This window comes from Plecotus auritus (genome assembly GCF_963455305.1).
Source record: "Plecotus auritus genome assembly, chromosome: 8".
NCBI classification, from domain to species: domain Eukaryota; kingdom Metazoa; phylum Chordata; class Mammalia; order Chiroptera; family Vespertilionidae; genus Plecotus; species Plecotus auritus.
In genome coordinates, this window is record NC_137782.1 from 148,370,016 (window position 1) to 148,421,668 (window position 51,653).

The 51,653-nt window shown below is 43.0% G+C and overlaps 1 protein-coding gene across 1 annotated transcript; it reads right to left on the bottom strand.

Annotated features, from left to right (window-relative positions):
* Positions 1-4,612: 4,612 nt before the first annotated feature.
* On the bottom strand, positions 4,613-50,824 carry STON1 (stonin 1). Its single transcript, XM_080684837.1, has 4 exons — positions 50,731-50,824; positions 16,596-18,572; positions 11,467-11,669; positions 4,613-7,852 (listed from the first exon to the last, which is right to left on the bottom strand). Exons 2-4 carry the CDS (start codon positions 18,523-18,525, stop codon positions 7,778-7,780), a joined length of 2,208 nt encoding a protein of 735 aa, XP_080540963.1. The 5' UTR covers positions 18,526-18,572; positions 50,731-50,824; the 3' UTR covers positions 4,613-7,777.
* Between the last annotated feature and the right edge of the window lie 829 nt (positions 50,825-51,653).

Here is a 51,653-nt window from a genome sequence, read left to right on the forward strand (position 1 = left end):
ACAGACACATAGTAGGCACTCAATAAACATTAGAATCAGCAAGACAATTATTTGGAACCATGGTCACATAGCATTTTGAGATAATTTAAGTTGACCACTTAAGGCAGCCAATGTCTTAAGCAAGCTCTATTCTTTAGAGTGTGGAAGACACCTTCGGGAGTGTGTCCTGTGTTTTGTCATATTCATAGACTTATTCATGCTATAAGATTTGGGGAAGTGCCCTGGCCGCTGTGGCTCAGTTGGTTGAGTGTTGTCCCATGCAGCTAGAGACACACTGACTCCATTCCCAGTGAGGACACATGCCTGGGTTTCGGGCTTGATTCCCAGTAGCGGGTGTGCAGGAAGCAACTGATCCTTGTTTCTCTATCCCTCTCCCTCTAAAAAAAATCAGTAAAAACAGCCCTAGCCGGTTTGGCTCAGTGGATAGAGTGTCGGCCTTTGGACTGACGGGTCCTGGGTTCCATTCAGATCAAGGGCACGTACCTTGGTTGAGGCTTCCGGCCCTAGTTGGGGGCATTCAGGAGGCAACCAATTGATGTGTCTTCCTCACATCAGTGTTTCTGTCTCTCCCTCTTCATTCCCCTCTCTCTAAAAATCAATGGAAAAAATATCATCAGGTGAGGATTTTTTTTTAAATCAACAAAAACATATTCTTAAAGAATATTTTTGGAAGCATATTGTTCTAACAGGCTTTATAAAAGAGGACAACATCCACCCAGAAAGGTTTCGGAGAGGAAGATAGTGCCCATCTTGAAAAGACAAAGCCCATTACTGATTTCTGAGGACTAAACAGGGTGAGAAGGCTCATTGCTGAGTCAAGGTGACATGGAATATTCTCCTGAAAGCATATATTTGCTTGTTCTTACCTAAGAATCTGAAAGTACAATCCTAGGCTGAAGCATTTTTGAGACCACATTGACCTTGATACTTGCAACTGAAGCTCTGAAGTCAAACAGGATGGATTCATTATAATCGTTTATAAAACTTTTAAAGTAAGCAGATTTTAAGTTTATTAACTCTCATTAGAAAAAGTATGTTTGAAATCTGTTGGGAAGAATGTCACTCTTTTTCTGTTCCCAGCTAGCACTTAGAAATGTTTACAGATAAGCATGGTATTTAAATCTTTGGGATGTGTAAAATTGTAATCAACAGCATTTTTAGACAAAGCATTAAGAATACTTTTAATTGTTTGTCTAGCTCATTAATTTTAAGTATACTCCACTGGACTCACAATGCTTTGAGATGCTTTACAAAATGCCCCCAAGATCTTGTATTAATCATAATACAAGCACCATCAGATTCAAATGTAGTTTCTAATGCCGAGGAGCAGCAGCTTGAGCGCCCTCTTCTGTTTCCAGAATATACCGCACAATGCCTTACACGAAATTCACAGTTCTGGATAGTACAAAATGGGCTTTTCAGGAAAACTCCAACACACACAATCATGTTCTTGAAATAAGTTATCCTCCCACCTGTGGCTTAGAAGGCTGTTTTGGAGCAGATGCAGAAGGGGAAGATAAGGGAAAAGTTTCAATCCCGTAAGCCAAATGATGGTTTGCATTTCTTCACTAGGAAATCTCATAGAAATGAACTTCATTCAATCTTTTAAAACACACTTTGGGTGGTGAGCATGCAATAGAGTATACATATGTTGTATTATAAATCCCCTGAAATTTATATACTGTTTCTAACCAATGTTATCTCAATCATTTTTTTAAATGGGGAAACTAATCTAATCTGTTTTCCTTTTCCTTACAGATGAAAAATGAATTTAAAGACAGTATTATCTAAAATGTTTTTTATAATTTAAATTCTTTGTTGTTTAAAGTATTATATATGTACCTAAAACTTTTATTCTATTGTTTTGTAATTCAACTATTTGCTTTCTGACCAGCAATTCGGCCTTGCTTTAGAAATTAATTTATAGTCAAATTCATATTTAGATGCCAGTTCCAAGTAGGAACTTTTAAATACAGTTGTGACAAGAAAATTCTTTTATTTCATAGACACTGGGAAAATATGAAGGTAATTAGGTTGAGCCTTATGAAATTGCCATTAAGAATGGATAAATTTTATAAGATTCAATCCAATACACCCAGCCCTGTGCTTTAGGACCTTGGGTAAGGGCATACGAGGTTCCTGGAGTAGATAGAATAGCTCCAGAGACTGGGGAGGGGCTGGAAGAGAGCAAAATCTAGTGGAATCACTGTGTGTGTACACCAAGCATGTCAAACTCATGGCCGGCGGGCCGATGCAGACCACTGGCCGCGAGTTTGACGTGCTTGGTGTACACAAAGGGGGTGAAGGTGAGACAAAACAGGAAAGAATTGATGGATGAGAATTTGAGGGATTTTGTTACAAATATGACCAGTTTTAGGGCACTTAATCCTTTGTTGTTTCTAAGGAATTAGAGACAAGTCTTGTTAATTCCATCAGTAGCTAAAACAGTGCTTAACGATCTGGCCTATATGAAGTTTTATTGCCTGTAGCAGTTTTGAAATTTAACTTTAATATGAAATAAAAGTTAAATTTCAACACATGGCAGTGAGGAGAGTTTGCCAATCTAAAATATGCCTTTGGTGGGGCGGGGGACGGGGGTGGTGGTAATTGATTATTTCACGATGATTATTTTTAAGAAACTATTTTAAGCTGGTTATTTTTAAGAAAAGACTCGGAATAACCTTTGACCTTCCCCCTGCCTAAAATAATTTAAATAGAGGACCTGCTCCAAGAAGGGAGCTATCATCATAGATAACTGTAGTTTGATATGACCTAAATGTGATGGACAGGGAGGAACCCAGCAAAGCCCATTTGGTCAAAGTCCTCTGCCCTTTGTTAAAGATGACCCAGCAAACATTTGTTTACCAAACATTTGCTTTTCATCTCCCTGTGAATTGTCTCCTCCCCTTTGGAGTTCCAAACCAGGACGTCCCCTGTTCTTTATCCTTAGCTCAAACCCCAACTGCCACAATTGTCCTTGGTTCTAGATTCTTACAGAACCCGCATCCACCCCCCACCTCCCAGGTACATATGCAATAAACTTGATTGTTTTCTCCTATTGATTAGAAGGACTTAAAAATAGGAAAAAAAATATTTTCTCGCTCTCCCCTCACAGCACCTTTCTCAAAAAAAGGGTGGGTAGAGAGGTTGTTAGGTTGGTTTATTTTAGAGCTGATTTATCTTCATATCTTTTACAGCCTCTCCCCTCAACCTTATCTGAAATATATTCTATACAATTATATAAAAACTAGAAGCCCGTTGCACGAAGATTCGTGCTAGAATGGGCTTTCCTTTCCCTGGCTGCTGGCACCACCTTTCCACTCCAGTCCAGCCCCTTTTTGCTCAGGCCCTGGAGCCGCCTCTTTCTGCTCCAGGAGCCGCCTCTTTCTGCTCCAGCCCCGCCTTCCCACGCTGCCCAGAGGCCCTGAGAAACTGGGGGTGGGGCAGAATGATGCAAGCATCCTGCCCACCCCCATCACTTGGTGCCTATGTATGCAAATTAACTTCCATCTTTGTTGGGTTAATTTGCATATCACTCCTGATTGCCTGGTGGTGTAGCAGAGGTATGGTCAATTTACATGTCTGTCTATTATTTGGTAAGATAGCTTTCTAAACTTTCAGAAAATAGTTTTAAATGCCCATTATATCCATAATACTAGTTGCCAAGATTTGAAAATTCTTTAGAATTATCCTGTGGACAAAGTTTGTCCTGTTGTCAGGAAAAATTGCCAAAGATTTTGAATAGTAGCTCATTTGTCCAGGTTATCAACACCTTTCATTGTCTTTGCATTATTTTACAACTCTGTATGTTTTAGAAAACTGATAATACACATAATACAAGTCCATACAAATGCAAATTAATTGTGGGCCAGTAAGGGAAATTGATTATCTATATATATAAAAGCCTAAGCAACCGTTATGATGCAGGAGCAGACCCCGGGTGGTCAGTAATCTCCCACAGCCAACCTCCTGTGGCCGGCCAACCTCATGCAGTCCCTCCCCCTGGCCAGCTGACCCACCTCCTGTGGTTCTTCCCCCACTGCCGACCAGCCCCGATAGGCCCCAATAGGCCTCGATCAGGGCTGGGCGAGACGGCCCCATCAGCCCCGATTGTTGGCCAGGCCAAGTAACCCCACCTGTGCACAAATTCGTGCACTGGGCCTCTCATTGATTATATTAGTGCACTGTGGATAGATTCATTTTACATCTATTTGTAAATTCATTTCAGAATTCCTTATTTCATGTATATCTCTCTGCTTTTGAATTCTCCTTGGAACAAATTGCAACATCTTAATCCCCTCCTCCACACACACACCCAATTAGTTAATGAGTTAAGTAAAACCATGGGCATAGACCCACATTATTTCTTTAGGAGAGTAATGATTATATCCTCTTTTAAAAGTCATCCTTTAACATCCCAAATGATGGTTTGGTGGTGTTATTTTTCCAGGATGTGCCAAGATGCCATGTTCACTGACTCCTTAATAGTAAAGCAGTATACATTCATCTGACAGAGTCAATTGTTTAAGGTTATTGAAATTGATTTCACACCTTTAAAAAAAATAGCCCCAGACCTTGCAAAAGAAGATATAAGTTCACCACACAGCAAGAATCATTTGAAATACATCTTTAATTTTGAAAAACCAATATGCAATCTACCAAATACTTTGTTACACAATTATTAAGGCTCAATCTATTTTATATTTGTGTTGCTATGTCATAAGTAATATTTTAAGTAAGATATAATACTTAGCCAAAACCGGTTTGGCTCAGTGGATAGAGCGTCGGCCTGCAGACTGAAAGGTCCCAGGTTCGATTCCGGTCAAGGGCATGTACCTTGGTTGCGGGCACATCCCCAGTAGGAGGTGTGCAGGAGGCAGCTGATCGATGTTTCTCTCTCATCGATGTTTCTAACTCTCTATCCCTCTCTCTTCCTCTCTGTAAAAAATCAATAAAATGTATTAAAAAAAAAAGATATAATACTTAATCATTATTAAGGAAGGCTTTCTAACTGAATTTATAAGAAAAGGGCTGTATCATAAGCACAGCTTCAGAATGAAGGTAACTAAACCCTAGAACTGTCTAATATATAAATCAGGTTTAAAAAAACACATAAAACAAATCCAATCTTTATGTGCTGAAAAGTATTTTTTCATACCCTTTTAAATGAATAAACTATTTCTATTCCCATAGGAAGAGAAAATGTCTTTAAATTCTGATCTGTACAATTGATCAAGTAACCATCAAGCCATGAATTCACTTCCACAGTTCATATGATCCTTTGACTGGGAAGGCACCCAGACCTGAACAATTAGAGCAGGACAACTAGTCAGAACCTGGTCAAGTCCTTGGAAGCCTGACATGTGTAATCAAATGACTGACCCCTAACCAGTCAAACTCAGAAAGGGTTGATCTAAAGTACCTAAACTAAAATGCTAGAAAGGAGTAGTTCAGTTCCTCCTTCACTCTCTTCCATCCTTGCCAACCTTAAAAGCAAGGGGTTTCATTATTATAGTTGTTGTCTTTCAGATCATCATTTACTTTCTAGCAAAGGAGATTCCACTTAATTTGTAAGTCTAAATGGACCCTATCTAATTTTTCACTTATAGCACTGTGGTCACATCTTACCTTCTGTCATTTCTGAGGTCAGAAGAATTGTATTAAAAAACCTCTCCTCCCTCCACAGAATGTTAATTTAACTCTAAGTCATGAATATTTAAGAATTCTAATAGATGTGCAAATTAACAATTATGCTATAGCACCCCGCTGTTAATGCCATCAACCTTTGCATTGCAGCGGAAACTCAATTTGGGCTTTAGTCAGCGGTTTGTTACTAGGTTTCCAACACTAATCTTGAGATGCTCCTGAAGGCTGATGGCTGGTAAGTAAGTGACCCCAACAGTGAGGTAGTCACAGACTGGGCAACCTGTGAAGCACGAGGGACGATTAATTGAACACTTTGCTGAAATTATTCCGAGGTGTAAATATTCATTAAGTCCAACTGAATCAGACTCTGAGTTCTTCATGGGCAGGATGCCATTAAACAGATTTGAAAGGAAAGGCAGTAATTAACCCAGCGAACTTTGCTGGCACCTGGAGCAGCAACACCCCCAGCCGCCTTCATATTTGCATTAAGCAGACTGAAGTCTCTCCAGAGTGTGCCACACCAGAGGATGGGGAAAGATGGTGAAATTTTTCTTAATGATGTACACACAGATTTGCCCTCCTATACATCAACAGTGAGTCTCAAGCATATGATATTATGAGCAATGCATCAAGTGAAGTTAAAAAGAGCAATAACAATTCATTTTAACAGTCAAGTTCTGCATTCCTTGCTGTTACAGCAAAATAATGAAAAACAATAAAATCTGCTGATTGATACAAACCATCATACATGTTCGTTTTAATCTGGTTTTGGAACAGATTACAATGAATGTGACACAACATTAAATAAAACATAAGACATAAACTCTGGGCCGACCAATAAATGTTGTTTGGAAGAACATTATTATATCAGTTTTTACTCAAAACAAATCTAGTAAATAGAGAAAAATATCTCCTAATCACATTGTAGATTCAACATAAATTGAAGGTGCGTTAATACCAAATGGAGGATTTTGTTTTTCAGGCTAAAAAAATACCTAGAATATAGATTTCATGAATTTTAAAATTTGACCTTTCCCTGTAAATATTGAAAGGAAGTTATAAACAGAATTATAACTGCTAATGTTATTGGCTTTTCATTAGAAAGCAAACATTTAGCTGACTGAAGAACAGAAATGTCAAAAATCTAGAAAAAGTAACCTAGTGTTTTTCATTTTGCTCTAAATTTAGTAGAACTAGCATAAAATAATCATGAGCTAGACGTCTACTCAAGAGAGACTTATGTTAATCACAAATAATACTTTATCAAAATACATTCTTAGAGTCTGTACTTTTGGGAAAGAATATTCATGAAGTTTAAAAATTCATCTTTAATGCACATAAATATTTTAACTGGTGTCCAATACTGGGATTCCATTTTATAAGAAATCTCTTCAAGCAAAAGGTAGTAGGTCTTAGTGACGAGTACTAAAATATGTATATCAACAGAAATAGCTTCTTTGCAGCCAACACCAGAATACAAATACATTTTGAAAACAATAATGCAGGGGAGGGGGGGGTGGAGACAGGTACCAAATACACAGCCAATGATTACTTGCAATGTGGTAAGAGGACAGGAAGATAAATAATTCAAAATCACAGACACTTCCACATCTCCATTTTAGCTTGTGGTTTCAGGATCAATCTATACCGACCCACATTTCAGAAATGAGCAAGAGGGAAAATTAAGTATTTTGGTTTATGTTTCTTTTGACTGCTTCACCCTCCAGTACAGGTGCTAACATGGCAAGAAGAAATAGGGACTGGGGGGAATAATAAATATGACAGCTGGGTAATCCAAAGCACAAAACAATCAGCCACTGAGTAATCAAAAATCAAAACCCCTTTAGCCAAACTGGGTCACACATTGAATAACAGCGCCTTTGAGTTTCAATAGGAAGCAGAAACATCACACAAATTATAGACACATTTTAGATCAAATCCCTGGGGCACAAATATATCAAAAAGCATAAAATATAGATTGTTCAGTTTCAGGTCTAAACTTCTCCAAACACAGCCAGCCACTGGACCTGTCCTAAGCCCTCTATTCAGAAGTCATTTCCACTAGACAGTAGCAGAATTGTGTGTGATTTCTATTTGAAAAGTGGGTTGTCATCACTAATTCTTGCTATTCCTACTGAGTGATGCAATCGCCAGCTTTATCTGGGTCTTCTCCATCGATTTTAATCCACTTCTTTTCTATTTCAACCTGTTATGCAAAAGCAAAAACACATGCAGCATTAACAAATGCAACACAGCACTAGCACCCTTTCAGTCCCATTTAATACATGAGGCATGCTCTGCAGCCACATCACCCTTTGGACACACACAGCCCTTCCACCTCCTCATGCTAGTTCCATAGTGAGGCACTCTCCTCTCCTTTTGGGCAACAAAGGCCCCCCTCCCCGACCCCAATCCTTTCCTCTAGGGTCAAGTCTTAAAGAGAACTAAAACTCTCCTCTCTTCTAAGTCAAGCATCGTTTTTATAAAATGTACTCAGAATATATATTGATAACACAGACCTCCGGCTAGGCATGTGATCAATTATATCCTCATATCATAGATCCAGGCTTTGGCCCACCTGAAATAACACAGACCACTCTCGATAAGGAAGCCACCATCAATCTCTATCCTAGTACTCCATTTGATTCTATTCCTCGAATCTGTCACTATTTGAAATTACATTATTTATTTGTTTACTGATTGTTTTTTGTTCCCCACTAGAAGGTAAGCTGCATGTGGACAAGGCAGTATCTCATTCACTCTTGCATCCCCAGCATCTAGAGCAGCACCTGGCACTTAGAAATTGCTCAATAAACATTTATTAAATGTAAGATTACATTTTTAAACCAACTACCACCCAGTGCAGATCAATTAGTAAATGCTATTAAACTAGAGACTCTGTTGCATAATTTTGAGCTGCCCTTCAACACTATGTGAAACTGGCACACCCTGTGAATAGAAAACTAGGTATAGAGGAAGTCTCTGTGTGCACATGACCCACATTTCAGTCACACAGAACACTTATATACCTAGTGTTACAAGTCAGGTTCCCCAAGATGCAAACTCTAAGATGGATAATGGTGTGCAGAAGGTCTACTGGGGAGTGCTATTGGGGTTGACACCTGGTCGGGGAGGGGAAGCGGGGAGAAGGAAGGAAGCAGAACAGGAAGAAGGAGAAGCTGGGCTGCAAGGAGGTCACAGTAAAGGCTTCAGCTGATGCCCAGGGAGAGCCAAAGCTAGGATGACCCTGTGGAGTTACCCAAGCTGAGGCAAAGGGTCTTCACACTCCTGCATCCAGCATCAGTGACACGAAAGCTGCCCCAGGAAGAGCGTAGGACCTGGAGCCTTCTTCAGCCAGGGCAATTCCCAGCTGCTGGGGGAACAAGTGCTTAGGTCCCCACAGGGCCACACAGGACAGATGGTCCAAAATAAAGAAAACTCCTGACAGACTACTGTGTGATCAAACCACCATCAAAACACCAGTTGGTGTTTTTGAGTCAAAAATCAGAATGGCATTAATCGTAGCTGAGATTCAAGCAACATCCTATCTAATAAAGAGGGAATATGCTAATTGACCCTCATGCCATCGCAAAGATGGTGGCACCCACAGCCACAAGATGGCGGCGCCCAGTCCCCTCAGCCACACCAGGGAGGCAGGTGTGCGGCATGGCTGGGCCCGCCCCCAGGCAGGTCTGGCCGCTCTGTGTGCCTGCCTCCAGAGTCCCTCAGTCCCCTCAGGCCCCCAGCTGCCCAGGGCCGGCCCAAGGGATGACCAAACAAATGAACAAGCAGGCTGCATGGGGCGACCAGGACAGCAGGGGGGTTAGTGAGGGACGACCAAACAACTGAACAAGCAGGCTGCATGGAGCGACCAGGCCGGCAAGAGGGGGCTGTTGGAGGCAACCAGGCTAGCAGGGGAGGGCAGTTGGAGGCAACCAGGCTGGCGAAGGGGGTGGGGAGTTGGGTGACCAGGCCAGCAGGGGGGGGCAGTTAAGAGGTGACCAGGCCAGCAATGGGGGCAGTTGGGGGCAACCAGGCCAGCAGGGGGGGCAGTTGGGAGCAATTAGGCTGGCAGGAGGGGCACTGAGGGGTGACTAGGCTGGCGGGGGGGCAACTGGGGGCAACCAGGCCAGCAGGGGGGCAGTTAGGGGCAACCAGGCAGGCAGGCAGGTGAGCGATTAGGAGCCAGCAGTCCAGGATTGTGAGAGGGATGTCTGACTGCCAGTCTAGACCGGCAGTCGGACATCCCCCGAGGGGTCCTGGATTGGAGAGGGTGCAGGCTGGGCTGAGGGGACCTCCTGTGCATGAATTTCATGCACCGGGCCTCTAGTAGATTTCAAAATGATATTAGAAAGTATAAAATGCTACTCATGTGCAAGATAAAAAGAAAAATAAATTCTAAACAGAACCACCTGCTTGTTATTTACTGTTTACGATTTTTTTACTTTGGAAATATTTTCTAATTAAATGAAATATTGGTAAACAAAATCAGTGATGCATCACCATTTCAAGATACTATGAGAAATAACCAATCAGGAAGGATATATGCACCCCTATGTTCATAGGAGCACAATTTACAATAGCTAAGTTTTGGAAACAGCCTAAGTGCCCATCAGTGGATGAGTGGATTAAAAAACTGTGGTACATCTACACAATGGAATACTCTGCTGCTGTAAAAAAGAAGGAATTCTTACCATTTGCAACAGCATGGATGGAACTGGAGAGCATTATGCTAAGTAAAATAAGCCAGTCAGTGAAAGAAAAATACTACATGATCTCACTCATTTATGGATAATAAAGAACATTATAAACTGATGAACAAAAATAGATACAGAGGCAGAGAAGCATCGAACAGACTGTCAAACTACAGCGGGAAGGCTGGAAAGGGTTGGGGTAGGGAGCTAAGAGATCAACCGAAGGACTTGTATGCATGCATATAGCATAACCAATGGACGAAAGACACTGGGGGGGCTAGAGAGGAGGGCATGTGCTGTGGGGTAGGGGAGACCAGGGGAATGTCAATGGGGGGAAAGGAGACATATGTACTACTATTTGTAATAGTTTAAACAATAAAATAAAATTTAAAAAATTAAAAAAAAGATACTATGGGAAATATAGGGCAGAGTTTATGTCTAAATCTACTAACTTTGAAGATGAGAAGAAAAGCCAGTTTAGAAACAGGTGCAAATGTATGCCACTCTTTAATTCATCTGGCCTAAGGATGAAGAAGCACTGACGGTGAACATTTAACATTGTTGTAATAGAGTAACTTCACATTTCCCAAGGGATGCTTCACAGACATTTCAAAAGATATTGATATACATTTTACATGCACATGGCCATACAGACCAGATTCCATAATCAATAAGTTGGAGGAAACTGGGTTAAGGTTAACAAGCTTCTTTAATGCAGGTCGTCTCAGAGCCTTCATTTAACATTAATTTACAATATGGCATTCCCAAACTTATTTTTTTTTCTTGGATACATGTTCCATAGAACACATATTGGGAAGTGCTATTCTAACATAATTTTTGTTATAAATATGCTTCTGAAATGTGAATTCATTTTGAATGCCCTGTTTTCCATCGATGAGAGCTGATTAAGTATGTAGCACTCTGTGCTCAGGCTCCTAACATTCTCTAGAACTGAGAAGGGACAAACTAGGCTCACTGGTGACCATCAGGTTTCCATAGTCAAGCTCTTTTTTAGGTCAAACACACACACACACACTCACTCATACATGTCACGTAAGAGGGCAAAGCAAATATCTAAAACCAATCATGTCACAGCTCTATAAGCCCTAAGGGGTTTGGGACGTACCTGGATGTTGTAGCAAGCTCGCTGATGAACATGCTTCTGTGGCTGCACATCGCTCTCCACCCCCAGAGACCTGACCTCGGTCCTTGAGGCACAGGTGTCAAGCATCCCAAACTGAACAGTAGCAAATGGATACCAATCAGAGGGAATTTCTTGGTCTGATCCAAGTTCTAGTTTGTATGACAAACAATGGGGATGATCAGGACCTTGAGGAAAAAATCAAATTGTCAGTCAGAGTAATTCAATGGCCATTGAACATTTCTCTTGAATGTAAGAGGCACTCATCCCTCTCTTTAATAAGCAATGCCATTAGCACTATGGCAGTGTGAATTCCATTTGAGCAAAATACCATCAAAATGTACAATTCTGCACTAACTAAGGGGAAATCTTCAATTTTTAAATACTAGCTTTAAAATAAACACAACTTTATTACTGTATACATGTATATATTAACTCCTAAAAATGTTTTCAGTTGAAGTATGCTAAGTTTCCTTAATTAAAATATAATTAATATCTTTTAATTAATATATGTAGGATTTGTAAAAAGTAATGAGGTAAATAACATGATTTTCTACAACGTGTGTAGGATTTGTAAAAAAATGTGTGTAGAATTTGTAAAAAAAAAACTTTTTTAAGTAGACAAAATGAGCTCTTATAATAATTCTTAATTTATTCATTTTCTTACTATTCTTATTGATAACTAATGCAAAGATAAACACTCTAAATTAGGTCACATTATAAAATAATTCTGATTTTTTTAAAGTTAAACTTAATGAAATTGTATTACATTTCAGGAACTATTTTAGGCCAAGAATTCCTTTTTCAGCAGAACAGATTATATTTTAGTACATTAATTTCCACTCACCCTTCTTAAAGCTTTGATGAAAACAGACGTGCAGTGTGGAGATGGGCATATTGGCTTTGAATGTTTCAATCTAATATTTGTTTACACTTAATTCAGTGTGTCATTTATTGAGCATCTACTCTACGCCAGGCCAGGCTCTGTGCCAGACCTAGGGATATCAGATAAATGCAAAAATTTAAGTGTAGTCATATAATGTTTGTGTGTGAGAGTGTGTGTGTGTGTGTGTGTGTGTGTGTGTGTGTGTGTGAGAGAGAGAGAGAGAGAGAGAGAGAGAGAGAGAGAGAGAGAGAGAATGGAGTAAAAAATATTTCCATTTAATCACTGTAGTAACAGTGATTCTGTTGCATTTTCCACAGCATCTACATATTCAATGCAGCTATCTTCCCTTAAATAAATGTATGAGGTGACAGTAATTTCAAAGCCAGATTAAATTACTGTAGCACTGACAGCTTCCGAAATAACATTTCCATCAGAATATGGCTTTAGGCACAAAAACAAGAGTTTAAAGGATTTCACTTAATTCTTAAAAGATAAATTGCCTTTCATCCCTTACAATCTGTTTCTTGTAGAGAGACTAATAGAATTCTAAGGCTGTAAAGGGCCTTGGGAAGTCATCAATCCATTAACGACCAGAGGCTCCTTAGCCACACCACTTACATGCAGGGTAGGACCACAGTGGCCTCTGAGGTGCTCTAAGCTACCTAGATCACTGCAGGCAGGTGATAACTTTATTCACACACACACACACACTCAGGGGAGAGTCCACAATCCATTACCGTTTGTTTTCAGTCTTCTGCCTGCAGTGCAGACACAGTAAGTTCATTTAAACTTAACTCAGGAACTCTAATGTCCTTTATGGCACACAATGGTGAAGAACACAAACATTGGACCCAGGTTGCCCAAAGCCCAGTCCCAGCTCTGCTACTTAAAAGCTGTGTAATCCTAGACAAATTACTTGATCTCTCTGAGCCTCAGTTTCCCCATATGAAAATGGGGGTGATGGTGATGATAATAATAACATAAACCTTACAGGATTGTTATGAGGACTAAACAAAACAATCAGCAAACCTAGACACTAACACCATGGTATACTGTAGTGGTATAGATAGAAGTGGGGGACATATATGATTACTTTGCAAAGTACTATTCGATTATAAGTACAATATTATTATTTAAGTACTGTAATTTTGCTAATGAAGTGACTGTGAATTCTACATTTTTACAGCTGAAAATTATATTGGAGATTATCTAATTAGATATTCACATTTTAAAGGGAAAAAAAATTTTTTGGAATCTTCTGCAATCAAAATTACCAAAGTTGAAGACCTAGTACTCCAAAAAAATGTTAGAAACAAAACCTTTCTGCTTGCTTATCTTGAAAACTGGTAAAAGGTAAAGGAGAGCAATTGTTCCTTTAAGTTTTCTGGCATATTTTCCTTGGCTTTTAAAAACTCTAAATACTCTACAATGTTTAATAACATACTCCTCCTTTAGACTTTGATCTCTGTGAGGAGAGGTATCATGTCTGTCCCCAGGACAATGTCTGGCACGTTTGTGGCTCAATGGATATTTGATGAATTTACAAAAAAAAAAGGAAATAAAGAATAAAAAAGGAAAATCATGTTATTTATCTCAGTACTGACCAGCAGGGGGCACTCTCGAGCTTTGGTAATTGCTATTCTCTCACCAGAACTTTCTCAGCAAAGGGAATGCAAATTACATATCTTCTTAGGTCTAGTTAGATACCTGGTCCTTCTTGAAACAACACATTTCACATCTGAAATAGAACTGTTGCGAGTTGGAAGATATGAATGGAAAGAGAATGATACAAGTGGAGGAGGAGAAAAGCAATCAATGTGCTGGTGACAGAGAGTAAAGAGAAAAAGTAAAAGCAAATTGGGAAGGTAGAGATAGATATATTTGTTAATTGACCCTCACTATTCCCACTCTCCTTTCTAATTCTATGCCACCATTGCACCTCCTTTGGCTAATTAAATTAATGTTCTCATTTGTTCTCATCTTTTCCTCTTCTTCCTTTCTCTCCCCACCCACCTGTTTCCCAACCCTCCACTCCTCCCACTGACCTCCCAACCCCCCACCAAAGCCTGTCCTCAGGGAAAGCTCCTCTGTTCCTTTGCTGTCATTCACATCTTTGTCTGAATAAACTATCTGAGCTACCTTTCCAAGACCAACTTCTGTTGTAAAATGAAAGACCTGCCCACTGTTAAAATATTAAGCATTGACATGGCAGTAGAAGACACATTTAAAGGGCCAGCAGCCCATCCCACCTCCCTTGAAATCACATGTAAGTGAAAATGAAGTCAATCCTGATCTCAAAATTCCACAGGGGGAAAGGCATATATTTTTTTAATTAGTACTTAGTAGAGTAGTTCTTATATTCTCTTTCATTTTCCATTTTAAAATATTTTTTTCTAACAGTGTAGATTTTTCAGAAACTAGCTTGGAAAAGGTAATGTTTTAAAGACTTTAAAAATCTGCTGTTCTCTAAACACCCAATTGCTTTAAAAATCATATAGAAAAGTAGAGATGTACTCTAGGACTGTTATTCTACGTATGGTCCGAGGGCCAACAGCATTGGTATCCCCTGAGAACAGCTATCAGGCCCCACATGTTGAATCACAATCTACATTTGAACAAGGTGATTCATGTACACACCAAAGTTTGAGAAGCACTGCCTTAGAAAAAAATTTCCTCTCCACCCCAACCTATTTCTATACTTCTCTCCTCCGGAGGCAAGTTGCCAGGCAAACCTTTCACTCTTTGCATTTCCTCCCCCACCCCCACAATGGTGAAGCCACAAGACTGGACCACAGGATCCCACCCACCTCAGAGCCACCTCCTGCCTCCCAAACTCTACCTGACACACTCCATTTGCCTTTTCCCTAGGCCTCCTCTTTGCACACAGAGCTAATCTGAACAAAGCAGCTTTGATCCCAAAGGATTTGTTCAGTAAATTATCACTGGAATGCTTGTAAAATGTGTTCTGTGTGGGCCTGGTGCTATGAAAGTCTTCAAAAAGAATTCCCGAAGGCCAAGATCAAGTCCAGCCACCTCTCTGGGAAAACCCACTCTTGTAATTGTTCTTTGTGAGCTCAACTGCTAGTACAAACAGGTACAAGGGTAATAACAGAGCTCTATAGCTATAGGCATAGACAGGGCAGGGAGGGATGTTCTCTGCCTAGGGGACCATAATATGGTCCACCGGTCCGTAGTTCTCAACACTAGCTGTCTGGGAGAGCCTTTTATCAGCACCCATACCTGGGCCTCCCCCCACCAGAGAGTCATGGTTGGGATAGAGCCTAAATATGGGTATGATGTTTTTAAAGCTCTGATTCTATGGTCTCTGACAAGCAGACAGGGCTGGGAAACAGATTTTAAAAGGAAGAGTGATGACAGGATCCTCAGCTATCAGCTAAGGGCACCACTGTCCACCTATTCCCCAAAGCCAGAGATCCTGGCCTCCTCCCATCCTCTCCCTTCCCCCCAGGCCCACAGGTAACTTGTCATTGTTTTGGGGGCACCTCTTCTGAATTTCCTCACCCATCCTCACATTCCCAGTGAAAGGCCCAGAGGAAAACGCAAGGAAGAAGAAATGTAAGAAAATGAAAGTGTTCAGGTATACTCATGGATGCAGATCTTTAAAGATTAATTAGGAAATCTAATGTCAAGAAGTCAACTACAAGTTTTCCCTGTGTGCCACCATGTATAAATCCTAAATCCTAGCCTAGGCTAATATTATATATATATATATATATATATATCCTATATAATAAAAGGCTAATATGCAAATTGTCCCCTCGACTGGGAGTTCGGGCAAGAGTTTGACCAGGAGTTCGACCAGGGGGCGGGGCTGGCTGGCCAACCGCCCACTGCCCCTTTCCCCAGGCCAACCCCACCCCTGATCAGCCCACTCCACCAGCGGGGCCAGCCTGCCAACCTCCCGCATTCCCTCCCCCCAGCCCTATCGGGCTGATCGGGGCAGACCAGCCGGACCCCATGCATGCATAAATTCGTGTACCAGGCCTCTAGTATATATATAAAGTTAAACTTATCTGGCAGAAACAGGCACAAAAGAATGAAATAAGCCGGCTGTTTAACTAAATGTTCCATCTTCCACCCAGCAATGTATAAGCATGTCCTCAGCTAACCCAAGTTACCATCTGTCTCAGCCTCATTTCAATCTAAGTAGGGTGAAAACATTGAAGCTGTTTCACATGCAAATCAACTTGAGGTGTTGAATATTTACTTGAATGTTTATCAGGAAGCCGATCTATCTTCCATACCACGGCCCGGTAGGCACTCTCATATTTTGCTGACCCCACAGTGACCTGTATGACAGGTTCAGATTCAGGTTCATGTAAACTCCCCAAACATGCCCGGCGGTTCATTTTGGCTTTCAGGGACTTCTGCCTCTGGAGGTTCATGGTCCAGAGAGCCTTGATCCACTGCGATGGGACAGGAAAGTGTATCATTACGTTGTCACAGGACCCCAAGGAACTGGCATGGGATGATTTCTGAAGCAATGGGGTCATGTTGACAAAGGCCTGAAGCTCCACATATGCCCCCTGGACAACCACTACAGACTTCAGGGAAAAGGGAAGGTCTTCCCCGTTATACAACGTCTTGAAACGCATCAGCTCAAACCGGCAGGCATCCAGAGGTACAAACTTAATGATTCGTGATCGCTCAAATTCTTGTGCTTTCACACACTTATGAAAATGATATTCAAGAATATCAATCCCCTTCTTTTCTGGGTCTGTTTCAAAATAGTGTTCATTTCGCTTCTGCAGCTCAAAATCATTTAATGTTAAGAAGCATTCCGAGTTCCCATTCACAAAGCAGAGGCAACAGATCTGAGTTATCACAGCACTTTCAACCAATTTCCCTTCTTCTTTAGTGATTTTACCCCAAAAGTTGTCCACAATTTCAAGGGAAATTTCTTGTTCCTCATAGTTCTTTTTTGGTTTTGGAACAGCTGGCAGCTTCATCAGCTCCTCCTCCACAGTAGTCAGAAAGTCGAGGAAGTCATGGTACTCTGTGGATCCCAACTTTAGCATCTGCTCTATGTCTGGCTCATGAACTACTTCTGTCTTAGAATGGTACTTTCTTTTTTCTGTGTAAGACACATGTTCAATCTTCACAGTATGGATTTTCCCCGCCACAGTGAAGTTCTCAAGTTTGGGTTCAGAAAGCCTACACTGTGAATCAAGCTGTAACTCTTTGAATGGTTTTTCCAACCCCTTCTCATAATACATTTGCAAAATTCCTCCAGGTAAGACTTTTAAAAAAATTGGTCCCCACTGACGGGAAGACATCATATTCTTCTTCTCAGGAATTCTCAGCATGAAAGACCATCCAGGTTTGGGCTGACTCCTGAAGAGGGTGTTGGGGACAAAGGAAGAGCCTGTATCTTCAGCATACAGACACTGCATAGACAAACTTCCAAATGAATCTTGGTCCTCAACTGATTGGAGGTGTTCAAGTTTCTTACAGATGTAGTTGAGTGAACACTGATTTAAGCTTTTTTGATCAATGGGCATTTCTTTGTCTCTTGATGGGAATCCCTTTTTGCTTCCTGGAGGGTCAAATGTGAACTGGGAAGCACTGCCTTCTTCTTTCCAAAATGGACTTGAAAAGGCACAGTCCTCCTGAAAATACTGAAACTGAAGAGCCTCACTTTGGAACCCCAGGCTTTCAGCCTGTGGAGGACTAACTTCATCTGGAAGACCCACTTTGGGAGCTGGAGGTGTGCATGAGTGATCTTTGGGTAAGGAAGCATGGGGTACACAGGTTGGTTTAGTAGACAATAAGGAAGAATCTGCTGCAGGTGTTGTGAGTGGGTTGTTTGAAGATAATTCTGGAATAGGATAAAGCACATGAGTCCCTGCTTTGGGGATGCCAGGCATTCCTGGGAAGTCTTTGGTAGGTGTAGAAAGAGGAGAGTTACTTGGAGGTCCTGGACTGAAGTAGAAGTCTATGATGGGAGAGGGGAGGGGGGTACTATTGGTAGAGGAAGATGCACTGGAAAATTCCTTAGAAGTGGAAAGGTTCAGCTTAAGTCCGTTTGGCCTACAGATGCCTTGATTCTCTGGACGGAAATGTTTTGACTTTTGAGAAGATTGAAATGTAGGGTCATCATCAAATGTGACCCAGTTGCCTGGGTTTGTAGAACACATCTTTAAAATCAGATTGTGATCTTGTCAACGATTCAGATGTGTTGTCTCTGTTAAAGAAGAAAAAGAAAAGAAGAATAAAATGAGGGGAAAATTTCAATTTACTAAAGGTCTTTAGTTCTGAGAAATACTTTGATTTAAAAGCATCCGGATTTACAGATTAACCAAGTTCAAAGAAGTGCTTAAAAACTGTAACATTTTCGATGGTTGAATGGATTTAAAAATACAATATCTAACCATATGCTGTGACAAGAGACTCATTTTAGATTTAAGCACACACAAGCTGAAAGTGAAAGGATAAAAAATGATATTCTATGCAAACAGAAATCTAAAGAGAGCAGGGGGTAGCCATACCATCAGAAAAAATAAGTTTAAGTCAAAAACTGTCACAAGAGATAGAGAAGGACGTTATGTAATGATAAAGGGGTCAACTCACCAGAAAGATAGAATGATTACAAGTATATATAACTCAACACTAGCATACCCTAATGTATGAAGCAAACATTAAAAAACTAAATGGAGAAATAGACAGGGACACAATAATAGTAAGGTATTTCAATATCCCACTTTCAATAATGGATAGGACATTCAGACAGAAGATCAATAAGGAAATGGAGGACTAGAATAACACTATAGATCAAGTGGATATACAGGACATATTCAAAACATTCCACATAACAACAGTAAAACACACATTCTTCTCAAGCACGCACAGAACATTCTCTAGGATAGATCACAGGTTAGGTCACAAAACAAGTCTCAACAAATTTAAGATTGAAATCACACCACAATAGAAGAAACTGGAAATCAATAGCAGAAGGAAAACTAAAAAATTCACAAATATGTAGAAATTAAACAATACACAATGGGTCAAAGAAGAAATAAAGAACAAAATTAGAAAATATCTTGAGACAAAAATTAAAACATAACATACCAAAACTTATGGTATACAGCAAAAGTGGTGCTAAGAGGGGAGTTTATGCTGGTAAATGCCTACATTTTTTTTAAAAGATCTCAAATAAACAGCCTAACTGTATAGCTCAAAGAACTAAAACACAAACAAACAAGAACTAAGCCCTAAGTTAGCAGGAAGGAACGAATAAAGATTAGAGCAGAAGTAAATGATATAGGCAATAGAAAATAGAAAAAATATCAACAAAACTAAGAGTCACATTTTTTTTTAAATCAACAAAATTGACAAATTTTAGCTGGACTAAGGGGAAAATACTTAAATAAAATCACAAATAAAAGAGGAGACATTACAACTAATGTCACAGAAAAAATTTTTTTTAACTTATTAGAAGAGACTATGTGAACAATTATGGGCCAACAAATTGATTAACCCAGAAGAAATGTATAAATTCCTAGAAACATAATGTCTACCAAGATCCAATCATAAAGAAATAGGAAATCTGAACTGACCTATACCTATAATTAGTGAGAAGTCTGAATTTTTAAGTGGTAGAGTATTGTTACCTATATGCACATTGTTGTACAACAGATCTCTCGAACTTTTTCTATTGGCATGGCTAAAACTCCATCCCCATTGAACAGCAATACCCCTTTCCCTCTCCTCCCAGCCCCTGGTAACCATCATTCTACTCTCTGCTTCTATAAATCTGACTATATCGTGCACTGCTTAACAATGGGGATACATGCTGAGAAATTTGCCATTAGGCAGTTTCATTGTTGTGTGAACATCAAAGATTGTACTTACACAAACTTAGATGGTATAGCTTACTATACACCTAGGCAATATGGTAGAGCCTAATGCTCCTAGACTACAAGTCTGTATGGCATGTTAGTATACAAAGCAACATGAGATTAAATCAAGCACAAGAGAAAATGATGCAATCAAGAGTTGTGGTAAACATGAGAGGTATAAGGCTGCTGCTGGAATAACACAGGGTACTGTTTTACAGTGAAAAATTTAAGAATTGTTTTTATTCACTGCAACATTTTTGAATCACTTCAAAAAGTCTTTATTTGAATAATTGTATGTAGCCAGACCCTGTTAGTGCTCTAGAAAATACAGGAGGAAGAGATAAAACCCAATTAATAATGAACTTATAACCCTCTGACAGCCCCAAAATATGTGATGTTTACACTTTAGAAGCATTTTCAAATTCATGGCCTCATTTATGAAAACAATCCTGAGAGATGTACATCGTTACTCCCATTTCATAGCAGAGATTACTTGGGTTGAGTCATTGCCTAAAATCATCCAACTGATTAAAAGGCAAATCTAAGATTTTTTAAAATAACAGTTTTATTGACATACAACTCATATATAAAACTCACCCTTTAAAAAAAGGAAAAGACAATTCAGTGGTATTTAGTACATTCACAGAATTGTGCATCACCACTATCAAAGTCCAAAACATTTTTATCACGCCCCTCCCAAATAAACCCTGCACCTACTCACAGTCACTCCTCATTTTCTTCCTCTCCCAGGTCCTGGAAACCACTGATCTACTTTACTTTTCTGAATTTGCCTAGTATAGACATCTCATATAAATAGAATCTCTACAACATATGGCCTTTTATGTCTGGCTTCTTTCACTTAGCATAATGTTTTTAAAGCTCATCCATGTAGTAGCACGTATCAATCAGTACTTCACTCCTTTTTGTGGCTGAATAATATTTCATTGTGAGGATATCCCATATTTTGTTCACTGGTTGATGGACATTTGGTTTGTTTCTATATGTTGTCTATTATAATACTGCTAGGAGCATTTGTGTGAAAGTTTTTTATGTAATCACTAGAGGCCCAGTGCACGAAATTCATGCACGGGGGTGGGGGGGTGTCCCTCTGCCCAGCCTGCACCCTCTCCAATCTGGGACCCCTCGAGGGATGTCTGACGGCCCGTTTAGGCCCAATCCTACCGTAAAGGGGCCGTCGGACATCCCTCTTACAACCCAGGACTGCTAGCTCCCAACTACTCACCTGCCTGCCTGCCTGATCACCCCCTAACTACTCCCCTGCTGGCCCAGTCACCCCTAACTGCCCTCCCTTGCCAGCCTGTTCGCCCCCAACTGCTCTCCCCTCCTGGCCCGGTCACCCCTAACTGCCCTCCCTTGCCAGCCTGGTCACCCCTAACTGCCCTCCCCTACAGGCCTGGTCACCCCTAACTGCCCTCCCTTGCCAGCCTGGTCACCCCCAACTGCCCTCCTCTGCTGGCCCGGTCACCCCTAACTTCCCTCCTTTGCCAGCCTGGTCACCCCTAACTGCCCTCCCCTACAGGCCTGGTCACCCCTAACTGCCCTCCCCTGCTGGTCTGGTCCCCCCCAACTGCCATCCCCTGCAGGCCTGGTCCCCCCAACTGTCCTCCCCTGGTGGCCTGATCACCCACAACTGCCCTCCCTGCTGGCCATCTTGTGGTGGCCATCTTGTGTCCACATGGGGGTGGCCATCTTTGACCACATGGGGGCAGCCATCTTGTGTGTTGGAGAGACGGTCAATTTGCATATCACCTCTTTATTATATAGGATTTATCTCAGGTATATACCTAGCTTGAAAAGAACCTGAATTTGAACACAGGGCACTTCATGCAAATCTAACACAACAGAAATTATTGAAAATATTCTAATGACATCAGATGTGAAGAGCTGTACAGAACACAGCTCTGACCCGGGCGGTGGGTATAACCCAAACACCGGGCATTGCTCTGCCACTCATTCCGCATATTCAGTGATTAGACTAGAATCAGCTCTGAGTTTCTTTCCAATTCTAATACAATTCTATGGTAGTTGACATCCAGTTGAATTTTTTTTCAAAAGCAGAAATTGTGTTACCACTGGGATTTTTGACTAAACTTCCAAACTGACAGAAAGTAAAATTCCCTAAGATCTACTAGTGTGAAAACTCAAAAACTGCTGGAATAAAGGCCATGAGAAAGACATATTTTTCTCCCTCCCGCCCGCCTTCTTGCCTCCCCTTGTGGAAAATGAAGTCTCAACCAATGCAATCACTCAAGCTCGGAAAAGAGCCAACACAAAGGAACAGACAGGGCCTGGGGCTCAGCTGAGGACAGGGCTTGAGGACAGGGCTCGCTCAGTGTTGTCATTTGCTAAGTCCGCACATTCCTAAAGGCACAAAAACACACAGTGGAGCGGCAGCCAGGCCAGCTGGCTCCCTGGAGGGCATTTCACTGTCACTGCCCTTGGGCTGGAGTTGTCAGCAAGCAAGTTCCCTTTGGGGCAGGAAGAGCAGTGTTTCAAGGGACTCCGCCAGGAGCCTCAGAGGCAGGAAATCAGCAGCAATATTTATCGACCCATCCCATCTCACCCTCTTCAGAAGGAATCCAGCCAAAATACTTCTTCAGATAGGGTGGAATATCATATAAATATTTACTTTAGTCTGGTTTCTTAAAAGAAAGAAAAAGTAAAAACCAAGAGAAGAAATCATTCAGCTTCAGGCTGCCTCCTATTCTGATCTACCTGAACGTTTTGCCTCATCCGTTTCTCATGGGTAGCTTCAAAATTTGGAACAGTAATATTGGTTTCTTTAGATTCATGCTTATTATGGGGGAAAAATGATTTCCATAAACCAGATAGAAAAATCAATCCCATTACTTTCTAAGTGACCCCTGAACCTTGGAAAGCACACCTGGCAAAACATCTCCTACCTTGAGTACAAAAATCTATGCAAACCATACTCTTCCCCCTATGCAAGACTGTTCCATAGGAGGCACTCAGCAAATGTAATGTGAATTAAATGCAACCAAACAGAATTCTGTATGATGCCAAAGAGAGCCCAAATCTTTGTCCCTGTTTAAAAGGCAGGACTTAGATGCTGCTTTGGAGTGAGTGGCTAAGACTCCAGCTCCAAGGTCAAAGGCAGGTTTGTTTCCTGCTGTGTCTTCATTCTCCTCTTCTCTATCCCTCTTGCTGCCCTTCATTATCAATCCTTTTTATACTCATTTCCATTTCTCTCCTTTTACCCCTTCCCTCTCTATATCCTCATCTTTCTTGTCTAGTCTCAAAGCAGCAACCAGTCAGCTTTCCCAAAGTCAACAACTAGAATCGATTCTATTCAGTGCTTTCCTTCTCTTTCCTTCCCTCCTAACCCATCCCCACCCCCAACAGGGACAGGGGGCCACATCAGAATCTAGAGGTATAGAATGTGTCTTCTTTTAGTCATCTGCAAATTCACCCCATCTACTTCAAGACATAGATTTTAAAAGCATTCGAGCAGTAGCATCCATTTAACCTCGGGTTTTTTTGTTTGTTTTTTTCTGCACTGCAAATTGGATAGGATCTAAATATGCATCTGTGCCTCCCAGAGGGCCCCGAGCCCTACCATTTACAGAGCCCTTTCACAGACAACATCTCGTTTAAATTTTATGACAATCCAGGGTGGACCACAGCATTTAAAAGCCTTCTCCAAAGTCCAGGATCCAATGAGTGCAGAGCTGGGAAACCAGGGCTCCTGGCACCAAGTCCCCAGCTGCCTTCCTCTGAAGCAAAGCTTCCTCTGGTTCAACTCCCTGGCTTTTCCCTTGGATGTGGATGTCACCCCACCCTGTTTTCAGTTGATCTGGATTATCCTGCAAACTTGTAGAAGACAATTCCAGATGAAATTCAGAGACAGGGCAAGACACTAAGACTGAATGAGGGGCATAGAAAAGGAAAATGTACTATGGTAGTAATTTCTAGAAATCAATTTCTGAGGTTTGAAGGTTTCTAGGGGAGTGTTTGCTTCCTCTTAAGACTATTAGACATCCTTTTTGTCTCCCTATTTTCAAGACAGCATCAGAATACATTGAACTCAAGATTAAAATGAAAGTAAATGCACATACCTCCTCGCACTGGGAATAAGGATATAGGCAGACCAGGGTTTTCAACTTCTTACCCCAACACATGTGACAGATGGCATTTTGTTGGGGTTTTTTAATGAGAGGGAGAGATAGAAACATCAACAATGAGAGAGTCTTTGATCGGCTGCCTCTTGTACGCCCCACACTGGGGATGGAGCCCACAACCCAGGCATGTGCCCTGACTGGGAATCGAACTGTAACCTTCTGGTTCATGGGTCAATGCTCAACCACTGAGCTACACTGGCCCAGCCAGATGGCATTCTGAAACTTAGCACATTCTCTTGGATGTACCCAGAATTTTGTAACCCCCAAAATATTTAGGGAAGCCTTAAAATAATAAATTACTCCCTATGCTGAATGCTGGATAAGCAAAGGAGGGGCCCAGGCCACAACCAACATGAGAAAGGCTGCACTTACATACAATTCCTGCATTCCACCCCTTTCTTCCACTTAAGAGATCATACGGGAATTCTTAAAAAGCATTATGGAAATTATAATAAATTTATCCTAAATTGTCTTAAAAATGAAATCTTTCACAAATAGCAACATCTTAAATATTAATAATACTGCAAATTACTTGCAATAAGCCTTATGAATAAGTTGCAGTGGTATGAAAAAGTGGTCTCACCAAAAACAACTTGGGGATAAAAATGTTCATGTTATTGTAGAAAAAAATTCATATCTTCCTTGAGAGTCAGAGTGAAGCTTTTTCAGAAAGGGATCATGTCTCATTCATTAGATCATTTTCCACAAATGTCTGACACGAGTGTGCAGCACAATACAATTTTGATTGAATCATTTTAAATGGTCTATTAGGTACTCCATAAAGTAAATCTCTATACTGCCCTCCCCAGTTTAAAGAATCACTGAATTTTAGAGTTGGGCAGAAATTGGAGGTGTTCTGTTCAATTAACCACACCAACAAACATTTATCAAGCACTCTGTGCTCATGGTATGCTAAGTGCTTGACCTCATTTAACCCTCACAACCACATCAGGTAATGATATCATCATTTTGTAGAAGAGGAAAAAAAGGCTCAGAGAGGTTAAGCTACTTGCCGGAAGTCACCCATCCCAGGTAGGTAGACCTGCACTGTGACCAGGTCTGTTTGATACCATCACCCCCAAAGGTCCCAAGAAATCTGATGCCTGACTGTGCCAGTGTCCTAACTGCCACTTCCAAGTACTTTCTACCATTCCACCCTTCACTAAGGAGAAAGCTCTGGGGTAGAAGATACCATTTCCTGGAGCCAGGAACTCTCTAAACTGGAAGGATTCTGTTCTCACCTGCAAAGACCCTACTTCTCCATAAAGCCCACCACATGTATCTGCTGCTTGGATACCCCAGGCTTGGGAAAGGCAGACTCTGAGACAGTTTTCCCCATGATGGCTCAAGAACAACAACAGCTCATTATCAATTTGGGTCAATTCTGAGACAGGCTTTTGTCACTCAGCCTGCCCTATTTCCTGTCCCTTCCTGTCTGCATCAACTGGACAGCCCACCCTTAGTGATGAACAGTTTTTCAGACTTGCTGTCTAACAAATGCATTGATGTGCCACCTGCTCTTCGAGTGGCAATCTTGGCAGCCTAATTCCCCAAACTCCGTGTAACTCCCTGCATTGTCCTTCCTCCCAGGCCAACTCTCAACCCCCTCCATTCTCAGTTGTCCACTTCTGCTGTTCTTTGCAGTTTCCCTTTGATTTTCTCCAGAAACAATTCAAAGAAAGTATAAACATGAAGTTCTACCTTATCCTGCAGATTGTCAAAATTGAGTTAGATGCACTTGGTTGTTGAATCAGCATTCCAGATTATCTGCATCTGACGACTGTGTCCCCACCTCAGCCTGTTACCTGTGGATGACCCCAGGGTCCGGCTTCTCTATATCTGCCGGACGCTGGGGGAGACTGATGCTAAAGGGGTGTTCAGCAGAGAGAGCTCAGGGAGGCGACACCACCCTCAGCAGTAGCCTCCTGACATCGGCCCCACCAGAGCTGACATTGTTGGGCTGACTCCTACACAAGCGTCATGAACACAGCTGGACCCCAGCAACGCCCTCGCCTTTGCAGAGGGCTGAATTTAGTCCTTTATGCCTGTGACTTTGTTGCTCTATAACAATGCTGCATAATCTAGAGAAAGAATGTCTTCATGTCAGTATCTGTGTGGTTTCCTTGGCTGTCCCCCAGATAAGGAATTCTCCGACTCTCCCCAGTGCTGGACCCCTCAACTGCCACATAGAAACGAGCCTGGAGCTGCATTTGCAAAGCCTCCATGTTGTTTTGTATGGTTAGAGGTCTGGAAAAGTTAGCCCCCTTGTTCTTCTGCGATGTGTAGCCTGGAAACAAATCCAAAGTCAGGGAAAGCCCAGGGTGCACAATGCGCCCATGAAGAATTTCCTTAAAGGTTTGCTATGAAAATATTTAAAATACCATTCCTATGAATTTAGTTTCATTTAAAGGGGAAACTAAAAGTTTGAAACAGAAAGGAATCATAAGACAACACAAAACCCTAAGAAAAAAGTGAAATGAAAACGCTTGCAGAATTCTTACCTTAGCTCACAGGAGAAGGGCCCACTACATGCACTGGAAGTATTATTAACACATATGTTCTGCAGTCCATATAGTTAATCACAAACATGTGTGGTATTTAGTTTAGCTCTGTGACAGGAAATACCATTTGTAAAATATTAAACCATGGCAAAACCTGTCCATGCCTTCAAATATCATCTGTGCTGCTTCTAGCTGAGCTCCCCAGCCCCACTCCTCCCCTGGGGCACTTAACCTCCACTTTTCCAGGATGAATTTGGTTCCCAGCTATTATTTTAACCTTGTTCTAATAATCTGCTCATTTCCTAAATTTAGAGGATAGTAGAGACAGATACCAACTCAAACTGGCTAGTCCCAGGAGACAGTCTTTATATGAACAAAGAAGAGATTTAAGGCCAGGCAGGTATTCTGACTTCAGAATCTTATTCTTCTTACCATGACAGCTTTTTGTGTGCAGTTTTTGTGTTTTTGTTTTTGTTTTGTTTTTTTCAGCTAAGCAAGTAAGAATGTATTGGCCACAGCAAAAGCACACTTAGGTGGGATGTTTCTTAAAGCTGGGGACAGTGAAACAAGGAAGGCCGTAACATAGAAGAGCAGCAGGAGAGCCTAGGCTGGGCTGCTTTAGCTCACCGGCGAGTCAGAGAAAAAGGGGGCCTTGGAGACAGGGTCAGGGAATTCGTCCAGGAGGAGTTGCCGCTGTCCATTGCTCCCCTGGTTGCAAATCTCCTGGGTCCCTTGGAGTTTAGAGGTGGCGTGCCTGAGCGGGAGGGAATGGCATGGGTGTGCTCTCTGAGGGAGAGTGCACCACCATGACAGTTGTTTTTTAAATATATTTTTATTGATTTCAGAGAGGAAGGGAGAGGGAGAGAGAGATAGAAACATCAATGATGAGAGAGAATCATTGATTGACTGCCTCCTGCACATCCCTCACTGGGGATAGAGCCTGCAACGCAGGCATGTGCCCTGACCAGGAATTGAACCACAATCTCCTGGTTCATAAGTCGACGCTTATCCGTTGAGGCAGGCTGGCTGAGCACCACCATGACAGTTTTATGGAGTATCCACACCAGGTTCATGTCACTGTCATAGATGCTATGGAAATTTGTTAAACAGAGGTCTCTGGGTCTCAGTTTCTTCATCTGTAAAATTGTGGCAATATTTACCTCTTATGTAAATTGTCTCATAATAGGTACTCAATAAAGTAGTTTTCCTTCCTCTTTCTCTCCCTCCTGTTTCCCCTCTCTCCCATTCCAGCCTTCCTTTCTCTAGCCAGCAAGAAAGTAAAGAGCCCAGATTCTGGAGTTGGCGTTTTCATTGGGTCAACTTATTACAAATCCTTTTCTAGAACTGTCTCCATTCTGCCTGGCACATGATCATGCCTCTACCCTGCCCTGCAGATGTGATCTGTGCCTGGATCCATACTCAGGGCTTCTCCCAAAGTAGAGAGAAGTTAATAGTGTGGGGACAAGACCCAGGGCCAAGGGCATTTATGGGTCTCTTCATGGCAATCCTCCCCAAAGCCTATGGCTGACATGAAAACCTGGGGCCATGCTTGTCACCCACAACTCTGACTCAGCATCACTCTATACCACTAGTTCTCAACTGGAGTGATTTTACTCCCAGGACACATTTGGCAGTATTTGGAGACATGTTTAGTGATCACATCTGGGGGTAGGGCATGCTACTGGTCTCTAGTGGGTAAAGGCCAGGGATGCTGCTAAACATCCTACAATGCACAAGATGGTCCCCACAACGAAGGATTATTCAGCCCAAAATATCTCTAACACTGAAGATGAGAAACCCTGCTCTCTGGTGAGGAGGTCAGTGAGCTGAGTGTGCCAAGAAGGGTGTCCGTCCACATGCGTGTGTCTACTTTGTAGATAAGGAATTGGAGGCACAAGTTTGGGGATTTGCCTGAGGTGGCACACTCAAAGAAAGGTACTGTCAGAATCGAACCCAGTCTCGGGCCCAAATCTCATGCTCTTCCTACTAAACCATAATGACTACCAGGGTGGGAATCAGAACAGGAGAGAGCCCAGACAAAGGAATATTGTAAAAGATGTGACAGGACTTGGACACCAAAAGTGATCTAGAAAACGTGGGGAAAAGGAGAGTCTGGCACTTAGAAAAGTAGCTACAGAGTGATACCATTGTCATGACCTGGTTATTACTTAGCAGGGAAGGAGTAAAGGGAAGACTAGACACTATAGACATGCCATTTATAGTTTTGCTAGAAAGCTACAATTTAACACTCTCCAAGTCTGTTCCCTGCTGCTCAATGGAGGAAGGGACTGGCCAAAGGCAGTTGGACCCATGCCCAGTAAGGTCTGAATGGGAAGGTGCTTACCTGTCAGCCACACCTGGGAACAGGTCAGTGGACAGAACAGGTGTGGCCACTGCAAGTGCACAAAGTCTAAATATTTGAACTCCTAGACAAAGGGAGTTCACTCTCTTGGCTCCTGGCCCTCTAGTTCTCTTGGGATTCTTGTTGCAGGGGGCGCATTGCCCTGCCTTCGCCCACGTGGCCAACAGCCATGTGGGATCCACACGATGGACTGACGGACTTTACCAAGCCTGATGCTGAACTGGACCCAGCTGCAACATGGAACGGAGACTCTGGCCCTGCTTCTAACTTTGCCGAATCCACAGCTGCTCCTTTTCTAAGACTGGATTAAGAGACATGGGACTTTTAAACCCAAGGAATATAACTCCAAATAGTCTTTTACCTCATCTCATTCTCCCATGGGGGGCCTCTAAAAATGCTTATTTCAGCAGCATCCCGAGAATCCCTCTCCCATGAGCGACGGGGAAATTTGGCCCACTCATTTCTCCAGTAACAATAGGAGAGGCAGGAAGAGGAGCAGGTCAATCACAAGTTGGTCAGGTCTGAGGTTCATCCCAATGGAAATATCTAGCAAGGAGCTAAAACACAAGAGTGTACCTGGAGAGAAAACTGGAGGCTACACATGTAGAGCTGGGGAGCTTTCTCCACTAGGGGAAAAGTGAATACAGGAGAGAATGAGAGAGGCCACAGGGCACCAAAGCTAAGGACCCTATCATTTTACAGGAAGAGGAAAAGAAAAGGAGAAAGTATGTCACACAGAAAAGGCCAAGGGAAACGCAGGAGGTGCAGAGACACCGCCCCCCCTCCACCCCCAAGGCAAGAAGGAATGTTTCTATGAGCCCTTGAAGAGCTGGGGAGGGTAGAGACAAATGACCTCTGGGTTGAGTAATTAGGTCAACAGTGACAGGGTTGGGGGCAACTTCAGCAGAAGGTGGGCATGAAGCATGGCTGCCAGTCTGGAAGCCAAGGGAGCAGGGATGCTGGGGCTCATGGATGGACAGAGGCCAGGCTCAGCTGTCCATGTCTCAGCAACTCCATCCCTATACCCTCCCTGTTCCTCCCCCGCCCCGTTTTGGAGTTTCTGCTGCTCTGGGGCTGAGTTGTTTCCTGGTGGACTGGTTTCTGGCAGCCCTAGGAACAGCCTATCGCTTTGTACCCTACCTACCTTTTGGTCTCAGAAACACAAAAGGGCCCCAGGGCTTCCCACTCTCCAAAAAATCCAGCCCACCCCCACCGGGGAAGGGGGCAGACAAGTGAGCCTTCGTGCAGACTGAGGGCCTGAAACAAGGCCTGCTTTCAGGGCTGCCTTCTGGTATTTATATTGCCATGGGTTCTCCAGTGGGCAGAGCAAGGCACTCAGAGACAGAGATGAGAAATGGCATTATCTCCTTAGGGGCCCCCAGGGCTGTGCTGGGGTGTGGCCCCGTGGTTATTAGATGGCAGCTCCTGGATTTTGGTTCTGAATTCTTAGTGGAAACCATGAAAAAGATGTGGGATAGTTAGCTGAAGGGGCTTGGTGCAGATCACACATCTTAAATATGCAAACGTCCTCCTTCCCCTCTACCTCTACCTGCTGGCCCAGGGCCCTCCTGAAGATAAGCAGAAAGTCCTAGAAGGTTAAAGAACTAGAAAGATCTCTCTCTGGATTTAAATATTTAGTGAGGGGAAAACCAAAATTGGCCACTCTGCTATGAAAATTTTTCAAGTAATTTATCTTAATTACTGTGTAATTGCTCTTAGTGTTTCGAGAGGAGGCAGTAGCTAAATGGCCCAGGAAGAATATTTAACCCTTTAAAATGTGATTCCTACCACACACTAACGGTGCTGTGTTCAGATTGGAATGGTCTGCATGAAAAGTTAAGGACCAACATCTTCCAGGAAAGTCCCCCAGGATCTTCACCTTTGGATGCTAGGCTTTGGGGAATGCCTTCCAAACATTCTGGTGCAAATTCTTCAATCACACACCCACTGCTCATTCATTCTGCGAATAGTTACATTGTCTTCTATGTGCTGGGTCCTGAGTGGAGCGCCATGCAGACCACAGAACCAAGACCTGAATCATTGTCCATGTGGCCGAGAAAGAAGGACTGAAAAGTTAGACTGTGTGTAAGCCCTGCCCTCAACTAACTGAGCAACATGGGGCAAGTTACTTTACCTCCGTGAGCCTCAGTTTCCTCATGTGTGAAACAAGGACAATAGTTAACTTTTAGGATTTGTTATGGGCTGCGTTGTGTACCCCCAAAATTTAGCCCTAACACCCAATGCCTCAGAATGTTACTGTACTTAGAGGTAGGGTCTCTAAAGAGCTGTTTAAGTTAAAGTGATGCTGTTAGCCTTGGCCGGTGTGACTCAGTTGGTTAGAGCATAGTCCCGTGTGCCAAAAGGTCACCGGTTCAATTCCCCATCAAGGCACATGTCCAGGTTGCAGCTCGATCCCCAGTTGGGATGCCTGCGGGAGGCAGCCGATTGATGTTTCTCTCTCATATCAGTGTTTCTCTCTCTCCCCCTCTGCCTTCTGCTCACTTTAAAAAGAATAAAAACATCCTATCTAATAAAGTGGGAATATGCTAATTGACTACCATGCCCTCAAAGATGGCGGCACCCGGTCCCCTCAGCCCTGCAAGGGTGCCAGGCGCAGCACGGCCAGGCCCGCCCCCAGGTGGTCCGGCCACTCCATGCACCTGCCTCCGGAGTCCCCCAGTCCTCTCAGCCCCCCAGCCTCCGAGGGCTGCCCGAGGCTTGCACTGCTGGCAGTGGCAGCAGCAGAGGTGTGATGGGGGCATCACCTTCCCCTGATCGCCAGGTCACCTCCCACCCCTGAGGGCTCCCGGACTGTGAGAGGGGCAGGCCAGGCTGAGGAACGCCGCCCCCCCCCCTCCAGTGCATGAATTTTCATGCACCAGGCCTCTAGTATTTAAAATAAAATGAGACTGTTAGTCTGAGCCCTGAGCCATTCTGACTGGTGTCATTATAAGAAGAGGTTAAGACAGAGAGACATGGAGGCAAACACACAGAGAAAAGGCCATGTAAGGACATAGTGAGAAGGTAGCCATCTGCAAGGCTAGGAGAGAGGCCTCAGAAGAGACCAGACCTGCCAACACCTTGATCTTGGACTTCTAGCCTCCAGACCTGTGAGAAACACATTTCTGTTGTGTGAGTCACCCAGTCTGGTATGCTGTTACTGCAGCCTGAGCAAAGTGAGGCAGGGTTCTTGCACATACTAAAGCAATATCTATAAAATGGAAGATGCAGCAGGAGATCATAAATAGAGGCTGTTGTTACTATAGAGTCCTGCTCCTCAGGTGCTTAGGACCTGGTAGAAAAGACCAGAGAAAACAACAAATGATGGACAGATGTGCTGTCCCCTGTGCTAAAGTGCACTGGGCTGTTCAGAAAGGACAGCCTCTGCTCAGGGGCAGGGAGGCTACCTGGGGAGGGGTGACTGCTTGGGCAGAGACAGGGGGGCAGCAGATGAGGCATCAGTAACCACACCCTCTGCTCATGTTCTGTGCATCTGGGTCACATACCCGTCAGTTAACACCAGCCTAAGGGAACTTCTCCCACCTGGCTTCATTCCCTCCACGAAAAGGACACGAAATCCAGTTATGCACGTATTAATCATCGCTAAACAGGTCTCCTCTCTGGCTGCCCAAACTGGGCCACATGTCACAGAGGCAACCTCAGATCAGGGCTCTGTGCAGACCCCAAATCAAATGCATTTTGGTTTATCCATGGCCAGTCCTAGGCTACTGCTGACCACCAAGCTCACCTGGAAATGTCTACATCACTGTGAATACAGAGGCAGGAAGCACTAACTTACAGAGAACAAAAACATATTGGTTTTGATCCTAGCCATTTCTGGAAATTCCAAGAATACACATACGTATAAATATGTAACAACTTGAGCAATTCCAAAATTATGGAAATTTTTAAAAAATCAACACACCCATCTTTCCACCAGACCTTCCGACTGCTCAGAGCACACAGAGGTCCCTCTGGGGAAGTCCCACAGCTGTTGGCCCAGCCTGGGAGCCAGGAGGCCAGTGTTTGGGGGGGTTTGTTCCAGCTCTCTCTGGCTCTATGTATTAAGAACAAGGGCCCTTTAAACGCTAACAATGCAGATGAATTCCTCTAAAGGGGTCTGCAGAGAAGTAAGTGCCTGCTGAAGACTTCCCTATTTAAACTCTTTAAGACAACTGCAACCACACTTCAGGCAGGAAGTTTTCTGAAATGTCACCTTATCCCTCCTTCCTTGAGAGAGAAGCTCTATTTCCCGCCCCTTGAATCTGGGTGGGCCTGTCACTGCTCTGATGGACATGATGTGGCTGAAGTGACACTGTGACAATTCTGGGCATAGGCCTGAAGTGACCTAGAAGCTGCCGTTTCCTGCTCATCAGAGCTCTGAGCCACCGCCACCATAGTAGAAACTCAGGCTGGACAAAGAAGCCGCATGGAGTGCCATAGCAGGGCATCTTGTGGACACCAGCCCACTGAGCTTTCAGTGATCCCGACCCCAGTCGCCATCTGATGACAACTACATGAGACAACCTACGCAAGAACCACACAGCTGAGGCCAGTCAACCCACAGAACCAGCAAAGATAACATCAAATTGTGGTTTTAAGCCTCTACATTTTTGTATATGTGGTAAAATATACTTAAAGATAAAATTTACCCTTTTAACCATTTTTAAGTGCACAGATCTGTGTTAAGTCCATTCCCACTGTTGTGCAATCATCACCACCCCCTTCCCCAGCTCCAGAACTGTCATGTTCTCAAACTGAAACTCTGGACCCATTAAACACTAACTTTCCATTCCCCCTCCCCTCAGCCCCTGGCAACCACCATTATACTCTGTTTCTATGAATCTGACTACTCTACCTACCTCCTAAAAGTGGAATCAGTCAATGTTTGAACTTCTGTGACTGGCTTATTTCACTTAGCATGTCATAAAGGTTCATCCATGTTATAGTATTTCCTTCCTTTTCAAGGCTGAAAATATTCCATGTACTTATATACCACAATCTGTTTACTCATTTGCCCATCGATGAAAACCTCTATGTTTGGAGAGGTTGTTCTAGAGCAAGCATGTCAAACTCAAAGGCTAACACAGGCCAAATAAATAAGGTTTAAGTTTATATGGGCTGCAAAAAACCCAAAAACTTCAATTTCATAGAAACATAGGTTTATTTCGATAGAGACATGTTGAATACATGCTGAAATAAATGAGTAATCATCAACATAAAATAATAGAACATTTTAATAAAAATTAATATTTTTCTTGAACATTAAATTACCAGACACTGAATAACTGCACAAATAAGCGTAAAGCAAATAAACCTATTTTTCTTATTTTCCAAAAGCGAAATATTTCCTGTTGCGCACACTACACAAGTCAGTCCAAGACGAATGACGTGGCAATCGGCTGCTAAAATATTGGCTGCTAGTATTAGTGGAGAGAAATAGTGTGCCTGTGCATAAGGCACGTAAGGGAAATGAATGCAACACGATTATAGTAATCAGTCATTAGTGAACGTTGTAGTTCGTTATTAATAATCTCTATATATAAAAGCCTAAGTGACAGTTACGACTGGATGACTGGCCGGTAGCTATGACACACACTGACCACCAGGGAGAGGATGCTCAATGCAGGAGCTGCCCCCTGGTGGTCAGTGCACTACCACAGCCAACCTCCCCAACCTCCCAGGCCTGATCAGCCTGATCAGGACTGGGTGAGATGGGCCCCACTCAGCCCCAATCGCTGGCCAGACCGAGGGACCCCACCCATGCAAGAATTTGTGCACTGGGCCTCTAGTTATGTATAACAGGATATTATAAAAATTAAGTTATGAAATTTTTATTAAAACGTTTCTTACATCCCATTATATCGGCTGGGACGCAAAAATATTCATTGTGGGCCACATGCGGCCTGTGGGCCGTGTGTTTGACATGCTTGTTCTGGAGCAATAGGTGACTGGATCAGTGGGCAGTATGGCCCAGGGACAGCAGAGCAAGGCTTCCAAAGCAGATGTCAGGACCTGGGGAATCTGGCTGAAACACAGAACACCAGGGCACTAACCCAAGCCCCAGAGTAGGTGATGGGCCAGTGATCCAGGTTGGAGTTCCCAGTAGCACTTGTCACAGCAGGCCGAGTGTCTCCTGGGGTCTCCATTCTAGGCTGGGAGCAACCCTAGGACAGGGACTGGCAGGATCTTATTTATGCTTGGGTGCCCTGCCCTGGCACAACCTCACAGGCACAAAAACTGTTCAGTGAATGAGCGAAAGATGCACCTGAGACTGAAGCCAAGTTCTGACTCATCCCATGGTTTCTGACAAGCTCATGGAGGACAAAAACTGGGCCAAGGGAAGCACAGAAGAGCAGCTGCTTATGGCTGGAAAGGAAAGGGGGAGGCAGCAGCCGCAGCAGGACATTCTGACAGGAAAAAACTCATGGTCAGAACCAGGCTTCCAAGGGAGCTCCCACCCCAACAAGGCAGCCCAGCAAGGGACTCATATAAAGGTGAGGAAGTCCATTAGGAAGGGTGTGCTAGGATCAGGCTGAGCCAATAGGATGAGGCCTCTCGGGGATCAGCCTTGCTCAGGGTCACAGAGCCTCATGTGCCTATTAGAGGGGCATGGGCAGGCCTTTGGGGACCCTTGATCATAGTACAGGCTGTGAGCTGAGTCACATATTTGAGCCCTGGAGCTTTGGGACAGCAACCTTCCTTCACTGCAGAAGGCCCCTGGTTGGTTGCCCTAAGACCCCAGCCCTCTTACCCATAACCACTTTACCAAGGAAACCCAACCCATTCTTCCTGCTGCTCCGCTCCACTTGGCCACATAATGAGAGTGCCCAACACAGGTCAGGATGCATCAGAGCATGGACATTAATTCCAAATCTAAGAAGAGGACTTGTTCTGGGTTGACTTAAAGAGTGACTGCCAACAACATGAATACTGCTTGGGGGTTTAACAAAAAGGGCTCGAGCTGTGTTTCAACTCTGCATTTAGGTTTTCCAGCCTCTAAAGATAAAGTAAAACCTTCAGTAATAACTCCAAAGTAGTGTTTCCCTGTTACTCTTCAAAGCATACACCTTGACATTAAAAACTGCTTGCCATATGGGAAGCAGTTAGAAGCACCAGTAAAAAACTCAGAAAACATGGGTTTGGGACTTGGCTCAGCTTCTAAGTAACTGTGGGACTTTGAGCAAACTAATTACCCTCTTTGGGACTCGGTTTCCTAATCCATAAATAGAGGAAAATACTTTGAATTCTTACTGGTTATATACATTAATAAGAATACATATATGTGAGATGATATAGAGATAAGATATATATATATATATATACACTTATACACATATATATATACACTTACACACATATATATATATACAGTTACACACATATATATATATACACTTACACACATATCCCCCCAAAATAAATGTATACACACTTTAATAGCTGATAGCTGTTAAATGAAAATAAAATTTATTTTAATAAACACTGCCTTTATAATTACCCAAAGTATGTGGGGGAACTTTTGGGGGGAGACCCTATATATGAGGTCCTCATAAGAAGAAGTGTATGTTAGAGATTTACTTATGTTCAATAGGTGCTTACTGATATTTGTGGAATAAATGGACGAATAACCCAAGATTATAACAAGACTCACATTATAACAAGTGTCCCTCCCCACACTTCAAAATCCCCAGCCAGTGTATCTAACAGATCTTAGAAGGTCACCTCTCTCCCCAGGAGGCTAAAACCAGTTAGCCCTTGTCCTACCAACCAACTGACTAAGCCTGCACACTTCCCTCCCAGCTAGCCTTGCAGTCTCCCAACGTGCTGGAGCTAGCCTGACACCCAGGGTCAGAACCTGTCCCAGTATCCCTGCCCCAGCCCCTGACCCAGCTCCCATCTTCAACATGGCATGAGACTTCGTCTTGGACCAACTGCCAAGCCCAGAACCCTAGGTCTCCATTTCGTTTGACACCAGATGGAAACAACTCATTCCCCTTTCCTGATTCTCCTGGAGCGTGGGTCAAATGGAAGATTTGTAGCCCACAAGCTAGCATATCTCAGGGCCTCCTTTACCTATGACCTTTACCTGCAAAATGAGGCTCACATGGGCTCGTCCACCTCAAAGGACTCTGGGGAACTTCAAAGAAAGTGATGGCCTTAGCCCTAACTGGTGTGGCTCAGTGGATAGAGCGTCAGCCTGTGGACTGAAAGGTCCCAGGTTCGAATCCGGTCATGGGCATGTACCTTGGTTGCGGGCACATGCCCAGTAGGAGTATCAGTGCAAGAGCCAGCTGATCAATGTTTCTCTCTCATTGATGTTTCTACCTCTCTATCCCTTTCCCTTCCTCTTTGTAAAAAATCAATAAAATATATTTAAAAAAAAAAAAAGAAAGAAAGTGATGGCCTTAAAACTTCCTTTGAAAAACAAGAAGCACTCCATAAATTCCTTTGCTCTCATCACTTCAGTGTGCTCTCAGAGATGATCTCCAGAGGCCTGGGACTGGCCCCTGGGTAAATTCTTTCAGCACAATGACCACACACACAGAGAAAAGCTTGATGATCTTTGTGGCTCCAGTGTTACAAGCAAATGCATGTGATCTCCAGGACATGGGCTGGAAAGTCAGGAAGCCATGAAGCCTTGGCACTACCAGTAAATTAAACGCATCACTTAACCTCTGGGCATTTTTCTTCATAGGCACAATGGAGCTGACAAGCCACCCACATTCCTATTCACCAGGATTCCAAGAAGGCAAAGAATTTGAAAAGAAAAAACAAGTAGAAATGTGGTATTCAGTGAGCATGGAGAATTGAGAAAGAATAGATGAAAAGAAAAATAAAAGGGGAAAAGAAACAAATAAAAGCGAGGGAGAGCATTTGGGGTGAAATGGGAGACTCTTGAGAAGGCATAGATGGACTGCCATGGAAGTTCCCAGTACAGAAAATGCACCCCAAGTTGAAAGTCACTGTCTAGATTAAAAGACTTATCGCAAAGGCATCAGAAGTTCAACTCCAGCCCAGCCGGCATAGCTCAATGGTTGAGCATTGACCTATGAACCTGGAGGTCATGGTTCGATTCCCAATCAGGGCACATGCCCAGATTGCAGGCTCAATTCCTAGTGTGGGGTGTGCAGGAAGCAGCTAATCAATGATTCTCACTCATCATTGATGTTTCTCTCTCTCTCTCTCTCCCTTCCTCTCTGAAATCAATAAAATGTATACTTAAAAAAATAAATAAATAAAAGCTCAACTCCAGTGGAGAAAAGTGGACAAAAAGAAATAAAGTCTGTCCATCATCTGAGGTGGCATGAGCACATACCAAAGGAACCAAGACACACTGCTGTTTGCTTTTACAACCCAGCTCAGAGCAAGAGAGATGAGGAATTAATAGGTCCACTATCTGTAAAAATTGTGTAATGTCCCTAGAGAGGCCCTGGCCAGGCCACATCCTGGCCCATGAGGTCCAATTCAGGATGCTCCACTTTAAGGGAAACCTTCAAAGACTAAAGAGTTCCCAAAGTGTAACCACATAGAAACTCCATTTCTTTAACATGACCCTTACTCCTTTCTGTCTGTCCTCTCCCTTCCTTAATCATTAAGCCCGTAGGTATCAGTTTCTGATCAGTATCGAACAGTCTTAAGAACAATCTGTTGGCCACAGAAACAGAGTTTGGTCAAGCTAAAGATAACATCTGAATTTCAGTTGTTTCAGCCCTAGGCCCATGAAAGGAAAAGGACCCTACAGACCACACCCTCATGAAACAGAATAATAGGATGGCTGACACCAGCACAAGATACAATGACCAACTACTCCCTGGGACACTGGCCCCAAGCAATCAGTAGAGCCCAGGACCCCAGCTCCTTTAACCACCATGATCAATGATGTTCCCCCTATATAGCCCATCCCCTGGAAGCCATCGGGGAGCCAGGTCTTTTAGCACTAGTTTACCTGAGACTCCAGGCTCGGCAGCATTTCCTCAATTAATAAACCTCTACTTTCTTTGCTGCAGACTCCTGTTTGTGTTTGATTGGACTTTGATGCACACAGATGAATGGACCCCTTTAGTCCAGTTACAAAAGGCAGGGTGTGCTGAGAAGGGTTCTGAAACCTGAAAGCATTTCCCTAAATAAGATTTGGGGAGGACCTGAGAAGCAGAGGCTCTCCTAGCAACAGAAGAAAACTTTAAACATCATCTAGTGTCCAACCTTCCCAATTGAGGAATCCTTATACATCTCTGCTGAGGAATTGTCCAGCTGCTGCAGAAACACTTCCAGTAGTGGAGACCTCATTACCTTATAAGCAAGTTCATCGCATTATCATTTAGACAGGATTGTACACTTCTTCCTCCAATTAACCCCAAATTAACTTCCTCCTGGCTTCCATCTACGCTGCGGGGTGGAGGAGGGAGCACAGACTAAGTTTAAACACCTTTCCACCTACTCATCCCTTAGACAACTGAAGCTGCCTTGATGACTTGCATTGGGTCCTCTCTCAGACTCTCCTGGGAGGGGGGCCACTTCCAGCTTACCCCTGAAAGCTCACTGTCCAGCTCCCTCCCATGCTCCTTTCCCAAGTATCTGGCAAGCTTTGAGCTCAGACTGACTTGGGTCACTGACTGCTGCTCCCGCCTGGCTCGGGGCATCTCACCCTGTCTTTGCTTTCCAACTAGGTCTTGGCCTCCTGCCACCATTTGGGAAAACTCTGGTCCATCTGTTGCTCTCGGCTTTGCTGCTCTGCCCAGAGCTAGAGGGCTTGTCATGAACGTGCTCCATGATGAGGCTGAAAAATGAGTCCCACATTCATGCCACTTAATGGAAAACAGCTGGTGGTTTGACTTTAGGCCTTCTAATAAAAATGGAATCTAGACTATTCAATAGGCATTAAATACCATTTCTAACACCTCATATGACAGATGAGGAAATAGAGGTCCAAAGAGGTAAGATGATCTCCTCAGGGAAACAGAGCTGAGAAGATGAACATGAACTCTAACCTTTGATTTTCCAGTCAACATTCTTTCTACAGTAATTATGAGGAAGCGAGGCTACATGGTGGCTCTCTTCTTAAGATATTTTGGAGTAAATTTTCCATAGTTTGTATGTATGTGCACTTATTCTTTCTTCAACTCAACAGACATTCACTAAGCACCAACTATTTGCTTTGTAAATACTCTCAGTAAGATTTAAAGTAAGCTTCCCATAGGAATCTACATCTTAATGTGTTTGAGCACCCAGTGTGCATTGTGTGTGAGCATCCAGTGTGTGTGTGTGTGTGTGTGTGTGTGTGTGTGTTTCAATTTCATGCAGGTGAACATTCACCTGACAATGATAACAGAACACCCTTAACACTAAACTACTGGTACAAGTGAAAAAGCGGCACAGACCATTACACAGGCATTCTCTGTCTACTAGGGACAATTCTCAAATGTTATGTTAACGTGATAAAGCCAAGTGCAGGGTATTGTGGCACTTCATTGAGCCAGATACTCAGTTAAGATGGGTGACAGAGATGGTGGCTGTGTCCACAATTGTAGGAGAAATAAAGCTGCTGGTCCTAGTTTGAAAAGACCTCAGGAAGAGCAAGCTTCTGGACTGAATCTTGAAGGCTGATGTGAATTGATCAGGCAGAACAGAGTGGAGAAAGGTGTGTGTGCAAAGACAAGAAGGCATGGAGAGCCTGATCCTGCAGGTGGAGGGATCTGGCTGGAGCCGGGAGTTAACATGGGTGATACAGTGAAAGAGGCACACAGGTGAGTGAGGTACAGGAGCCTTTCTGTATCATGCTAAGGAGTTTGATTTTATCATAAAGGATTCAGTGAGAGAATGTAGAGAGAGTAAACAGGATCAGATAAGAATTTTAGAAGGAAAGCTCTGACGGGAGGATGAACTGGAAGGTAGTGAGGCCAGAGGCAGGGAAGAAACCAGGGTTGAACCTGATGCTTCCTGCCCCAACACATTTAGTTTAAAGCCTCAAATATAAGGGGAGAAGAGATTGTTTTTCAAGCACATCTCTATGGTATGGGACAATTTCCCCAAAGCTTTGCAGAATGACATCACCTTCATCATTCTCCACAGTGACTTGATGGCACAAGCGTGATGGCAGCCAGGGCACCACGGCCAATGGTGAAGTGCAGGAGCCTCAAACAGAGGAGCCTCTCAGTAAGTGGTGGCTGAGTTGATGAGCCACATATATCAAAAGAGGGTGGAGGGTAGAAAAGCCCTTAACAAAATAAGGTCAGGGTCTCCGGAGCATGGAAAAGTCTAAGCAAGGCAACAAGTCAGAAACAAGACAAACCAAAGTTCAGGAGGGAAGGGGTTAAAGACACCAGTTCTCCACAGGAATGGAGGGTTAAAGGCACCGACAAACTAGGAAACCAGTAAAGGAGCTAGCACTGTCTCAGTAGTCCATAGAGTGCCCTTGTGAGAATCTAGGAAAGACCCTCCCTCTGGCCAGAAAACAAGCAGGCCCCAAGCAGTGAAGTTTACAGCAGGGTTCCCACCCACGAATGGTCAAGCCTGTGTGCGCGTGTGGAAGGGCATGTGCGAGCAGTTACGGAGGAACATTGGCGGGAGAGGGGAATGTGTGGGTGAGGAGGAGGCAGATCCTGACAAGCAAGGGCTATTTAAAGCTGGGTAAATCCCATCCCCTGTGGTACAGAGCCATTCCTACTGGGAGTGTACGATCAAAAGATGAATGATCAAGAGGATGAGGCCAGAAGCCTAAAATAACAATCCTCTTAAGGGGGAAATACACTCATCTAGGCAAGTCGGACCCTTCTTAGAACTGAAAAGATTCTGACATTACCACCCAGTTCCCAGGAAAGCCTGATCTTACCCCTCCCCAAGATAACTTTTCTGAAAATCAAGAGCACCTGACCACCAGCATGCTACTTAGAAAGACTCAACTAGGCACCTTCCACTGAATCCACGACCAATAAAGGAACTGGCAATTTTCGCAAAATTTATGAGGTTCTGCTTCAAGCCACAAATGAACGACAGGCCTGCAGCTGCATCTCAAATGGTTCTCTTCTCAGTTGTAAAGACACGAGATTAAAGCATTTCCCTATGTTTGTGTTAACACTAAACTGAGGCCAACAAAAGCAAGGTTTGTAGCATCAATTACCATCTCCAGGCCCTCCAAACTGGCCTGGGATATGAGTTACCATGAGCTAGGAAAAAAACTTTCAAAGGGATGAACAGAGGCCAATGTGTCAGCCCCATCTCCGAATTTCTGGCCACGGCTGTTTTAAATTAGATTCTCAGTGCTGATTCCATGAAACTCTTGGCTTAGCTCTCCAATGGAAAAGTTATTTTTGTGCTCCAAGCCACAGATATTTATATGGAGGCACATCCATAATTCCAATTATGTTTTGTTTTCATGATGCTCTTTTCCTCTACTTAAACACAATGATAGCTATCATTATCATTTCTGGTAAGACACTTGCAAAAAGCTCTGAGCCAAGTACAGATTCCACAGGGCCCAGATAAATGACTATAAAATAGGCAGATTTTAGATCTTGAGAAATCCTCAAGGAATACCTTCAGTTCTTCTACCCACTATTCTGCCCTTCTTTGTCAATTCCCTACCCCCACCTACCTCTCTTAATCGCTCCTCAGAAAACCTAGTCCCAGAAGTTATTTATTCCTTATATTCACTCTCTGGGGTCTTTGCATTTAAAATGTTATCTTCAATAATAATGAGTTTTTATTTTCTTAAAAGAAGGAGCACCAACAAATAAAGCAAAGAGCTATCTCTCGTTAAGAGCAGCATGGTTCTTAAATAACAACATAGTTAGTCTATAGAACTGTTTGATCAACAGTCTAGGAGGGCTACTAAGAGATGGTATAGATTCAGAACCAAAATGGTGGTCCGAAAGCTTCCAGGAAATTCATCCAAGAGAAATCTAAATTGATTATCAAGAAAGCCAGAGACATGGAAGTATGGAACAGTGTGGAATATCCGAGTGAAGGCATGGGAGGGTGTGTGAGTAGGAGGTAATCAACCAAAGAACTTATATATGCATATATGCATAACCCATGGACCCAGGCAATAGGGTGGTGAAGGTGGGTGGGGGGTGAGTTGGGGGGAGGGGACATATGTAATACTTTCAACAATAAAGATTTTAAATAAATAACCACCACAGAAAAAAAAAAAAGAAAACATAAGGTATCAGGAGGTACACACCCATGGCCTCTTTCTAGAAGTCACTCTGATTAGACCTTCTGAAACACAATTCTGGTTTGAAATAAAGAGCAGGGGAGGGGAGATGATGGGAAGAAACTAACATTTGTGAGCATTCACATATGCCAAGCATTTGGTCCATATTATTTCCTGTGATCTCACTTAATCTTGAAAACAATTTGGGGGAGTAGGTTTCATTAATTCAGTTTTATAGAGAAGGAAACAGCCTCAGAGATGTGAAGTAACTTGCCCAAGACCATGCGGTAGTCTGAATTTTTGTGTTCCCCCCCAAAATTCATGTTGAAATCCTAAGCCCCAAAGTAAAGGTATTAGGTCATGAAAATAGAGCCCTCATGAATGGGATTAGTGCCCTTATAAGCGGAGGCCACAGAGCACTAGCTCACCCCTTCCACCATGTGAGCACACAGAGAGAAGACAGCTGTCTGCAAGCAAGATGAGGGTCCTCACCAGAGCCAATGCCAGTACCCTCATCTTGGACTTCCAATCTCCAGAACTGTGAAAAATCAACTTTTGTTGTTTATAAGCTATCCAGTCTGTGATTCTTTCTTATAGCAGCCTGAACACACTACATTAGCCACACATCTAGTTAGTGGCAAAGCTTGGATTCAAACCCAGATCTGCCTGATTCCAAAGTCCATTTCTTTTCCATATCATATGAGGTTGTTGTGAGGGCCAGTGGAGGCCAAGGACAATTGCTGGTTTTGGTTTCCTTAAAAGAATAGAGTTTGTTGCAAGGGTCTGGGAAAGACATGTGTTTGTGTAGATTTCTTTATATGTAGGGTGTCCCCCCAAAATGTCTACACACACTTTGAATAATTATAAAGGCAGTGTTTATTAAAATACATTGCATTTTCAATATTGAGCTATCAGCTGTCAAAGTGTATATACATATTTTTGGGGACATCCTATATTATACACAGGCTTTGCTAATATCAAGCAACATTCCCAGAAATGCTGTTAGCCAGTAATAGGAAATCAACTGTTGAATGTAAACCTCTCTGCACTGTTAGAAACACATGTAAACACACATGCGAGCAGAGAGAGAACATCGTCTTCATGACCAAAGGGAACAGGCACCTCTCCTCAGAGGCTTTTCTTTACAACATGAATGTGAGTGAGGATACTCGTTGGTCATAAGAAGGTTTAGTCTACCACAGAGAATCTAAAGCACAGAATTTGGGGACTGGAGCAGTGTATTTGGGAAATTCAGAACTCTTCTCAACTGATAGCAGAAACACAAATCCATCAATAATCATTAATGAAATGAAATTTCAAAAACCTGACACACATGCCCTTTATATGCAGTTCAGATTATCTCTATATATAAAAGGCTAATATGCAAAGTGTCCCTTCAGGAGTTCGACTGGGAGACCAGGAGTTCAATCACTCGCTATGATGTGCGCTGACCACCAGTGAGCGGCACAGAGTGAAGGAAGGCTTTGGCCGGCAGCCGGAAGGCCCCAATCGGCCCTGATCACGGGCCAGGCCTAGGCACCCTACCCATGCATGAATTTTGTGCATCGGGCCTCTAGTTTTATAATAAATTATACCAAACTCTTAAGGAACAGATAGTCTTTATCTCTTACAAACTGTTTAAGAAAAATATATATGAAAGAGGGAAAGCTACCCAACTTCTTTAATGAGGCTAATATAAACTTGACATCAAATAATATAAGGGTAATATTTTTAAAGAGGAAATTATAGACCAATTGTTTCACTTTTGAACATTTGCAAAACTCCTAAATAAAGTACTAGCATATCCAATAAAAGAACACATATATATGTATATATATGCAAGTATGCCATAACATAATTATACTCATTTATTACATTTTTATATTAAGAAAGAAAAATATAAGATCATCTCATATAATTCACATAAAAACATTAAGGCATTACATAGAATCAGTGCTCAGTCATGATAAAATTTTTAATTTGTTAAACAATATTAATACAGGAAAAGTCCTTCATTTAATAAAGAATTTATACACCAGAACCTTAAGCAAACTTCATGCTTAATGGAGAAACTTTAAGAGCACTTGTTAAAGACAGTAAGAAGATCAGGATGTCTACTGCTATTATTGAACATTGTACCAGAGGATCTATCCAATGCAATAATACAAGAAAAAGATATGCCAGTAGGAATTTAAAAAAAAAAAAAAAGATGAATTAGGGCCTTTGCCAGGTAGCTCAGTTGGTTAGTGTCGACCCAATATGCCACAGTTGCAGGTTTGATCTCCAGGCAGGGTACATACAAGAAACAACCAATGACTGCATAAATAAGGGAAACAACAAATTTATGTTTATCTCTTTTTTCTCGTTCTAAATTCAGTACATTAAAAAAAATGTTAGCCCTAACAGGTTTGGCTCAGTGGATAGAGCTGTCAGCCTGCAGACTGAAGGGTCCCAGGTTCGATTCCAGTCAAGGGCATGTACCTTGGTTGTGGGCACATCCTCAGTAGGGGGTGCGCCGGAGGCAGCTGATGGATGTTTCTCTCTCATCGATGTTTCTAACTCTCTATCCCTCTCCCTTCCTCTCTGTAAAAAAATCAATAAAATATATTTTTAAAAATTTTTAAATAACAAATTTTTGTTTTATGATTATCTGTCTAGAAAATTCAAAAATATCTACATATAGATTTTTTAGATCTAATAAGAGAAGTCAGCTGAGATGCTGGATACAAGGTCAAAATTCAAAAATGAGGAATGTCTCTGTGGGCCAGTAAATAACCAATTTGAAAATATAATAAGAAAAAAATATGTAAAATATTAATAAAACCTACAGCAAATGAAAACAGCAAAAGTTGTATAAGACCTTTATAGGGGAAATCACCAATAATTCACCTGAATAAAAGGAGAAGACCCAATATTATAAATGTGTCAGTTCTGCTGGAATATAAATTGAATACAATTTCAATTAAATTCCCAACAGGATTGTGTGTGTGTGTGTGTGTGTGTGTGTGCAAACTAGACAAACTAATATTTAGATGAACTAATAAAACCCAAGAAAGTCAAGAAATTCTGAAAATACATAAAAGAACTCATGTTAGCAAACAATTATTATGTGCTTCCTTAAATGGCAGGCACTATTCTAACATTTTGTATACATTATCCCCTCACAATTACCCTTAAAGTGGATGCTCTGATCTATTTTATAGATTTGGAGACTGAGAGAAATTAGGTAACTTGTCTAACTCATGAGTAGTAATTGATGCAGGACGATAAGGATGAAATTACCTTCCAAGTACTGGGGAGAAAATAATTGTGAGTCCAGAATTCTACCCTCAAACTCTCATTTTTAAGAGCAAAATAGAGACATTTTCAGGAATACAAATACTTTAAAGTTTGCCAAAGACCTTTTATGAAAGACCTTCTAAATTTATGTTGACACGAAGAAAAATAAACTAGAAGGAAGGAGTGGGATGTCAGAAGTAGCAGCCTCCAAAATGCAATGATTAAAACAAAACTATGTAAAGTAGGTAAGAAAATTGGGACTCAATGAAAAGTAAAGTAAAAGGGGTATAACAATGTTATTATCGAAAAATAGAGACTATAAAGTCCTGTACCTAAGCTAGAAGTGGGCCACTGAGCTGGTCACTGAGTTGGCCAAATAAGAAATGGAAACCGTCAACTAAGGGATTCACAGATCTACAAGACAAAACAAACAAGTTGCTCACAAAAACTTTACTTGACTCTGTGATCAGAAAAGCATTTCTCATATGGTTAAATGTCTACAAGATCTAGGACATTGGTCTGAGAATGATAATTTGGGAAAAGTCCTTGACTCTTAATTTTTTTTCAACAAGAGGTGATTTAGATGCATCAGCCTTCCAGAGATCTCTTCCTTGTAGAATAGAAAAGATAAAGCCTCCTTCTGAAAGCGTGTCATTTGAATGGCGAGGTGTTATAGAAAAGCCCATCCTTCTGGGATATTTAGGTGTATTTCTGGAAAAGGATGAACAAGGTGACCTCTGGGAGCCTGGTTACCTGTGAGGGCAAGTAGTGGTCAAGATGTGGGCATTTGTCCCCAGAGCCATCCCCAAAATCACTCACAATGAATATTTCCACCTCCACTAAACCAGTTAATCTTGCCAATGCATGGAATCACCCATCTAGCCGGTCTTCTAAAAAAGAGATTATCATTGTATTTTCACAGTAATAAGCATCAGGAAGCAATTAGCTTTCCTCCTTCTTCTTGTCCCATAAATCCTTGACTCCCCTACCCTGACATTTCAGGTAACACGTAGGTAAATGGGAGCCTGGGAGCTTTCCCTGGGTCTTCCTGTCCATCACACTCCCCTGACAATGCCTAGGACAGTGTAAGCCCATATTGATAGAGCTCTGAGGACATAATTTGCCTGACCTATTTAAATTAAAAATCCTACCTTCTACCAGGACTGCTCCAGAATCCCATGCGGTTCCTGGAGCTCAGGCTGTCTGGGAAGCCTCCAAGGAATGCTGATACTTATCAGTACAACTGGCTCCCAAGGGAAGGTGAGCTTCCTCTAGCTAAGGCTGGAGCAGTTCCCAAGGACTTCCAAAGAAAAGTGACAGTGGAAGGAAAAAAAAAAAAAGAAAGGAAAAAAGAGAAGTGACAGTTGGAGATAGGAGAGATGGGAGACAGAGACACTTTACTATTATTCAAAATATCAGTTATTAAAGCACAAAATACTCTTCCTTTTTCTATTTTTCTTATAATTAAAATAATAATGATATATATATTAGTGCAGGAAGATTGTAGAGAGTAGGATTGAGATGCACAGACTTTGGCCACTGATCTGAATTCAACTGGCTATGCGACGTTGGCAAGTTACCCCTCTGATTCTAGTTTCTGAATCTTACATCATGAGAATATTAATAATGGTCCATACCTCAAAGAGATTTTTAATGAAATGCCATATGTGTGTGCTTTATACTCAATAAATCTTAGCTCTTACTATTGTAAAAACTTAAGAAATGCAGGCAAGCACACAAAAAAATTAAAAGTACCTATAATCCCACCATCCATTTTGCTGCATACAACCCCAATATTCTTGGATGTATTTTTAAAGAGTGAGTTTACAATGCTTTCTATCTCATAGCCCGCTTTTAACATTTAACACCATAGCCTAAGCATGTCCCATGTAATTAATTCTGTATTCTTGTACAATATTTTAAAATAGCCCTTTTCCTTTGGGCTATTTTACCTCTTAATGACCCTTGCCCTCCTTCCTCTCTGCAGGCTCCATACTTCATGCATTTCCATCTCATCTGACCCATCCAGATGATCATTCACTGCTCCTTAGGTAAGGGGCACATTGCTAGTACTCACTATATCCCCAGCGTCCAGAGCAGCCTATCTGGGGCTTCAGCAAACCCTTGTGATTGATGGCAAACCACCCACTTTAATAAGATTCCATGAAGTGTTGGTACAAAAGCTGAACAAGGCAGAAGGGGCGTTCTCTCCAAAAAGCATAAGGTTAATTTCTGGGGCATCAAATACACTATTTAAAAATTCTCAGGAAGAGGAAGAAACTGAAGATTTTTATCTGAGTGCATTGTTTTTCTAAGCAGCAGGGCCAAACAAGTTCAAAATTTATGGGCTTTCTTTTTGAATGGAAGTCACAACACTTCCTTATCAATGATGCTTTGAGACCACAGTAACACTTTAGTAATTCATACAAATGGGGAATGTTCACATTCAAGCAGCAGGGAAAAAGGAATTACATCCTTTTGAAAATAGAGGGATTTATTTCCAATGAAATTCGTTTTTTAAAAAACTCTTTATTTCCAAATAGTTTAATGCCTTGACCTGTTTTGACGGGCTGTTCAGAACCTGACCTAGTACATGTGTTACAACCACACTTGTCGGTTGTATAAAAATGGGAATTGCTAAAGTTCTTCAAAGGTGCATTCTCCCTCAAAACAAGAAGTTCAACACCCCTAGGATCCTGCTCACTCCTTAGGACAGCTCTTCCTTCCTGGGTTGCGGGGAAGCAGACCCCAGCTGGGGTGCCCCTGCTGCTCCGGTTCTGAGTAGGCAGAGGCTTACAATAGCAACCCCGATCAATCCCCCTCCCCCCAAAAAGTCTCCAGATTCCAGACTAGATCTGTCCAGACCCATCTGAAAATTAACAAGCTCCTTCTAAGCACCCAGAGCACCAGGCCTTGTCATGGAAACACTGATTCAACCGTAATGAGAACCGACATAAAACCACACAAATGAACTAAACATTCTTCCACCCAATCGGAGTCAAGCTGAAGCAACAGCCTCAGGAGTGAGAGAAGGGAGGTTGTTTTTTCTTTGTGGTCCTGCTGCCTTGTTTTCACAACTCCTGTTGATGAGAAAGTGGGAGTGGGGGAGCTGGGAGAGAGACACAGCTAGCAGGAGGGGAAAGAAATGCAGAGGGAACATGCCAGGGTGGGGAATGCCAACAAACACTGCGGTTTCTGTCAGGCAAATTAAAACTTCTAGCCTCATGGTCTGCTTGGGGTTGTCTGAGAACAAGCTATAGTGAACTCCCATCTTCCACTAAAACGGTGAACTGTGGAATGAAGTCTTCACTTTCCAAAGAATGCTTCTGCACAGCAAGCATTGTTTTTATCTTTCTTCTTCATTATTTTTTCTTGTTGTTTTTTTTTTCTATTAGAAAGGCTAATTACATGGAGCATCATTATTATTGAAAGAAAAGCAGAGTTGAAGAAGTTTTTAAAAAGGTGCCCAACCAATAGAAATAGTAAAATCCGAAGAAGGAATATACAGTATTTCATTTCCCCTTGGACGCACAAGGTACAGTTTGTGGGTCCAAGGAACCCAACCGCAGATCCCAGTGACGGTCATTCCCGCAGGAAATGTCTGGGCGAGGGCATCCTTCTGGGGCTGCAGAGGACAGTGGCCCTAGCCTGGGGGACAGGAGGGGAGAGGATGGAGGGGGGAGAGGATGGAGGGCGGAGGCTGGTGGCCCAGGTCGGGAGGGCCGGACCGCGCGTGAAGGTTTGCACGAGCCCCCGGCCCCGCCCTCAGAACCGTGTCTAGAGTTTTTGCTCGTGGAGCTTTCTTTCTCTTTAGAGTGGGACCAGGTCACAGTAGCCCCGCAGCGGAGGGGAGCCCCGTCGGGGCCACCCGCGGGCCCGGGCAGCTCAGGGGTGGCGAGGGCGGCGGGGGAGACGGGGCACTGCGACCCGCCAGCCCGGGAGATAGATGCCGCGTCCCGGGGCGCCCACGCTCCCCACCCGCAAACTCCCCCCGACCCTGGAGGGACTTCCCACGCCTCCCGCCTTCTCCTGGGGCCGGTCACTCACGGACAGCACCGCGGGGACTCCGACTCCGGCCGCCGCCGTCCACACCGGGAGGAGGGGTGGGAGGAAGAGGGACAGAGGCGGAGGAGAAGGGGCGGAGGGGGTGGGGAGGTGGAGGAGGAGGGGCGGAGGCGGAGGGCCGGGAGCCTACCCGCGGGGAGGGGAGGGGCGGCCACTCCTCAGAGACGCTCCTGCCACCCCACCCCGCACCTCCCCGCTACTGCTCGGTCCTCTGCCGGACCCCCTCTTCTCTCCTCGCTCCCTTCCGGCCCTGGATCCCCCAAAGTTTTTCCGGTGTCCGATTCTCCATTCTCTTCCTTCCCTTGAGTCTCCAGCAAAAGTGAGGGGTGAGGTGGGGGCAGTTATATTACCTTTACATGTTCCCTAGAAGCAGGTGGCTGGGACGCTTGGCAGGTCTGAAGCAAACCTGCACCCCGAGGACCCTGAGCCTCAGGACCCTGAGTGGTGAGATAATGGGGGGATGCCGGGTTAGGGACTTTGTGGGCGTGCTTTCCACTTTCACTGAGATTTTTTGTTTGGGGTTTTGTTTTGTTCTTCTTGTGATTAGGAGAACTAAAGGACTAAAGGATTATGTTTGAAGTGTCTGTGCTTCTTTTTCCGTCGGAAGGGGGACCAGCCCGGATCGTAGACTAAGAAGAACCCTAAAAATGAAAGAAACCTCACCTTCCCGGGGTGAATCAACACTCAGGAGGAGGACACAGGATGGCTTGGTGATGGCTCGGTGAAGGGCCACGCTGTGTGGACAGGGCAGGAGGTGAATACTTACAGGTGTGTGCTGCCTGCAGCGTGCAGAGGAGAAGGGGAGTTGACCTCTGAGGAGAGCTTGGAGGGTGGCTTTTAGTCCTTAGTCCATCACCTGCTGGCAGGTGATTCTGGGCAAGTCACTTGGCATCTCAGCCTCCTCC

Coding starts and splice junctions, on each gene's coding strand:
- STON1 (XM_080684837.1), bottom strand. CDS start 18,525: ATGTGTTCTACAAACCCAGGCAACTGGGTCACATTTGATGATGACCCT. Junction 11,670..16,595: donor GCTTCCTGATAAACATTCAA/GTAAATATTCAA, acceptor TTTTTCCTCAAG/GTCCTGATCATCCCCATTGT. Junction 7,853..11,466: donor GAGCTTGCTACAACATCCAG/GTACGTCCCAAA, acceptor TTTGCATAACAG/GTTGAAATAGAAAAGAAGTG.